Source organism: Cannabis sativa, chromosome 4, assembly GCF_029168945.1.
Source record: "Cannabis sativa cultivar Pink pepper isolate KNU-18-1 chromosome 4, ASM2916894v1, whole genome shotgun sequence".
Taxonomy (NCBI): Eukaryota; Viridiplantae; Streptophyta; class Magnoliopsida; order Rosales; family Cannabaceae; genus Cannabis; species Cannabis sativa.
The window spans coordinates 49916951-49989039 of record NC_083604.1 but is presented as its reverse complement, the minus strand read 5'-3'; the positions used below and the strand labels follow the sequence as shown (position 1 = coordinate 49989039).

General features: G+C 37.3%; 4 protein-coding genes across 4 annotated transcripts in view; 3 read left to right on the top strand and 1 right to left on the bottom strand.

The window, feature by feature from the left end:
* Positions 1–39766: 39766 nt before the first annotated feature.
* Positions 39767–40969, top strand: LOC133036971 (uncharacterized). The gene is made up of 2 exons (XM_061113761.1): positions 39767–40554; positions 40714–40969. Exons 1-2 carry the CDS (start codon positions 39767–39769, stop codon positions 40967–40969), a joined length of 1044 nt encoding a protein of 347 aa, XP_060969744.1.
* A 4250-nt stretch (positions 40970–45219) lies between these two features.
* On the top strand, positions 45220–46539 carry LOC115715148 (uncharacterized). Its single transcript, XM_030643968.2, has 2 exons — positions 45220–45446; positions 45699–46539. Exons 1-2 carry the CDS (start codon positions 45297–45299, stop codon positions 46332–46334), a joined length of 786 nt encoding a protein of 261 aa, XP_030499828.2. The 5' UTR covers positions 45220–45296; the 3' UTR covers positions 46335–46539.
* A 20335-nt stretch (positions 46540–66874) lies between these two features.
* LOC115712909 (uncharacterized) lies at positions 66875–71272 on the top strand. The gene is made up of 7 exons (XM_030641329.2): positions 66875–67507; positions 68162–68302; positions 68396–68761; positions 69043–69288; positions 69822–69914; positions 70267–70467; positions 70784–71272. The coding sequence occupies exons 1-7, from the start codon at positions 67073–67075 to the stop codon at positions 70997–70999; spliced, it is 1698 nt and encodes a 565-aa protein (XP_030497189.2). The 5' UTR covers positions 66875–67072; the 3' UTR covers positions 71000–71272.
* LOC115712911 (cytochrome P450 716B1) overlaps positions 71252–72089 on the bottom strand; it is a 2647-nt gene continuing 1809 nt past the window's right edge. Inside the window, exons 3-4 of the mRNA XM_030641330.2 lie at positions 71767–71954; positions 71252–71676 (exon numbers count right to left, since the gene is read on the bottom strand). Of these exons, the coding sequence (XP_030497190.2) occupies positions 71374–71676; positions 71767–71954 (491 nt within the window). The 3' untranslated portion in view covers positions 71252–71373. The remainder of the gene's footprint in view (positions 71677–71766; positions 71955–72089) is intronic.

Sequence of the window (72089 nt, the reverse complement as noted above, 5' to 3'; positions counted from 1 at the left end):
AGAAAATTAAATCACTTGACACAAGAGATTTGTACATGGTATCAATGTTTTTTTTTCGAACACTCTTAGTCCATAGGGCCATGCCCAGAGAATGAAATCAATTAATAAAGTATCAACAATTACAAAGACAATTGACTTAAACAAGTTTAGACTCCCTCTAAATTATTGCCGCAATTTTTTGTAATGCACTTTATGAATTTGACTTCTAAAACACCTCCAAATACCGAACTCTCTTCATCTTTAAAGTGTGCGTGCTTTACTTCTTCCCAAAGTAAGGCTTGAACAAGTCTTCTCCCGAAGACCACTCTCTTGTTCAGTCAATTCGTTCTAACAAACTCTAAGACAGAGTAAGAACAGATATGAAAATCACTAGAACCTAGATGAACAACTAGGTTCTCACAGAAAGAACTCTCTTCTCACAAATAAGAAAAATGCAAAAATTGAAACTAGAAGAGTTGATTCAAATGGCTGCTCTCTAGGTTCTATTTATAGAACATAGAAACCCTAGAGATAGCCACAAAGTCGAATCTACAGCTGTATAAAACTTTCCTAAGAAAAACTTGATTTGCAGCATCAAAAACGAATTTTGATGCAGCAAATCAGACCAGAAAAGGAAACTTGCCAAAAACGAGTTCGATCTTGTATTGGGTCTTGATACCTGCTATAAACAGTGTGTATGATCTGATATAATCAAGACATAATCGAACTTAATAAGGAAAATGATAATAGTCAAAGTTTCCTTTAAAAACCAACTTTCCATAAGAGAATTGCTTCTCTTACAAGAAGTTTCCATACAAGAAAAGTCCAGCTGAAAATCAATCTTTCCTAACATAGAAAAGAGCAATAAAAACTGAATAATAAAGGTGAGAAAATCGGTTATGAATGCAAATAAATCTCACCATAAAATAAAAAATATATTGGCATCTTTATTGCTAAAAAGGACTTTACAGAATCAAAGCGGCTTGTTATTAATAGAATTCATTGTCAACTCTCAGTAGAATACTCATTTGGATGGGACTTCTAAATACATCGTAAGCTAAACATGTGCTAACGAATAACCAACCCACAATAAATAGACAATTTATAATAGGCTTATTTGTCCTGCATGTCCTTAAACTAGGGTTGTACATCGGTTAGTTTGGGCGGTTTATCCTATATATTTTCTAACCCAATCTAAAGTTCGGGTTGCTAAAATTTAAGTGCAACCCGCCCAATTTTAAAAAAAATCTGTAAACCGACCAACGGTTTGGGTGGTTTGGTCGGGTTTGTTGGGTTTTATGCCCTAAATAAAACTCATTTCAATATAACCAGATTTACTCATTAATATAGATCAGAAATAACATTTAATGTTGCATGGTTCACATGATTCATTTCATGATTATATCTACATAATGTATAAATTCATCTGAAACCCTTTTAACATACTTGATCCTGTTTATTGTGACGTCAACACATTGGAAAGTAAACATGACTATGTGAATAAAGTTTCCTAGATTTATTAGACATATGGTTTTACTGATATGATAATCTACAACAGAGTTTACTTGCATTTGGAGAAGTGCTATGTTCTTTCCAGAGTATTGGTTAAAGTAAAGCTCAGGTTGGATGCATGGAGTATGCATCGGAAGGGACCGATATTGAACTTTGACTTAGATTTATTAAACTTACCGTAATATCTATTCAAGTCAATATCGCCTAGTTGATCCTAGATCAAATGATCTTAATCCTGATATGATTAGGCTCAATCTCGAGAGGCTATTCGTGTTCTTTGATTTGTTAGTTAAGCCTACTTTTAGGTCAGGGTGATACGTACATTTTGGGAACACGGTAGTGCAATTGAGTGGGAGCGCTATCATAAACATGGAATCTATAGCTTCTATCTGGCGAATAGTAAGCAAAGGATGATCTCCTTCGAGCTTGACCAAACGAACATAAATGGTGGAGTACTCATTTCACATAAGCTGAAATATCATTTATACGGGGTCAAGTGTTTTAAGGAATAAATACATTGTAGGGTGTAACGGTAATCTAATCCCTTTACAATGTAGATCATTCATATAGAGGATCATTGATCAAATTAGGATTATAACAATGGATAACTAATGATGTTTCTATATGGTGGAACATATAGAGCATTCTATATACTGAGAGTGCAATTCTAAGTTCTATGCGTGGATTCAACGAAGAATTAATAAGTTAGTGAATTTGAGTAATAAATTCTTGATCTACTTATTGGAAGCTCGATTATATAGACCCATGGTCCTCGCACTAGTTGAGATAATATTGCTTGTAAGACTCATATAATTGGTTTTGATTAATCAATTATAATTCTCAAATTAGACTATGTCTATTTGTGATTTTTTCACTAAGTAAGGGCGAAATTGTAAAGAAAGAGTTTTAGGGGCATATTTGTTAATTATGATACTTTGTATGGTGCAATTAATAAATATGATAAATGACAATATTATTTAATAATTATTTATAGTTATTAAATAGTTAGAATTGGCATTTAAATGGTTGAATTAGAAAATTGGCGTTTTTGAGAAAATTAGATGTAGAAAAGATAAAACTGCAAAATTGCAAAAAGTGAGGCCCAAATCCACTGTGTAGGGCCGGCCACTTTTGTAGGGTTTTTCCCTCTAATATTTTCATTATTTTAATACCAAATAATTCAAACCTAACCCTAGTGGAATGCTATAAATAGATAGTGAAGGCTTCAGGAAATTTACACTTTTCTCCTGACACTTCTGATTCAGAAAAAACTGAGCCTTCTCTCTCCCTATCTGGCTGACTACTCCCTCTCTTCTTTTCTTCTTCAATATTTCGAAATTCTTAGTGTATGAGTAGTGCCCACACACAGCAAGTGATACCTCAATCATAGGGAGGAAGATCGTGAAGAAAGACTTTCAGCAAGAAGGAGGTTTCAGAATCAAAGATTCAGAGAAAGAGATCCAGGTTTAGATATTGATAATGCTCTGCTACAGAAAGGAATCAAGGGCTAGATATCTGAACAGAAGGAGTCATTATATTCCGCTGCACCCAATGTAAGGTTTCTATAAATTTTATATGTGTTTATTTCATCGTTTTAGAAAGTTCATATTTAGGGTGTTAATAAACATACTTGTGAGTAGATCTAAGATCCTGGTAAAATAAATTCCAACAGGGTTAACCCGACCAAACCGGCCAAACTTTTTTTTTTGGTTTCAAAGTCAATGTCAATAAAATTAAAAGAGTAATTTGCGGCGTAAATACCTAAGTTTATCATTCGGTTGCAATTTAATACCTAAGTTAAAATTTTGGCGGCATAAATACCTTCCATTACACTTTCAGACATTCTGTAGGTACCTTGCTGTTATCTTGCACACTGGACAACAGGTGGCATGCCACATCATTTAAAATAATGCCACATCATATTATAAAATTGCCACTTAATATTAACTATTAAAATAAAAAATTTAATTTGATTTAAAACTAATGTGATTTATTACATTATTCACAAAAAAAAAAAAAAAACTAATTTATTACATTTATATAATATATAATCTGATTATTAAAAACCATTTTTAAAATAAAAAATATCAATTATACAAAAAACAAAGAAAAACCCTAAAAGTGAGGAAACACAGTCGGGGAATGCGGCTGCATTTCTTCTTCGACCACGACGGGACCACGGGAGGAGCAGACCATCTTCTCAGACCACGACGGGACCACGGGAGGAGAGACCATCTTCTCCGAGCACGGGAGGAGCCATTAGCGCCGGGGAGAGAGAAATCGTTGGGCGAGAGGACCACGGCAACCCGCCAGCAGCTACGGTACGTTGGATTTTCATCTTCTCCGACCACGGTGAACGATCGAGAGAGTAGGCTGAGAAAAATGGGGCGATGGGTATGTAATTGCGAACCACCACAAGAAGTTGCGGTTCATACCTCAAAGACGGTGAAGAACCCAGGTCGAATGTTCTAGTGTTGCCGTAAATTCAAGGTTTGAATTGCTGCCCCATTTTTTTCTTTTTTTTTTGTGGTCTAATTTTTTGGGTATGGATTTTCTTGATCTGATCTAGAACTTTTATATGAGGGAACCAAATTGTAAACTAATACAAAAAAAAAAAAAACAGAAAAAATAACCTTGTTAAAGCCGATGGAACAAAGAAGGCATATGTACAACTAAGGAGTTCTGTTTGATATTGTAGTGTCTTTTGTACAAGTACCAGCTTCTAAGTAAATTGTATCTGGGCCAATTTCCTATTACATCCTCAATTGCTCCATCTATAGATTCATAAAATCCTTCCGATTATTTGATTATGATCAATGTAATACATGCCTTTAATCACAGGTTAATGGGGATTCTTTCTCCTTATGATCAATGTAATACATGCCTTTGAGAAGGGAGAACCCAAAATAAATAAATAAATTAATGAATAAAACACTACTAATATAGAAAGTTGTGAACAAGGTTGTGATTAGTTTAGATTGTTATTAACATCTTGTAATTTTATGAACAGGGTTGTGATTTTTTTGAGTGGGTGGATACTGAGATATTTCACCCCAATTGTGGAGTTGGATGTTGTATTCATGGAGGTTTGAGTGGGCAAGCCTTGATGAGTGGGTGTTGTTCTTGGCAGCCACAAAGATCTCCATCTTGTAACTATGGTGATCGTCACGGTGGTTGTTATTCTACAATTTTTAGGAGCCCATGCAGCAGCCATGTAACACCCTAACTAGCATAGGCGTATTACGTGATTTTTAAACATACTGTGCAGCTTGTTGCTAATCAACGAGATTTATGGAAATCGTGATTAATTAAAATTTTTGCTTTTTAATTAAACTTATAAAATATTTCATACAAAATACTGTGGGATCCCATTTACAAAAAGCTTTACAAAAGTTTACTGTCTAATACAAAATACTTGACGCCTAGCGTCTAATTACAAAAAGCACTGCTGTCCCAAGGATCGTACGCTCCAGGCCTAACCGCCCCGACATGTACAATCTTCACCGGCTCGCTCTCACGGTTCCTCAGCCTTGGCCTTACCCTTACCTACACAGAAACATAGCACTGTGAGTCGACAGACTCAGTAAGAAAAGCATAAATTATAATCATACATAAATCCGGGTTATGATCAGACGCCCATACCCCTGACCATAACCCTAACTGCCGTGTCCCACACGATACTGAGTCCCGAACGTTCATAAGACGGTACTATTGACAAGTAACAGCCTATACTCGGTTCACTGGTCATACTCCAGCTACTTGTCATACTCTAGCCTAACCGATGTGTTACAGTATCAGCCTATACTCGGTTCACTGGTCATACTCCAGCTGCTAGTCATACTCTAGCCTAATCGATGTGATACTGTCAAATAGCACAGTACCACCAACCCTAGAATCAGCCTATACTCGGTATACTAGTCATACTCCAGCTGCTAGTCATACTCTAGCCTAACCGATGTGATATGGTCGGATGGTACGAAGCCAACATACATATCTAATGTAATCTAATAGGCTTCCTAACATGCACGCTAAACATGTAATACATATGCATACTGTTATACTAATCTTACCTCAATTTTGAATTCAGGTGTGCTAGTCAACCTGACTGGAACGAACTGCGCGGCGGTTTACAGGCTCCTGAACCATAACAATCACAACACTAATAAGTGATACGCTAAATCACTTCCCGGGGACTAAAACTAGAAACTAAAGTTTCCCTATCGATAAAAAGCATGGAAATACCCTAAATAACATAAAAACGAGAAAATCTAGGGTTCCTAAAAATTTCCCAACCGGAATTCCGGTTCTGAGAAATACCTGAACCCTCATCTGGAATTCCAGTTGCACAACCGGAATTCCGGTTCCTCGTAGGATACTTTCAAAAAATCATAACTTGCTCAAATCAAATCCAATTCAAACAAAACCTTCCAGACCTGTTCTAAATACCCCATAGAACAAAACCAAAGCATCAAAACAGCCCAGAACACACAGATACTAAAAATGCCATGTGAGCTCCAAGCTTTGAGTTTCAAACTCAAACTTGGCTAAAGCTCACCTACAAGCATCAAAACCTGAATAAAACTACATATTCATGCATATAAAAACTGCAGAAACTGAACTCAAGCACAACCAAACTTTACATCAACTATTTTCACATTCTCTCTTTGAAAACCATAGCTTTTGAATAGAAATTCCATAACTTTAAACAACACCACCAACATGCAACACAAGTAGCTCTAATCTACACAAATACTCATGAATAAACTTCAGAAATTAACAACAACAAACAGCAACAAGAACACTCTAAAATCAAGCATGCAATTCACTAACTTTTTCTTAAAACACAAGAAAACACCAAGAAAGGCTACAAGGAAATTACCTAAAGTTTAAGCACCTCAAAATCAAGATGATTCTTGCTGGAAATGCAGAAGAAAAACTCCAATTCCAAGTGCTCAAGAAGTGGCCGAAAGAGAGAGGAAGAGAGAAAAGCAATTTTCCAAATTTTCTAATTTTCTTACTTTGAACCAAATGAGAATAAATTCAAAATAAACTCTTTATTTCAGCCATCATAAATCAAATAACATTTAATTTCTCACTCAAAGTCCACTAAAGGACAAGAATACAAATGGGGCAAAATGACGATTTTGCCCCTCCACACTAACATCACATAAAGGGTACTAAAAGGGTATTTTGGGAAATTCTAAATTCCAGGCCAATCCCGACATTCCCAATGTCTAGTAAACTGTCCCACAATACTAACATACTAAGTTGTGATTTTACTGAGCCCAAACACCGAGTTCCATGTTACCGGGCACCGGAAATGCAAAATTATGAAATTCACTATATGACATAAAATGTATCTCAGAATTCAATAATAACAGCATAAATAATTATTAAAATATCTATAGATAATTTTCGTAATTAAACATAATTAACTGCTAATTTCCAAATTAAACTAAGCGGTCTTTACAAGTATCCCCCCCTTAAAAGGATTTCGTCCTCGAAATCTAACCTGAACAACTCTGGATATTGAGTTCTCATATCTGACTCTAGCTCCCAGGTGGCTTCCTCCACCTTGCTGTTTCTCCAGAGCACCTTGACCAAAGCTATGGTCTTATTCCGAAGGACTTTATCCTTTCTATCCAGGATCTGCACTGGTTGTTCTTCGTAAGTCATATCTGGCTGCAGTTCAAGGCTCTCATAACTGAGTATATGAGAAGGATCTGAAACGTATTTTCTCAACATAGAGACATGGAATACGTTGTGAACTGCTGATAAAGCTGGAGGCAACGCTAACCGGTATGCCACTTGACCTATCTTCTCGAGAATCTCGAAAGGTCCTGTAAATCTAGGGCATAACTTGCCTTTTTTCCCGAAACGTTTGATCCCCTTCATTGGAGACACCCGTAAAAACACATGGTCCCCTACCTGGAACTCAACATCCCTGCGTTTCGGATCTGCGTAACTTTTCTGTCTACTCTGTGAGGCAAGCATTCTAGCTTTTATTTTCTCAATTGCCTCATTGATCCGCTGCACTGACTCCGGACCTAGGTATTTTCTCTCCCCTGTCTCATCCCAGTGGATGGGAGATCTACACTTCCTACCGTATAACAGTTCATAGGGAGCCATCCTTATTGTACTCCGATAACTGTTGTTGTAAGAAAATTCTATCAACGGTAGATATTTATTTCAAGAGCCTTCAAAATCCATAACACAGGCTCGTAACATGTCCTCCAATATTTGAATTGTCCTTTCGGACTGCCCATCTGTCTGAGGATGGAATGCTATATTGAATTTCATTTTTGTACCCATTGCTCGTTGCAAACTCTGCCAAAGCTTGGAGGGGAACTTCGGATCTCTATCCGAAACTATAGACTTCGGTACCCCGTGAAGTCTTACAATCTCTCTAACATACAATTCTGCTAACTGATCCACCGTAAAGGTTGTTCTAACAGGCAGAAAATGAGAAGATTTCGTGAATCGATCCACCACTACCCAGATGGAATCGAACAAACCCGTGGTTCTAGGTAACCCAACCACGAAATCCATCGTGATATCCTCCCACTTCCATTCAGGTAGGGTTAAAGGCTGCAACAACCCTGCTGGTCTCTAATGTTCAGCCTTAATCTGCTGACAGGTGAGGCATCTCGATACGAATTCTACCAAATTCTTCTTCATACCGCTCCACTAGAAGTACGGTTTAAGGTTTCGGTACATCTTAGTGGTGTCAGGATGCAGAGAATAAGGGGTAGAATGAGCCTCTTCAAAGATCTCATTCCTGAGTTCCACACTACTCGGAACACAAATCCTAGCTTTATACAGAAGCATCCCGTTGTCTGACACTGAGAAATCCCTGGCTTGACCAGCCGAAACCTCATCTCTGATTTTCACTAACTCTGGATCAGTCATCTGAGGGGTTTTAATTCTTTCCAACAGATTAGATTGCAGCGTCAAGTTGTGAAGCTGACCTACCACAAACTCAATGCTGGATCTAACCATGTCCTCTGCTAACTGAGGTGAGATCTGAATCAAGCTAGCTACTTGCCCGGGACCCTTCCTGCTCAGGGCATCGGCCACTACATTGGCCTTCCCAGGGTGATAAAGAATCTCACAGTCATAATCTTTCACTAACTCCAACCAACGCCTCTGTCTCATATTTAAATCTTTCTGAGTAAAGAAATATTTGATACTCTTATGGTCGGTATAGATTTCACACCTTTCTCCGTAAAGGTAATGCTGCCAGATCTTCAATGCAAAAACCACTGCGGCCAATTCTAGATCATGAGTTGGGTATCGCTGTTCATAATCCTTTAACTGACGGGAGGCATAAGCGATAACCCGATCGGCTTGCATCAGCACACACCCCAGACCCTGTCTGGATGCATCACAATAAACTACGAACTTCTCTTTGTCTGAGGGCAAAGCTAGCACTGGAGCTGTAATCAACCTCTGTTTCAGCTCTTGAAAACTAGCTTCGCACTTATCTGACCAGACAAATCACTGATTCTTCTTTGTGAGTTCGGTTAAGGGTGTTGAAATCTTAGAAAACCCTTCCACGAACCGACGATAATACCCGGCTAAACCCAAGAAGCTTCTAATTTCTGTCACTGTCTTCGGTCTTGGCCAATCCCTGACGGATTCTATTTTCCCGGGATCCACCTTGATCCCATCTTTGCTAACAATGTGCCTTAAGAAAGACACCTGAGATAGCCAGAATTCACATTTCTTGAATTTGGCATAAAGCTTGTGTTCCCGAAGCCGTTGCAAAACCATCTGAAGATGTAACTCATGCTCCTCTTCTGATTGAGAGTACACAAGGATGTCGTCGATAAACACAATTACACAGATATCGAAGAAATCCTTGAATACTCTATTCATCAAATCCATAAATGCTGCAGGAGCATTGGTTAGTCCAAACGACATAACCAAGAATTCGTAATGTCCATACCTAGTACGGAAAGCCGTCTTTGGAATGTCCTCCTCTCGGATTTTCAACTGATGATAACCCGATCGGAGATCAATCTTGGAAAAGACCGTCTTCCCCTGAAGTTGATCAAAAAGATCATCGATCCTAGGTAATGGATATTTATTCTTCACCGTTAGCTTGTTTAACTCCCGATAATCGATACACATCCTCATAGTTCCATCTTTCTTCTTGACGAACAAAACCGGAGCTCCCCAGGGTGACACACTAGGCCGAATAAACCCTATGTCAAGTAACCCCTGAAGCTGAATCTTTAATTCTTTAAGCTTAGCTGGAGCCATTCTATACGGAGCCTTGGAAACCGGTTCCACTCCTGGTGCCAAATCGATAACGAAATCAATCTCCCGCTGAGGTGGTAAACCTGGAAGTTTTTCAGGAAAAACATCTAGAAATTCCCAAACCACCTTGATATCCTCTGGCCGAATGGTATCTGACCGAGTGGTGTCCATCACCACGGCTAGAAACCCTAAACACCCGCCATGCAGTAACTCCCTAGCTGACTTGGCCGAAATCACCGGAACCCGAGATCCCCGAACTGAACCAACAAACACAAATGGTTCTTCACTTTTCGGTTGGAAGATCACCATCTTCCTCTTACAATCAATACTGGCTGAATATTTAGATAGGAAATCCATTCCTAAAATAATATCGAAATCTACTAAGCTCATCTTTATCAAGTCAGCACTTAACTCTCTACCATCTATTCTGATCGGAATAGACCTAATCCACCTTTTGGAGATAACTAACTCTCCGCCAGGTAGTAGGGTTCCAAACCCTAATTCATAACTATCGCACAGTCTATCCAATTTACTAAAGATTCTGGCTGCCACATAAGAATGTGTGGCCCCAGAATCAAATAGCACTGAGTAAAATGAGTTATTAACTGAGAGCTGACCTGTTACAACTGAGGGGCTTGCTTCTGTTGGAATTTAGTTTACCAGGATCTTAGATCTACTCACAAGTATGTTGTTTAACACCCTAAATATGAACTTTCTAAAACGATAAATTAAACACATATAAAGTTAAGAAAACCTTACATTGATGCAGCGGAATTAATGTCTCCTTCCACTCAGATCTCTAATCCTTGTATCCTTTCTGTCGCAGAGTATAATCAAGATCTGAGCCCGAATATCCTTCTTCTTTGAGTTTGATCCTTCACAGTCTTCCAATCTATGATTGAGTTACTGCTTGCTGTGTGTGGGCACTCACTCTTTCACTAGGGTTCGAAATATATGAAGAGGAAAAGAGAAGAGGGTTTCGGCCAAGGTATAGAAAATAGGGAAGGCTCAGTTTTTCTGAAGAGAGAAATTTCTGTCAGAAGATGTTATGAAAACTTGTGATTTGACTGAGCCATCACTTTCTATTTATAGACAACTACTAGGTTTAGGTTAGGAATTATTTGGCATTAAAATAATGAAAATATCAATTTGAATTTCCACAATTAGTGGCCGACCATGGTGTGATAATGGGCTCCACTTGATTTTGCAGTTTTAACAAATTTTATTTCTATTTTCTCAAAAATGCCAATTTTCCAATTCTAACATTTTAAATGCCAAAACTAATTATTTAATAACTAAAATAGATTATTAAATAATATTTTAATTTAATTTAATTATTAGCTAGACATATAAAGTCCATTAATAAATAAATAAACCTAGAATCTCTTTTCTTTACAATTTCACCCCTGCTTAGTGAAAATTCATAAATTAGACATAGTCTAACTTTAGAATTATAATTGATCAGTCACGAATCAATTAATGAGTCTTACAAGCAGAATGTTCTCAACTAGAATGGGGACCATGGATCTATATGCTGAGCTTCCAATAAGTGAACCAAATTTACCAAGTAAATTCCTACTTATTAATTCTTCGTTGAATCCACTCTTAGAACTTAGAATTGCACTCTCAGACTTATATAGAGCATATTATATGTTCCACGATATCAATATGCTATCTCATTTAACCATTGTTATAATCTTATTGTGATTTAAAGATCCTCTATATAGATGATCTACATCGAGATGGGATAATTTTACCGTTCTCACCCCTCAATGTGTTTTGCCCCTTAAAACACTTAGCTACCTGTAAATGGTGTTTAGTGATCTAATAATTAGTCAGTTAAACAAGAGCTCATCCATTTACTTCTATTTGCTAAGCTCGAAGGGAATCATCACTTGACTTCTATACACCAGTAGAAGCTATATATTCCATATTTATGTTCAGCACTCCCACTCAATCATACTATCATGTTCCCAAAATATACGTATCACCCTGACCCAAAGGTAGGCTTAACTAATAAATCAAAGAACATGAATAGTACTCCTGAGTTGAGCCTAAGCATATCAGGATTTAGATTCTTTTAATCTTAAGATCAACTACTGATATTGACTTGGAAAGATATATATAACGGTAAGTTAGTAATATCTTAACTTAGTTGCAATATCGGTCCAGTCCAATGTATACTCCATAAATTCGAAACTAGTATACTTTACTAATGTCCTGGAACATAACACTTACTCCAAGTGTAAGTACACATCATCGCTGATTATCACATTAGTGTAAATCCAAAACACTGATGAAACAGGGACTTATTCTTTTGATTCATATAATCACAATCACTTTCCACTGTGTTGACGATACTGTAATTGTGAATAAACATATGATTTGGATTTAACTGATTTTTGTGTATAAAAGTAATAAACATATTAAACCATTAGCATGTAAAATTCATGCAAACATAAATCATTTCAAATTTCTTATATTGATAACTAATCAGATTGTAAAGAGTTTTATTTAGGGCATAAAATCCAAAAAACTCCCACTTGCACTAATATAAAACAAAGTATGCAAATAGGTCAATCTGATGTCTTGATCTTCAGATCAAGTGTAGTATATTTGAATCCACCCAAACTTCTGGAAACTAGTTCATAAATACACTTATGAATCATCCTTTACTATATGCTTTACTCATCAAGGGATACTGAAATCTTTACTGTTTAAAAAGTACATCTGAATAAACAGAAGACATATCTCTCATATTTTAAAATATGTAATTGAGATAATACAGTGTAGACTTTTCTTCAGTAATATAACTTTCTGGTATTTTCGAAATTTACAAAGTTATAATTCTTCTCTGGTAGACCTTGAATTATTATACAATAACTCCTCCACCCCCAAAGTAAGCACCATCTCAAGAATTTCGAAATGAGATGGTGAGATACAAGGACAACTGATACACAGTTGCCTAATATCTAACATATAGATCACTTTCATAAATCTTTCTTGAATATCTTCTAATGTTCCCTATTTGATTACATCTCAGATAGCTCCCACTCAATAGCAGATGTCTGGTTAAATAATACTTTTAACCTCTGATTGTTTAGAGAGTTACCTAGTTGTGACTTTTGTATTAGTCTGAAACTTTAAGTTAAGACTAAGTCATCAACATAGCAGACTAGTATTTGAAGTGAAAAATACATGCCAGAGATTAAGTAATCAAAATTAAGATACCATAAAATTTTATGAGGATTACGAATTCTTGGTTCAAGTCATTCGAATGGACTGAACTAGAGTTCTTTATCTTATTCTCATAATTCTGATAAGTTATACCTATCCATGTGTATGGTTAGATTTGCTTTTCAGTAGAGTTCTTAAGTACCTATCACAAGTATCAACCTGATGAAGATGGGTATAGAATTTTAAAATTCTCCCACTAAATTAAGGTAGTGTGAAACTTTATCAAAGAACTTTTATAGGTATCAAACTTTTACTTACAACAGTGAAACGAAATGGAACATACAATCAAGATCAAAGATTTATATTGATAATAGCTAACTCATTATATTACTTCCATGTTTAAAGAAAATATGTGTTATATAGGGAATTGTGGAATAGACTCCACCCCTAAGTATATACATATAGGGTATTGTGGATAAACTCCACCCTAAGTATATAGAGATTATGATCCACCCCTAAAAGATGTAAAGATCATGATTCTCTAAGTGTGATAGAGTTTATGTGGAATTGAATACTATCCAGAGTTCATTAGATATAAAAGATCGTTGAACTGCATAATTTTCTTAACTTTTCTCCACCCCTATCAGATCAAAAGATCCTTTTATTAAAAAAATTCTTAATAATTGTATTAGAATGAACAATTATTAATAAACATAGAAATAGTTTCTAGTGTTTATTTAATATAACTCTATGAAGAGTTATAAATATTATAGAATTTGTATCAATAATAAAAACACTTACACATACAAACATATAAATATAATGTGGTAATAATTGATGAAGATAAAGTAAATGAAGCTCAATCTCATAAATACCAATGGTTGAATCCGAAAATAAAAACTTTATGAATAATAATAAAAAAAATGTATTGCAATAATATGAGAAAAATAGGGATTAATATCCCTAACTAAAATTTGAAATCCAAATTGTCTTTAAACTAAAGCAATTAATTCAAAAATAAATTGAAGAGCTTCATCTTCATCTGGACGATTTCACCCTTTGTCTTGCTTTCCGATCCAACTCATCTGAGTTCAAGTAGCTTTGCCTATAAGAAGAAGAAAACAAATAAACAAAGTTAGTCCAGAATCATAAATCCAATTGGATAATAATTCACTAAAACTCTTAAAGTTTATAAATAGAAATACCTTGTTTCTTTGCAAGAAGTTTAGGACACTGGGGTTTCCAGTGACCTTTCTCATTGCAGTAGAAACACTTTCCTTTGAGTGTAGCATCAACAGAAGCAGCAGCCTTTTTGTGTTTCATGGCTTTTGCACGCTTCTTGGTGTTCTTCCACTTCTTCTTTGATTTGGGTTTTAAAGCAGAGGCAACATTTGCTTCAGGTTTCATCGTCCCATTACCATTCCCAGGATTGTGAGGTTTACTCCCTTTCTTCTTGGGTCCTCCAATCAAATTTTCATAAGTTTGAAGGTCATTGACTAACTCATGAAAGTCTATTTCCTTCTTATTCATGACATAATTTGATGGTTATGGTAGAAATGCTGGAGTCAGGCTATTCAAGATAAGGCTTACGTGAGTAGCGCTGTCCATTTCAGCACCATGATCCTGAGCTTCTTGGAAATAACTTGCCATGAGGAGAACATGGTCACGCACGTTTTGATGAGGTTCCATCCGTGCATTAATGTACTTCTTAGTCGCGTCAAAGCGTGACTGAAGTGATGCCTTACCGAATAGTTCATTTAACTTTGTCATAACTTCAACAGCCTTCTCGGTTTTAGAAAACCAAGTTTTGAGGGTGTCAACCATGCTGGAAAGCATAAAGTATAGAGCTTTGTCATTTGCTTTCTGCCAACGCTCATACTTTTCTTTCACAGCTTTGGATGCATTGTCCCCAGGCACTTCAGGTGACGGCTCAGTTAAAACAAACAAGGCACTTTCTCCTATGAGAGCAATATTAATGTTCTCATTCCATTTAGGAAAGTTAGATCCATTCAGCTTATTTTCAGTCAACAGTGATAACATGAGATTCATTATGATAATACAGGATACTACAAAATAATAGAAATCAACAAATAGAAATCAATAATGGTTTAACACAAAATCAATTCAGAAATTATAAGCACATAGCAAGTAGGAATGATATGAGAAAATACTTAAAAAATTCAATCCTAAATAATTTCCAAGGTTTTTCAACAAATTGATATCAGTGTCCCGTTTAGGCGAGAGTCAAAGGTACCATCTATTGAATAGAGTTGTCAACTCATCTAAAATGTTAAACATTCTAGCAACCTTTTATTCGATCAAGATTGGAATCCAGCGTTGTCCCGTTTAGGCGAGAGTCAAGGCTATTCTATCTTATGAGCTACTACCATTGTTTCGCAATTTCCAAGTCAAATATGGTCGCCACCATTAGGATGATCTATACCATATAAAACACTTACAAACAACTTATCTTTCGAGATTAAACGGTGCGAAATTGCTAATGAACGTTCCTCCGTTAGGGAGGATTACTCACTAAAACAAACGCGATGTAAAACCAACAATGGAGATCGAATATCTTAATAATAATAAAGCTCATTCTTTAAAATGTATTTTCTTTATTATTCTAATAAATATATTCATTAAATATCAAATTTAGAATTAAAAATTCAAAAATAAGAATTTAATATAATATTTATAAAATTATACTTAGATGGTGATTGAAATAAAATTAATTATTTCCATCTTTAGTAGTAATTTGAAATATAAATATTAAGGAAATTAATTTAAGTTGTATTAATTTAAATTAATTAGCAACTTAAAAATTTCCATAAGAATATATTTATTGTATTCGAAAAATAAAGTATAAAAACTATACAAATTTTGAAAATAATAAACTCTTAGAAAAATACTTCAAGCAAAAATATCACCTATCTAGACTTTCTTTTGACTAGATAATTCAATTTCTAATAATATATATATTCTAAATTTCATTTATTTTAAATTAATCAATTAAATGAAAAAATCATTGATTTAAGTTGGTCCAAGAATTAATTAAAATAAATAATTAATTTACAACTCAATCTATTTTTCAAGATAAATTCAAAAATATTGCATAATTAAAATGCAATTTTCGAAATTGATTAATAAAAATAAAGAAAATATATATTTTGAAAATTATTTAAATTTAAGTTGAAAAATTAAATTTCAACCTAAAAATAATTTTCTATTTAATTAAGTGTCATGAAAAATAAATATTTAAGTATCATGACAAAAATCAACTTAGATATTTAATTTTTCAATTTAATTAAATGTATTAAATTCAAGAAATAAATAATTAAGTGTAGAGAAGGCTTAATTATTAATTTCTAGTTTAATACTAGGAAAAATATACTTAAATATTTTCCTATTTAAATATTAGAAATAATAAGTAGTCTAGAAATAACTATCTAGAAAATATCTTATTTGACTAAGTATCTTTTCAACAAAAATTTGAAAAATATCTAATTTAAGTTGTTTAGAAAAAATCTAGAACTTAAATAATCTCAAATTTAGATTTAATTAAATATAAAAAATTAAGTTGTAACCACTTAATTTTGAAAAATATTCCATTTTAAGTTTAAAAAACTAACTTAAAAAATATCTTAAGAATCTTTAATAACTAATGCCTAGGATTCCTCAACTTAATTTAAAAATTTAAATAAAATATTCAAATTTAAGTTAGATATGAAAAATCAGTTAAAATAACTAATTTATAACTTAAATAGGAATATTTAATTAAATAAGCTCCAGAAAGAATCTAGTTAGTTAAAATTCTTTATTTAATTAAATACAAGAAAAATACAAATAGTTTGTCTAGAAATAATATCTAAAACTAAAAGTGTTTTTCTTAAAATTTACTTTAAAATATTAAAATGAAAATAAATTTTCATATATTTTAAAAGTTAATTATGTTGCTAATTCAATTTTATTAGGTCAAACTAATATAATTAACCTAGTACAGTTATTCAACTCAGGCAAATGGGCCTTCACAATTGGGGTAGTTCATGTGAGGGGGTGTTGGGTTCAGTATGTCGTACCCACTTCTATGGCTCCCAACTCTCACACAAGGCCCAAAAGAGAGGAATTTTTTTTTTTTGAAGAAAAGCGTACATGCATTAGATTGAAAAACACAGTCAGACCTCGCGGTCATTACAAAGTATAGTTTCGGGCATAGAGGATAGAGGCACAAAGCCGAACCTCTGATGAGAAAACGCCCACTTGGCCACATTATGGGCCATAAAATTACATCGTCTACTAACATATTCAAACATACAACCAATAAAGAAAGGGGAGGTGATTTTACAAAAGGAGACGAAGTTATCAAGCTCCCACCGGGACTCCTTCCCATTAAGAGCATTGATCACCACCCTCGAATCACTCTCCAGAATAAGAAACTTGACACCTCGAACTTTAGCTTCCTGAAGGGCCAGACAGCACGCCATTGCTTCCCCACAGAGAGCATTGGAAAAATCCATCTTAGAAGTAACCACCCAGATCACCTTGCCAACGTGATCCCTTGCAACCACAGCCACACACATGCTATCCAACCCCACTCTGATGTCGCAATTCAGCTTCAACCAATCCTGCCGGGGGGGGGGGGGGAGACGCCAAACCTCCGTCGGACACGGTATGGGGCAAGGGAGCAAGTGAGCATGATGATCTGCAAAAGAAAACTGAATAATGTCAATACATTTAACAATATCTGCAGGACAATTATTATGTACCTTGTCATTCCGAGTCCGCCACATTGTGTCAACTATCAGCGATGCATAGAGAAAAGCTTCCTGATCATTTATGCCTTTTTTGTTTAGGTGCCATAAGAACTTTACCCAATCCCACACACGTATACCAGTGTCACAAATAGGGTAAATACCCCAAGGAGAGGATCGCTAAAGGTGGAAAGTGAAATTACAAGATAGGAAAAGATGCTCCACAGTTTTTGCTTCCGTACCACACAGGGGGCAGCTCTCATCCTCAATAGGAAATCTCCTACCTAATACCGAGCGAATCGGAAGAGCTTTGGATAGAATACACCACCAAAGAACCTTGAGTTTCTCAGGGATTTTACTATTCCACAGCTTGTTCCACATGGAGGGGGCCACCTCACCTGGATTCACTCTATCCTCAGCCAGGGCTCGATAGGCTGATTTACAGGAGAAACGACCATTATTTTCCAAGGTCCAGAACCAGCTGTCTTTGCCAGTGCCGGTAGGATTACCTCCTTTGAGGATGGCAGAGACAGTATCACGATCAAAGTAACTATTAAGTTTTTGGATGCTCCATCCGCCATTAGTCTGAAATAACTCAGCAACCTTTGACTCCCTATTCAGAGCCCGCCCAAACGGCGTGGGAGTAAAACCTTTTAGGTGAGCAATCCAAGGGTCAGACCAGATGCTCGTCTCCTGACCATTAGCCACACGCTTACAAGCACCCTTTCGAATAATAGTTATGGACTTAGTCACGTTTTTCCAAAACCACGAGTCTGAAGTCTTCGGTTCACAATCTCAAAAGGACTTACCCTTCAGGTATTTGCCTTCGAGGATACGACAGCATAAAGATTGATTACCTGAAAGGAGGTTCCACCCCCATTTAGCAAGGAAAGCCTGATTCATTTCTTTAGATTTTCGGAATCCTAAGCCTCCTAACGACTTGGGAAGGCAAATTTTATCCCAGGCTTTTAGGTACAAACCATGGTTCCCCTTCTCCGAGCCCCACCAGAAATCTCGCACCAGTCCATCAATCTTAGACGCAAGGCGGTTGGATAACTTAGTAGTTTGCATAGCGTATAGAGGCAAAGATAAACCCACCGACTTTATAAGAGTAGCTCGCCCCGCTTTCGAGAGCGTCTTGGCCTTCCAACCATGTAATTTCTCAGTCAGGTTATCCAGAATAAAGTTAAAATCAACATCTTTTTGTCTTGATCTAAATAAGGGGAGCCCTAGATACTTAACGTTACCTTCTGGTGATCCGATTCCCAGCGTTTCCTTGATCCTCTGTTTCATAGCAATGGGGGTGTTCTTACTGAAGAAAATAGAGGTCTTCATTTTATTTACCTTTTGGCCTGACCAAGTGCAAAACTTTTCAAGGCAGTCCCAGTAGCCTTTGGCCTCCTCTAAATTGGCTTTACCCATGAGGATCAGGTCATCCGCGAAGAAGATATGAGATAGCGTCGGGCCTCCCCTACTCAACCTGATTCCACTAATGGTTCTCGAGTTCTGGGCATCCTCCAGAAGTCTAGATAGAATTTCCGCGCCCCAGATGAATAGGTAAGGGGACAAGGGGTCGCCTTGCCGGAGACCGCACGAGGGAATGATCTTGCCGATAGATCCTCCATTCAGGCAAACATTAAGGGAGGTGGTAGCAATGCACTGAGATACCCGTGTTCTGAACTCTTGGGGAACTGCGAAACATTCCATAACATGATCAATAAATCCCGAGCTCATTTTGTCATAAGCTTTCATTAGATCGATCTTGATTGCAAACAAACCTTCTTTCCTTTCTTTCTATTAAAGGAGTGGATTATTTCCTGGGCTATCACATTATTATCTTGTATAATCCTTCCCGGTACAAACGCAGCTTGGGTGGGGCAGATAAGCTGAGGTAGCAAAGGCTTGATCCTATTAGCAATAATCTTAGAGATTACCTTGTAGACCACATTGCAAAGAGAGATCGGACGGAAGTGATTAGGTCTTTTCGGGTTCTGCACCTTGGGGATCAGGACAATATTAGTGGCATTGATTCCTTTGTGCATTCGCCCAGTTATGAAGAAGTTGGAAATTGCATCACAGAAGTCAAACCCAACCGAGTCCCAATAGTGTTTAAAGAACAGAACCGACATACCATCAAGTCCTGGAGCTTTGCTACTGCTCATGGCAAACAGGGTTGTTCGTATTTCCTCGTGTGAAGGCTTTCTGATGAGGTCAGTCTGCTCAAAGGTAGAAGAAAAGCCATAGAGAGGAATTTAACCTTAAAATAAATAACTGTTATTAATTGAATAGGTCCAATAACTAAATGGACCTAAATAAAATCTATCATGGTGTGACATTTTATTTAGCAACAACCTATATGCATCTATATAATAAAATAAACATATAGGCTCACACAGGCACAAACTTGGATGGATCCTATCATGTTGCTAGGTCATACACAGATGAAAGAAGATTGTAAAATTTACCTGTTACAAATTATTAACTTGACCAAGGGAGCCATGAGTTAAAGTCAGATCATTGGATCTGTCAACAAGTTAACCATGGCTATTTGCAATCAAGTAATAATAGGTTTTGAAAACTTACACACATGCTAAAATCACATACTCCTGCAACAAGGTTAGCTGGATAGTTGGAAGTAGGATTTATTTAATTTTAAATAATTAAATTTCGAAAATAAAATAATTAAATAAATAAATAAAAAATAAAATTTAATTTTTCGGAAAAATAAAATAAATAAAAAAAATATTAATTTATTTTTCGAAAAATAAAAAAAATTAATTTAATTTCGAAATTATTAAAAAATAAATATTTAAAATTAAACCTACAATTTTGAAAAATTAGGTTTCAACTAACCTAAATATCATTTCAAAATTTGCCAACTACTTTTAAAAATTAAATGTTATTTTATAAATAAAAATTAAATAAAAAATTAAAAAAGATAAATGAATATCTTTTTCAGATTTTAAATGTAATTTAAATAAATAAAATAACAAAATTTAAAAGTTAGCAAAATATATTATATCTATTTAAAATTTCATGATTATAGTTATTTTATTTTAAATTTAAATAAGGTCAAATTATTTAAAAAAAAATTAATTTAAAAAATTTAATATCTGACCTTAAATTTAAAAATAAGATAAGATATAATCAAATTTAAAAATAAGATAGATAATTAAGCAAAAAAGATAGATACTGACTATTTCAAATTCAAATTACACTAATATCATGAATTAAATTTAAAAAATATTAAATAAATTAATTATGATAATTAGAATTGAATTAGGAATAGTAAATATATAAATACAAAACTACACAAAAAATCGGAACTTAAATCCATGAAAAAGCATGAAAAAACGAAGAAAAACGAAAAAATTGTGAGCTGTACGGACGGTATGCGTTGCATACCTGTCCGCGCGCGCTCGCTGAGTTGCTGGCCGAGAAACCTCGACGGGAGTGGGAATCTGCAGCATATCCATGCGCGAAATGGGGTGTCTTCAGACATCCGCGCGCGTTGCTCGGACAAAATCCTGTCCGAACACGCGTGTGACCGAGGTGCACTCGGTTCCGCGCGCGCGTGAGTGATGCACAGCAACCTTATCTTTTTTCGAATCTTCAAAAAATCATAACTAATTCAAATTAAATCGAAATTGAGTTCTGTAAAAAAGTAACTTGCTTAATTTTTTCCATACTATCCAATAAAAATAATTTCAGAAACAAAATTTCAATTATTTTTCACGAAAATTCACAAACATCAATCAATCATCATATAACACTCAATACAACATGAAACCATCCAAATAACAAATAATCGTTTTAAAGTCCAAATTTCTTGCAAGCAAATCAATTACCATGGCTCTGAGGCCAGTTGTTGGAATTTATTTTACCAGGATCTTAGATCTACTCACAAGTATGTTGTTTAACACCCTAAATATGAACTTTCTAAAACGACAAATTAAACACATATAAAGTTAAGAAAACCTTACATTGATGCAGCGAAATTAATGTCTCCTTCCACTCAGATCTCTAACCCTTGTATCCTTTCTGTCGCAGAGTATAATCAATATCTGAGCCCGAATGTCCTTCTTCTTTGAGTTTGATCCTTCACAGTCTTCCAATCTATGATTGAGTTACTGCTTGCTGTGTGTGGGCACCCACTCTTTTACTAGGGTTCGAAATATATGAAGAGGAAAAGAGAAGAGGGTTTCGGCCAAGGTATAGAAAATAGGGAAGACTCAGTTTTTCTGAAGAGAGAAATTTCTGTCAGAAGATGTTATGAAAACTTGTGATTTGACTGAGCCATCACTTTCTATTTATAGACAACTACTAGGTTTAGGTTAGGAATTATTTGGCATTAAAATAATGAAAATATCAATTTGAATTTCCACAATTAGTGGCCGACCATGGTGTGATAATGGGCCCCACTTGATTTTGCAGTTTTAACAAATTTTATTTCTATTTTCTCAAAAATGCCAATTTTCCAATTCTAACATTTTAAATGCCAAAACTAATTATTTAATAACTAAAATAGATTATTAAATAATATTTTAATTTAATTTAATTATTAGCTAGACATATAAAGTCCATTAATAAATAAATAAACCTAGAATCTCTTTTCTTTACAATTTCACCCCTGCTTAGTGAAAATTCATAAATTAGACATAGTCTAACTTTAGAATTATAATTGATCAATCACGAATCAATTAATGAGTCTTACAAGCAGAATGTTCTCAACTAGAATGGGGACCATGGATCTATATGCTGAGCTTCCAATAAGTGAACCAAATTTACCAAGTAAATTCCTACTTATTAATTCTTCGTTGAATCCACTCTTAGAACTTAGAATTGCACTCTCAGACTTATATAGAGCATATTATATGTTCCACGATATCAATATGCTATCTCATTTAACCATTGTTATAATCTTATTGTGATTTAAAGATCCTCTATATAGATGATCTACATCGAGATGAGATAATTTTACCGTTCTCACCCCTCAATGTATTTTGTCCCTTAAAACACTTAGCTACCTGTAAATGGTGTTTAGTGATCTAATAATTAGTCAGTTAAACGAGAGCTCATCCATTTACTTCTATTTTCTAAGCTCGAAGGGAATCATCACTTGACTTCTATACACCAGTAGAAGCTATAGATTCCATATTTATGTTCAGCACTCCCACTCAATCATACTATCATGTTCCCAAAATATACGTATCACCCTGACCCAAAAGTAGGCTTAAGTAATAAATCAAAGAACATGAATAGTACTCCTGAGTTGAGCCTAAGCATATCAGGATTTAGATTCTTTTAATCTTAAGATCAACTACTGATATTGACTTGGAAAGATATATATAACGGTATGTTTGTAATATCTTAACTTAGTTGCAATATCGGTTCAGTCCAATGTATACTCCATACATTTGAAACTAGTATACTTTGCTAATGTCTTGCAAAGAACATAACACATACTCCAAGTGTAAGTACACATCATCGCTGATTATCACATTAGTGTAAATCCAAAACACTGATGAAACAAGGACTTATTCTTTTGATTCATATGATCACAATCACATTCCACTGTGTTGACGATACTGTAATTGTGAATAAACATATGATCTGGATTTAATTGATTTTTGTGTATAAAAGTAATAAACATATTAAACCATTAGCATGTAAAATTCATGCAAACATAAATCACTTCAAATTTCTTATATTGATAACTAATCAGATTGTAAAGAGTTTTATTTAGGGCATAAAACCCAACAGCTTCTGCATCAGCCTGAGTAATGGCGAACACCCTAGCTGGAGTGGGTCTCGCCGGAGCCCTAGGTGCCTCTGATCTGAGCTGGGGACAATCCCTCTTGTAGTGTCCGGGCATGCCACACTGAAAGCATCCCTGGCCTCTGCACTCACCCAGATGGTGCCTTTTGCAACTGGGGCACTCTGGATAAAAAAATTGGGTCTCAGCACCACTACCTCTACTCTGGTTCCCTCGGAACCTCTTGTTCTGCCCCGAGCCACCAGATACAGTGGATGTTTTCCTCTTCTGGTCCATGGCCGAACCACTACCTCCCCTGCTAAAGCCTGATGCAGGAGGGGTAGGAGCCCCGCCACTCACTGGAGTCCTAACTGACCCCGACATACATCCAACTGCGCCCTCAGCTCGCAGTGCCTTCTCCACCATCTCCGCATAGGTGGTCTTGTCGTCCGTAGTGATCATAAGGTCATGCTTGATCTTCACATTTAATCCGTCCATATATTTTTCCTTCTTTCTGAAATCGGTTGGCATAATTCCCGAGGCCAACCTCGCCAACCGATCGAACTGGGTGGTATACTCAGTCACGCTCATGTTTTCCTGCTGGGTCAGGTGGGTGAACTCTTTCCTCTTGGCACTTCTAACGGCCTCATTATAGTATTTCGCGTTGAAGAGTTCCTAGAACCTTTCCCAGGTCATAGTGGTGACATCATGAATCTGAGACATCATGTCCCACTAGACTAGAGTGTCTTCTTGGAACTGGAAGGTGGCACACACCACCCTGTCATTCCCGGTGACACCCATAAAGTTCAGTATCCTTGTGATCACCGTTAGCCACTGCTCGGCTTTCATGACGTCCGGACCTCCCAAAAAAATCGGAGGTGCCTGCTTCTGGAACCTTTCATACAAGGGTTCCATTCTGTTTGCCGCTGCCACTATCTCGGCCTGAGCAATAGGGGCGGGTGCCACTGGAACTTCTGGCACAGGCACTGCAGGAGCCCCCTGCTGCCTCAATCTCTGAATCTCAAGATCTTGCTCCTCTATTCTGGCTTGCATTTCAGCAAACCTAGTTTCCCGATTCTGGGCTTCCTGATCGGCTTGGGCAGCCTGGGCAGCCTGTGGCGGGTTATCATCACCCCGACCACAAGCCCTGCCCCTGGGACTGTTGGGTTTTATGCCCTAAATAAAACTCATTTCAATATAATCAGATTTACTTATTAATATAGATCAGAAATAACATTTAATGTTGCATGGTTCACATGATTTATTTCATGATTATATGTATATAATGCATGAATTCATCTGAAACCCTTTTCACATACTTGATCATGTTTATTGTGTTGTCAACACTTTGGAAAGTAAACATGACTATGTGAATAAAGTTTCCTAGATTTATCAGACATAGGGTTTTACTGATATGATAATCTACAAAAGAGTTTACTTGCATTTGGAGAAATGCTATGTTCTTTCCAGAGCATTGGTTAAAGTAAAGCTCAGGTTGGATGCATGGAGTATGCATCGGAAGGGACCGATATTGAACTTTGACTTAGTTTTATTAAACTTACCTTAACATCTATTCAAGTCAATATCGCCTAGTTGATCCTAGATCAAATGATCTTAATCCTGTTATGATTAGGCTCAATCTCAAGAGGCTATTCGTGTTCTTTGATTTGTTAGTTAAGCCTACTTTTGGGTCAGGGTGATACGTACATTTTGGGAACACGGTAGTGCAATTGAGTGGGAGCACTAACATAAACATGGAATCTATAGCTTCTATGGCGAATAATAAGTAAAGGATGATCTCCTTCGAGCTTGACCAAACGAAAATAAATGGTGGAGTACTCATTTCACATAAGCTGAAATATCATTTATACGGGATTAGGTGTTTTAAGGATAAAATACATTGTAGGGTGTAACGGTAATCTAATCCCTTTACAGTGTAGATCATTCATATAGAGGAGCATTGATCAAATTAGGATTATAACAATGGATAACTAATGATGTGTCTATATGGTGGAACATATAGAGCATTCTATATATTGAGAGTGCAATTCTAAGTTCTATGCGTGGATTCAACGAAGAATTAATAAGTCAGTGAATTTAGGTTATAAATTCTTGATCTGCTTATTGGAAGCTCGGTTATATAGACCCATGGTCCCCCCACTAGTTGAGATAATATTGCTTGTAAGACTCATGTAATTGGTTTTGATTAATCAATTATAATTCTCAAATTAGACTATGTCTATTTGTGAATTTTTCACTAAGTAAGGGCGAAATTGTACAGAAAGAGTTTTAGGGGCATATTTGTTAATTATGATACTTTGTATGGTTCAATTAATAAATATGATAAATGACAATATTATTTAATAATTATTTATAGTTATTAAATAATTAGAATTGGCATTTAAATGGTTGAATTAGAAAGTTGGCGTTTTTGAGAAAATCAGATGCAAAAGTGATAAAACTACAAAGTCGCAAAAAGTCAGGCCCATATCCACATTGTATAGGGCCGGCCACTTTTGTAGGGTTTTACCTCTGATATTTTTATTATTTTAATGCCAAATAATTCAAACCTAACCTTAGTGGAATGCTATAAATAGATAGTGAAGGCTTGAGGAAAATTACACTTTTCATTCAGAAAAACCTAAGCCTCTCTCTCTCTACCTTGGCCGACCACTCTCTCTCTCTCTTCTTCCTTAAGATTTCAAAACACTTAGGTGGCGTTTGGTTGGGAGGAACGAAAATATCGGAATAGGAATGGGAATGAGAATTGGAATTGGAATTGGAATGGAATGGAATAAAATTTAAAATGCATAAAAAAATTTATAAAAAAATTATTAAATTTTTTCAAACCTTGCATTGGAATGGTCTTTTCTTCCATTTTAAAATGGAATAGTCATTCCACTAAAATGATGGAAAGGTCATTCCATTGGAATGGTATTCCAATGATTTTAAATACAACCAAACAAAGGAATGGAATGAAAATTATTTCCTTTCCATTCTATTCCATTTCATTACCTCCAACCAAACGCCACCTTAGTGATTAGAGTAGTGCCCACACACAGCAAGTGATACCTCAATCATAGTGAGGAAGATCGTGAAGAAAGACTTTCAGCAAGAAGGAGTTTCAACACTAAAGAAGGAGAGAAAGAGATCCAGGTTCAGATCTTGATAATACTCTGCGACAGAAAGGATACAAGGGTTAGAGACTGAACGGAAGGAGTCATATTATTCCGCTGCACCCAATGTAAGGTTTACTAAACTTTATATGTGTTTATTTTATCGTTTTAGAAAGTTCATATTTAGGGTGTTAATCAACATACTTGTGAGTAGATCTAAGATCCTGGTAAAATAATTTCCAACAGGGACCTCTACCACGGCCCCTAACTGTTGGAAATTATTTTACCAGGATCTTACATCTACTCACAAGTATGTTGATTAACACCCTAAATATGAACTTTCTAAAACGATGAAATAAACACATATAAAGTTTAGCAAACCTTACATTGGGTGCAGCAGAATAATATGACTCCTTCCGTTCAGATATCTAGCCCTTGATTCCTTTCTGTAGCAGAGCATTATCAATATCTGAACCTTGATCTCTTTCTCTGATTCTTTAGTGCTGAAACTCCTTCTTGCTGAAAGTCTTTCTTCACGATCTTCCTCACTATGATTGAGGTATCACTTGCTGTGTGTGGGCACTACTCTAACACTAAGAATTTCGAAATTGAAGAGAGAAGGAAGAGAGCAAGGTGGCGGCTAAAGATAGGGAGAGAGAGAGGCTCAGTTTTTCTGAATGAAAAGTCAGAAGAAAAGTGTGTTATTTTCCTGAAGCCTTCACTACCTATTTATAGCATTCCACTAGGGTTAGGTTTGAATTATTTGGCATTTAAAATAATGAAAATATCAGAGGGAAAACCCTACGATAGTGGCCGGCCCTATACATGTGGATTTGGGCCTCACTTTTTGCAATTTTACAGTTTTATCGTTTCTGCATCTGATTTTCTCAAAAATGCAAATTTTCTAATTCAACCATTTAAATGCCAATTCTAATTATTTAATAACTATAAATAATTATTAAATAATATTGTCATTTATCATATTTATTAATTGAACCATACAAAGTATCATAATTAACAAATATGCCCCTAAAACTCTTTCTTTACAATTTCGCCCTTACTTAGTGAAAAATTCACAAATAGACATAGTCTAATTTGAGAATTATAATTGATTAATCAAAACCAATTACATGAGTCTTACAAGCAATATTATCTCAACTAGGGGGGGGACCATGGGTCTATATAACCGAGCTTCCAATAAGCAGATCAAGAATTTATAACCTAAATTCACTGACTTATTAATTCTTCGTTGAATCCACGCATAGAACTTAGAATTGCACTCTCAGTATATAGAATGCTCTATATGTTCCACCATATAGACACATCATTAGTTATCCATTGTTATAATCCTATTTTGATCAATGATCCTTTGTATGAATGATCTAAATTGTAAAGGGATTAGATTACCGTTACACCCTACAATGTATTTAATCCTTAAAACACTTAACCCCATATAAATGATATTTCAGCTTATGTGAAATGAGATCTCCACCATTTATTTTCGTTTGGTCAAGCTCGGAGGAGATCATTCTTTACTTACTATTCGCCAGATAGAAGCTATAGATTCCATGTTTATGTTAGCGCTCCCACTTAATTGCACTACCGTGTTCCCAAAATGTACATATCACCCTCACCTAAAAGTAGGCTTAACTAACAAATCAAAGAACACGAATAGCCTCTTGAGATCGAGCCTGATCATAACAGGATTAAGATCATTTGATATAGGATCAACTAGGCGATATTGACTTGAATAGATATTACGGTAAGTTTAATAAATCTAAGTCAAAGTACAATATCGGTCCCTTCCGATGCATACTCCATGCATCCAACCTGAGCTTTACTTTAACCAATGCTCTGGAAAGAACATAGCACTTCTCCAAATGCAAGTAAACTCTGTTGTAGATTATCATATCAGTAAAACGCTATGTCTGATAAATCTAGGAAACTTTATTCACATAGTCATGTTTACTTTCCAATGTGTTGACAGCACAATAAACATGATCAGGTATGTGAAAAGGGTTTCAGATGAATTCATACATTATATACATATAATCATGAAATAAATCATGTGAACCATGCAAAATTAAATGTTATTTCTGATCTATATTAAAAAGTAAATCTGATTATATTGAAATAAGTTTTATTTAGGGCATAAAACCCAACACTAACATGCGGGGGAAACTGAGCTCCTTGACCTTGATTTGACCCTACTGATTTGCCCTGACGCCTGGTGTTTCGCCTGGCGTCCATCTAGTCTGAACAGCCTGCGAAACCAAGAGTTGGCACATCAGGTCATGATCAAAGAGAGCTTACTAATGCCGCTTAATTTGGAAATTAAAACAAAACATGCGCCTATTCTACTATCAGGCTACTAACATGCTTCCTATCAGGCTTTTCTTATTTCATAATAATTAAATAAGCTACTAAAGCAATAAAAGCTTACTGAACTGTAGAACGAGCTAATTGCTGATGATGATTGTACATGTCGTGACGATCTTTGGAAGACAACCTGGCTCTGATACCAAATTGTAACACCCTAACTAGCATAGGCGTATTACGTGATATTTAAACATACTGTGCAGCTCGTTGCTAATCAACGAGGTTTATGGAAATCAGGATTAATTAAAAAATTTTCTTTTTATTTAAACTTATAAAATATTTCATACAAAATACTGTGGGATCCCATTTACAAAAAGCTTTACAAAAGTTTACTGTCTAATACAAAATACTTGATGCCTAGCGTCTAATTACAAAAAGCACTGCTGTCCCGAGGATCGTACGCTCCAGGCCTAACCGCCCCGACATGTACAATGTTCACCGGCTCGCTCTCACGGTTCCTCAGCCTTGGCCTTGCCCTGACCTACACATAAACATAGCACTGTGAGTCGACAGACTCAGTAAGAAAAGCATAAATCATAATCATACATAAATCCGGGTTATGATCAGACGCCCATACCCCTGACCATAACCCTAACCGTCGTGTCCCACACGATACTGAGTCCCAAACGTTCATAAGACGGTACTATTGACAAGTAACAGCCTATACTCGGTTCACTGGTCATACTCCAGCTGCTAGTCATACTCTTGCCTAACCGATGTGTTACAGTATTAGCCTATACTCGGTTCACTGGTCATACTCCAGCTGCTAGTCATACTCTAGCCTAACCGATGTGATACGGTTAAATAGCACAGTACCACCAACCCTAGAATCAGCCTATACTCGGTATACTGGTCATACTTCAGCTGCTAGTCATACTCTAGCCTAACCGATGTGATATGGTCGGATGGTACGAAGCCAACATACATATCTAATGTAATCTAACAGGCTTCCTAACATGCACGCTAAACATGTAATACATATGCATACTGTTATACTAATCTTACCTCAATTCCGAATTCAGATGTGCCGGTCAACCTGACTAGAACGAACTACGCGGCGGTTTACAGGCTCCTAAACCATAACAATCACAACACTAATAAGTGATACGCTAAATCACTTCCTGGGGACTAAAACTAGAAACTAAAAGTTTCCCTATCGATAAAAAGCATGGCAATACCCCAAATAACATAAAAACGAGAAAATCTAGGGTTCCTAAAAATTTCCCAACCGGCAGACCGGTTGCACAACCGAAATTCCGGTTTTGGGAATTCCAGAACCCTCATCCGGAATTCCGGTTTCCGGTTCCTCGCAGGATACTTTCAAAAAATCATAACTTGCTCAAATCAAATCCAATTCAAACAAAACCTTCCAGACCTGTTCTAAATACCCCATAGAACAAAACCAAAGCATCAAAACAGCCCAGAACACACAGATACTAAAAATGCCATGTGAGCTCCAAGCTTTGAGTTTCAAATTCAAACTTGGCTAAAGCTCACCTACAAGCATCAAAACCTGAATAAAACTACATATTCATGCATATAAAAACTGCAGAAACTGAACTCAAGCACAACCAAACTTTACAGCAACTATTTTCACATTTTCTCTTTGAAAACCATAGCTTTTGAATAGAAATTCCATAACTTTAAACAACACCACCAACGTGCAACACAAGTTTCTCTAATCTACACAAATACTCATGAATAAACTTCATAAATCAACAACAACATACAGCAGCAAGAACACTCTAAAATCAAGCATGTAATTCACTAACTTTTTCTTAAAACACAAGAAAACACCAAGAAAGGCTACAAGGAAATTACCTAAAGTTTAAGCACCTCAAAATCAAGATGATTCTTCCTGGAAATGCAGAAGAAAAACTCCAATTCCAGCTGCTCAAGAAGTGGCCGAAAGAGAGAGGAAGAGAGAAAAGCAATTTTCCAAATTTTCTAATTTTCTTACTTTGAACCAAATGAGAATAAATTCAAAATAAACTCTTTATTTCAGCCATCATAAATCAAATAACATTTAATTTCTCACTCAAAGTCCACTAAGGGACAAGAATACAAATGGGGCAAAATGACCATTTTGCCCCTCCACACTAACATCACATAAAGGGCACTAAAGGGGTATTTTGGGAAATTCTAAATTCCAGGCCAATCCCGACATTCCCAATGTCTAATAGACCGTCCCACAATACTAACATACTAAGTTGTGATTTTACTGAGCCCAAACACCGAGTTCCATGTTACCGGGCACCGAAAATGCAAAATTATGAAATTCACTATATGACATAAAATGCATCTCAGAATTCAATAACAAGAGCATAAATAATTATTTAAATATCTATAAATAATTTTCATAATTAAACATAATTAACTGCTAATTTCCAAATTAAACTAAGCGGTCTTTACAAGCCATCACAAAGATGACAGTTTTGGAGATGAAAATGAAACCACCTCAGTGATTAAGGAAAAAAAGCAATTGTGTGCTTTGGTTTTTTGGTGTTTTAATAGTAATTTTTGTTTTTAAAATGTTGTTTTAATGATGTATATGCCTTTGTTTAAAAGATTGAAAGAGAAGCTTGGATTGAATAGTATATATCATCTAATTTGAGGGGAGTTTTGAATTATTCAAATGAATAAATTAGTCAAGTTTAGTTAGAAAATAGGAGAGGCTCTAAGCACTTAAACACAATATGGATTATTATCAATTACCATGATACACCGTTCTCTCAAGAAAAAAAAGGAATGGAATACACACTACCTAAATCTCATAATCGGAAATTTAAAAATGTAAACAAGTTAATAACTGAACTGAAAATATCTGTGTGAAATATCTACTCTACAATTTGTATATGACCAAAATATTTTAGGTACAAGACTTTGGAAAATGAAGAAATGAAAAAACCCATTTTTAGTAACCAACAAAATTGGTGTAAACATAAATTATAGTTTTTATTTGGAAAAAAAACAGCAAGACTAAATGGCAAAAAGAAAATTTAAAGTATTAACCAAAAGGAAAAAGGCCATTCTGTGAAAGGAAAGTTGGAATACTTAACAAGTCTTGTTCCTTACAGTAGGATAGTAGGACTCCCCATTCCCTATTTTCTATGTTTCTTATTGCTAATACCATTTTGTTGCTTAGTAAGAAAAAGAGCATGTAACATTTAATTATAAATAAATGCACATATCACACTGATAACATTAGCTTACATTCATGAGCATTTGACCATGTACTATAAGAAAATCAAAGAGTGTAAATACCAGATCGTCAAACCTTCTTGATCATGTAAAAAAACCTATAATTCAGAATATACAATATAATATATGTGTGTGTGTATACACACATAAATGACAAACCTTATTTGGGATTTTCTGCAAGGATCAGACACTAGAGAATAGAGTCTAGACTATAATACCTGAAGAAGTCAATGACTAAGGTAGTCCCTCCAAAGACTTGACAGAAAAAGTAAATGCAAGGCAATGAATATCAGAGAAAAGTTAATCCTGGCTTATCATGAACTTAAACCTCTCTGTTGGATTTATCTTGGCAAAGTTTTTCTTTGTTCATTTAAATAAAGATATAATTGTATTAATTAACAACAAATCAGAGAACAAAAGAATTTACAAGCTAAAAAATATATTAGAATAGTATATATATCATCCAACTTAAGATTGTATCAAACTTACAAATCTATATGTAGGTACTAGTAAAGAGTATGCTATCAAATTTCACAAGACAAGCTTCCATGATATGAATCAAAGACAACTACAAAATACAACAATGTTGCCTATTGATATGGAAATTAACCAAGTGAGAACCATTAGAAAATTAAACCATAGAAGCTCAAAATGATGACATCTCCAACTTAATTGCTAGTTAGAAAAGTTAAGTTAATCTAAAAGTTGAGTTAATCAAAAGGTTGTCATCTCCATTAAATTGTTATATATTAGCATCAGCCATTCCCCCAGCAGTATTCTCCCTCGGCCTTTGTTTCCTCAATCTCTCTTTCCTCTTCTTGGTTTCTTCAGTTGGGTTAATGGATGGTGGCCTTCCCCTTTTCTTTGGCTGAACGGTCACCTAAAAATCACCAAGTTTGATCTTATTAGTTACTAACCAATAGCATAAACAAAACATAGATGCAACTAATCAAAATTTCAGAAAAAACAAACCTGAGTAACTGTTGTTGGACATTTTCTTGCAATATGGCCTGCTACACCACAATTGCCACATTTATGCACTTGTCCATATCTTCTTGTCTTGGTTGTATTTGCAGGTGGTGGTTCATCAACATCCCTTCTTCTCTTCTTTTTTGGTCTCCCTGGCATATTTGTTTCCTCTGGCGGTTCAATTGGGTTAAGACCAGATCTTGGCCAAAGTTGTGGACCTAGCATAGGGTGTATCACACCCGCATAACCCTTCAACATCATATCTTTCTTGTACCAGTCATGAATGTAATTCCAAACTTCATGACCTACGTCACATATGCATGATAATGCATGACCACAAGGGATTTCACTTAGTTGGTACCTTCTGCAGCAACAAGTCTTCTCAGCTAGGTTGACTGCATAGCTAATAGTGCCTGGGCAGTCGACTTCAAAAATCACTTCTGTTGCCCTTGTCACCAAACAATTTCTAGCAGACTTCTTGTTCTGCTCTATGATCTTCCTGATGTTTTTTCCTACTGGTTCATTCCACCTGGTGACACTCTCCCTTTTCTTTTGAAACCTACACTTGAGCCAATACCTTAACTTTTCCAACAAAGTTATGATTGACTTGTCCCTGGCATCAGTAATGGCATTATTGAAAGACTCACACAGGTTGTTCAAAAGAACATCACACTTCACACCTTTAGAAAAGTAAGCCTTTGTCCATACTGTACGTGGCTTTGCAACCAACCAATTATATGCAGCGACATTGACTTCCTTGATTTCTACCGTTCTTCTATCAAATTCAGCAATAGTCGTTGCTCTTGCAGCAACCCGCAACATTTGTTTCATCAACAAACCAGGAAAATCCTTCTTGAAATTAGAGTAAAGATGCCTAACACAATGTTTAACATCTGAACCTGTGAAAACTCTTCCAACTGCATTGTCCAAGCCTTTTTGCTTGTCACTCATGAATGTGTATATATTTGGCCTTTCACATACGAGATCTGTCTTCAAAAGATCACAAAACCATGACCAAGAATCTGTTGTCTCCTTCTCACAAACAGCATAAGCAATAGGGAAAATGACATTCTCAGCATCTATACCAACAACCACCAATAATATCCCCTTACAGTAACCCTTTAAGAAAGTACCATCCAAACAAATTAGCGGTCTACAACCATTTCTGAATCCATCTTTGTAGGCTTTCAAAAAAATATATACTCTCTCAAACACTCTTTTTTCACCAACCATTTTAGTCTTGATCTTAGCAGTACTACCTACATTATTAAACAACAACATAAGCAGTTTAACGTAACAAACACACAAAAAAAAAACATAGTATCTTGAGCAATTTAAAAAATTAGTACATAAATATATAACATAAATTGAATCATAGTAAAGGTAAATTATCATTGTTTCTTTTATGTATTTACACATACACATATGGGTATGGAGCCTCCCGGTTTTTTCCATTTATTGTTCTAGTATAGAATATTGTTTGTTAACCTATATATCTCTCTTGAATCTCAGGTATTGCTAAAGATGTTGTTCTGTCAAGGTGTAAAATTATTGCAGAACCTTGGGATTACTTTATCTTGTTGGAAGTTTCGCAAATTGGGACAGGTAACAATATTCAAGTTGCCCTTATTAATTAAATGATAAGAAATTACACAATCTACATCATTATGTTTTATGTTTGGGAAAAGTTATTAGTTGCTGAAAATGGAGATGAAGCATTTTATAGTGTCAATAAATATTATAAAATTATACTTCCTATTTATATTTTCTTCACGATTATACTTCCTATTAAAAAAATTATACTTCCTATTTATATTTTCTTTACAATTATACTTCCTATTAAAAAATTATACTTCCTATTTATATTTTCTTCACAATTATACAGTAATCCCAAATGATTCTTCGCAATTATACTTCCTAAAAAATTAATAATTGCGGTAAAAACAATTATACTTTTAAAAATTTATCATTGCAGTAAAAACAATTATACTTCATCAACTAAAAACACAAAACATAATAGGGAAGCAATACCTGGATTAGTAGCCAATAATTGATTGCAGTAATCATCAAGAATAGCATACTGCTCAGCAACACTTCCTTCCAACATAGCCAACGCCATGTCCTTTGCTCTATAAAAGGACCACTTACTCACTTTAGAGTACTTTGTGTTGGAAACCATCTCCTTGAACCCGGTATAATGTAAGTTGGGGTTCAGCCTAAAGGTTTCGAGGAGGTGTGTGGACAAAAAAGCTGAATTTGCTAGTCTACTATCCACCACTAGTCCACAATCGTGTATATTCTTTAGTTTGTTGACCCTAAAAGTTGTCCCATCTGTACTAACCCTAGATGCATATATTAACCACTTACATGATGTTCCTTTACAAATAGCTCTCATCCTCCTTTGGTCATTGCTGATGTATTTGAAATCCTTGTTTTGTGCAAGAAAGTAATCCTTAAGGGCTTTTCTAAAAAACAACCACATTAGCAAATAACATGCCCTTGTCAAAGTTAAAAGTCTCCTTATCACACAATGGATTATACTCTTTGGTTGAATTTTTCTTAACACCCCCTTGTTCATCATCACTTGCTAAACTCGCCAAATCATCCTCTGACTCAATACAACCATCATCACGTTCATTTGTCTCACCACCTTGGCTGCAAAAATTGGTCACACTAGCCCACCATCTACTTGGGTCACTAGGTTTGGCAACATTTCTCTCAGTTTCCAAATCTTGTTCATACTCTTCCTCATTAAATTCAAATTCCCCTTCATTTGTAGTGGGCTGGTCAGTAGTGGATTGGTCTACAGTGGGCAGGTTTGTAGTGGATCGGTCTGTAGTGGGCTGGTTTGTAGTGGATTGGTCTGTAGTGGCCTAGTCTATGGGTGTTGTGACTTGTGTTTGACTTTGTATTTCATTTGGGTGATTTGGTTGACTTTGTATTTCAATTGAGGGTGCATCATCCCCTGCATCTTGAACCTCTGGATCATCCCACCCTTCATTCTCCCAAAAAGTAATATAGCCATCGGTGCAATACCCATCTTCATGTTCATACCCTTCGCCCTCCTCTATAGAACCACCATGATGATCTTCAAAATCATCCTCATCATCTTTAAAATCATTCTCAGATGAATCATCATCACTGAGAATAACAACATTATGTTCCTTACATGTTTTATTAACATGTTTTCCCTTGTTCATGTCTACCGGGATCCCTACCACATCAGGCACAGCATCACAATTTGGTGGGAGTTCCTCAATCACACAGTGCTTGAGCTTTGGGGCGGTTGGTACATGAGGAACAGCAGTTGGATCAACTTTCCATTCTAGCTCATGTGTCATTTCTGGCATCACAAGATACATAGACATGACTGTCCACTTCCTCATCTCCATTTGTTCCAAAATTTCATTAACTTCTTTGTCATTTCGAATCATCCTTCCATGCTTCAAAGCTTTATCTTTTGGCTTATATAACATGCCAAAAGGAAGCTTGTATCCCAAACCAATTGCAAATCCTTCTATCAATATTCTGCTCATCTCACTCTTATCAACCCAGTCAAAGAAACTAACCTTCCCACCCTCATACTTTCGGTTACCAAAAGGTGTGAAGAACATTTCACCATGATGTATTGCAAGTGTCAAATACTTTAGAGTATCACCTGTTTAATTATGAATCAAAGATAAAAGATCAAACATATTAGTACCTCTTAAAAATTTCACCCAGAATATTTTTTTTCAACTAATTTAGTCAACAATGGACCCTACTATTTTGAGGCATGAACCTCTCAATTTACACAAATACTAATACTTCACTTAAGGGCTTCTTTGAGAATTTTTTTGTTTTAAATGGATACTTTTTGAATTACTTTAGTTGGAGTCTTGACGAAAAAAAATAAGGTGGAGCCTAAGAGGGATATACATAACAAGAGACAGAGAGAGAGGGCATGAATATACATAAGAAAATTTATATTGATTATGCTCTTTTATTATTATTATTGGCTCAAATTTTATGTTGATTATTGGTTGGTGGTGGTTGACAGTGCCTGTTTTTATCAACCATGGGTTTGAACATAAATTAAAAAACATAAAAATGAGAGTAGTACTGGAGTAAAAATTAATAAGAGTAGTAGGGGTCTTTCTCATTACCATCCTACTGCCACAAACCTAAAAGCTAAGGTAAAAAATCCATCTTGAATTATATCCTTCTAAGAAGTTGAAGTCAATAATATAATTACATGTAGAAGCATGGATTTGCTCCTCAAATTCAACAATTTTTTTTTCTCCTTGCAAACTAGTTTTAAGTTAGATCGACATGAATATTGGCTTGAATGGAATGGATCACAAAATCAAACAAAGCTTCATTAAAAAATCTGTCATTCTTCTTATCAAGCATGGAAATCAATGGACCCCACTATTTGTATGTGCACATGCCTAAAGTCATTACAACAATAACACAACAACACCCAACCATAAGTTTTAAACCTTTTGACTCTTTCTCACCAACAGTGTTATATAAAATCCCAAAACATATAACTTTTTTATGTGTAAAACCCTTAATTTTTTAATTGCAAACTCATCCACTCACAATAGATTAATAATATTCACACTCAATACTGCCAAAAGAAAAAGAATATTTTTTAAAAAACACAAATTCCTAACTGGAACCCACCCATGAATACATCATTATCACACAATACTTCCAAAAAAAAGACTACTATATAACAGCCACTATTCTAAACTCCATTCTAGCCTCAATTGAACCCAGCAAAATAAATATCACAAAAAATCCACACATTTTAGAAGCAACGCATAATGTTTTGGCCAAAAATCTTACCATAATTAGGGGGATCACCACCAGCCCTAAAAAGCGCCATTATCTACTGCTCCCGTCGATGGTTGCTTCCCGTGGTCGAAGAAGAAGGTCTCACCACTTTCTCTTTCACCGACGTTAGTGGTTGCCACGGTCGGAGTAGAAGCTATCGCCCAACTATTTCTCTCTCCCCGACGTTGATGGCTCCTCCCATGGTCGGAGAAGAAACTATCGCCCAGAAACTTTGGTGGTCGTCGGAGTTTATCGTCCAGTCCCCACCATTTTCTCTCTCCCCGATTATGCTTCCACATTTTTAGGGTTTAGTTTTGATTTTTTTTCAACAGTTCAATCGTTTTGTGTACATTGTTTGTTTTTAAGGTAATATTAGTTAATGTTTATTATTATTATTAGGTATCAGATTATTATTTAATGTTTATTATATTATATAAATTTATTCAATTAATTTTATGTAACTATATTAGTTTTAAATCAAATTAAATTTTTTATTTTAATAGTTAATATTATGTGGCAATTTTATAATATGATGTGGTATTATTTTAAATGATGTGGCATGCCACCTGTTGTCCAGTGTGCAAGATAACAGCAAGGTATCTACAGAATGTCTGAAAGTGTAACGGAATGTATTTATGCCGCCAAAATTTTAACTTAGGTATTAAATTGCAACTGAATGATAAACTTAGGTATTTATGCCGCAAATTACTCAAATTAAAAAGATAAATTAAAAATATATATGACTTTGAAACTAACAATTAAGTATATAACTTTATATTATTATATATTGAATCATTTATGTTATATATAATACAAACTAAAAATTAAAAAAAAACCTAAAGTTAGGTTGGTCGGGTCATTCAGTTCAATTGGGCGGGTTGGACCTATTTTCAACCCACCTAATTAATAGATTGGGCGGTTTGTAATTTTTTCGGATTATTTCAGTTTGTAATTTTTATCGATTTTTTCGGTTTGGTTTGGGCGGGTTATTCGGTTTGGACAGTTTACAAATTTTTTTGTACAACCCTACCTTAAATTATTTTGGCAAGTTGGTCCTTAAACTTTATTTTTTGGAAAATTGGTCCACAAACTTTTATTTTCTTAAAAACATAAAGTCCTCACTCTTAAATGATGGTATTTTATTTATTTTTGTATTAATTTTAAATAATTTTATATTAATATATTATCAAATTAAATAAATATATTTTTTTATTTATATGTATTGTTTTTCAAATATGTCAAAATAAGAATAAGAAAAGAATATTTGAAAAAGACTAAATAATAATAATAATAATATATTTTTTATAAACTTCCAAAGTAAATTATATTTTAAAATTTATTTTTAACGTATGCTCCGCAGCGAACTCATGAAATTTCACCACCGCTAATGCAAAATTTTAAAAATTAGTAAATATATATACAATTAAAAAACTATTAAAATTATAATACCACATATTCATAAATTAACAATAAAATATACTATAAATACTAAAACATAAAAATGTGAGGGGGCTAAAATTCTCTCTAGCTATTATATGTGTCCGCTAGTGTTTATAATTTTTTTTTTCTTTTTATTAATATATATAAATATAATAAATTAAAGTATTAAAATATTAATATTGATATAATAAATAAAAAATATTAATATAATTATTTTTATCAAAATATTAAAATTAAAAAAAATGAAATTATTTGAATTTAATAAAAAAAAAAATTAAAGTATGTAAAATAAATAATAAAAATGTATAATTTTTTTAGTGTATTTCAGTGTTAGTCGTATCCCCTGATACATTTTTTTGTCTCTTTGTTTTTGAGAGTTTGCTGTATTCTCTTTCGTGTGTGTTTCAATGGCATCAAGCAGTATCACTGGAAAGGAAGTGGAGAACAGAGATGAACTCATTAGCCTAGATGAAGAAGAGGTAGAAGTTTTGCGGATTCCGACAGGCAGGGCTGAAGAAGTGGCGATAGATACTCGATGGTGCTTAGTGGGCAAACTCCTAACAGGGCGTGTATCAGACTTTAACGTTTTCCAGAATATGATGGCTTTTCTCTGGAAGCCGGGGATGGGTATGTACGTGAAAGAACTCAATCCGAATTTATTCCTATTTCAATTCTATCACGAGATCGATATACAACTTGTCATTGACGGGAGCCCTTGGACTTATGATTGGAAGCCTTTTATCTTTACTCGTCTCAAGGAAGGTGATAACCCACGGCTTGTTGAGATCAATCATCTAGATATGTGGGTTCAACTACATAATCTACAACCGGGTAACATGACCCTGAGTGTAGTGACAACGCTCGGGAATTTCATTGGTACGTTTATTGAATCGGATCCTAATAACTTTGTGGGTGTTTGGAGGGATTTTCTTCGAGTCCGAGTTCGAATCAATGTGATTAAACCAATAAAGCGAAGGATGAAAGTCAGTACGGATAACGCCTCTTGGTATTGGGCGAATTTCAAATACGAAAAACTCCCTACCTTCTGCTTCATTTGCGGTATAATCGGGCATTCGGAGAGATTTTGTCCAAGGCTTTTCCTAAAGCCGTTACATCTCCAGGAGAAACCTTACACTCTAGAACTGAGGGCTTCTCTACAGAGGCGACACTCGACATTTGGGGCGCAGTGGCTCCGGTCAGGAGCGGTGGTTCGGGATGATACAAGGCAGGGATCCATCGTGAACAACTCTGAATAGGGAGTTAATTTGATCCCTGTGAACCCGGAGCAATTGGGGGGATCGGCTAGCCAGAATCATGGATATGATACAAATCCTATTGATTTGCTAAATGATAGGCGTCCATACAAGGAGGATATTAGGGGAGTCAATGAAGAGGATATGACTTTGCATGTGAATAATAATGGGATTTTTTTTTATTCCACAATTACTACAATTATTGACTCAAAAAGGAGAAGGCCAGACTCTAGTGAGGAGGGTAACGTGGGACCACAAGGAAAGGCTTATTCTGGTAACACTGATGACATGGAGCAAGATATGGTGGGTCTTCCAAAAAAGGGCTTTTGGCGGGTTCTGGTTTCTAGGCCCGCCTAGAGGTATGAGTTGTTTAAGTTGGAATTGCCGTGGGCTTGGGAACCCGCGGGCCAACCAATTCTTATCGGATCTTGTTTTCCAAAAGAAGCCGAATTTGTTATCTTTATGTGAAACTTTATGCAATAAAACTAGTATGGAATGTATTAGAGTCCATTTGGGATTTGAAGGTTGTTTTGTTGTTGATGCTCGTGGCCACAGTGGGGGTTTGGCTTTATTATGGAAAGATGTTAAGGAGGTGGTAATACAAGGCTTCTCTTTCAACCATGTTGATGCTACAGTCGAGTTACAGGGGTCTCTTCCTTGGCGGTTTACAGGCATCTATGGTGAGCCGAAACGTGAGTTGAGGTACTTGACTTGGAACCTCTTTCGTTCTCTTAAAAATGATAGTAATCTCCCTTGGTGCCTTATGGGAGACACGAACAACTTGGGCTCTCAATCGGAGATGAGAGGGGGCAAGAAGTATCCTGACCGTTTAATGTAGGGGTTTAATATAGCTTTGGGGGATTGTAATTTGATAGACTTGCCTCTTGTTGGTTATCCATTCACTTGGGAAAAAGGGAGAAATAGCAACGATTGGATCGAAGAAAGATTGGACAAAGCTCTGGTTACTAGTGACTGGTTGTCTATTTTCCCACTGCCGATCCTATACAACTTGGAGATCACTAATTCAGACCACTGCCCTATCTTTCTATTGCTTAAAGGTACTTTTCCAACTACTACTTATCACTCTTTTTGCTTTGAGAATGCTTGGATTCGTGAACCATTATGTAAGCAGTTAGTTGAGGGGTGCTGGTTGGGTTCGGGCCTCATGGAAATTCAAGATAAAATAGCTAAGTGTGGGGAGGTGCTTGGGAAGTGGGGTCGAGATATAACTGGGAACTTTCGCCAACGGATCAATCTTTGTAAAAAGCAAATCCGTGACTCTAAATGGGGCCGTGATCCTATCTCAATTCAACTCCACAAGGAAGGAAAGGACAAGTTATCTGAGATTTTGGCTCAACGGGAAACTTTTTGGAAGCAAAGGTCGAAACAATATTGGCTTAACTTGGGTGATTAAAATAGTAAATATTTTTTCATTCCGTTGCAAGTTCTAGGAAGCGCAACAATAGCATCAGTCAGCTCCAGAATAACAATGGTGTTTGGGTCAATTGCGAATCGGGGCTTCAAGGTGTTATCACGGGCTACTTCCGTGACTTGTTTCAAGCTTCTGGAACTAATTTGGGATCGGTCTTGGATAGAATTTGGCCTTCCATCTCTTGTGAGCAAAATGATGAATTACTAATCCCTGTTTCCAAGGATGAAGTTAGAAGTGCACTTTTCCAAATGCATCTGGATAAGTCTCCCGGTCCGGATGGCATGACTCCGGCGTTTTACCAAAAACATTGGACCATTGTTGGGACTGATGTCGTTCAATTTGTTCAGGATTTTTTTGATTCAGGCAAGTTTTCGGATTCCATTAATGATACTCATATTGTCTTAATTCCAAAAAAGAAATACCCCACACAAATGAGTGATATGAGACCAATATCTCTTTGTAATGTGCTCTACAAAATTGCCTCAAAGGTGGTGGCGAACAGAATGAAGGGTGTCTTGAGCGAAGCTATTTCTAAAACTCAGAGTGCGTTTGTTTCTGGTAGACTAATATCAGACAATGTCATGGTGGCTTTTGAAGCAATGCATTATCTGAAAAGGAAGACCAATGGAAGGAAGGGCTATATGGCGATTAAACTTGATATGAGCAAGGCATATGACCGTGTCGAGTGGGGATTTCTAGAGTCTATTCTTCGGGTGATGGGATTCAATGTTCGGTGGATTGGGTTAGTTCTGAGCTGTGTTAACTCAATTCGATACCATGTTATCAATAGTAGTCAGAGAATGGGGACGATTACTCCTACTAGGGGCATTCGTCAAGGCTGCCTGCTATCTCCTTATTTGTTCATTGTTTGTGCGGAAGGCTTTTCTTCTTTGATTCGTCACTATGAGGCCACTAGACTTATCACCGGTTGCAAAGTTGCTAAGGGCGCACCTACTATTTCTCATCTATTATTCGCAGACGACAGCTATGTTTATTGCCAAGCTTCAAAAGAAGAAGCAAGCCATGTTCTTTCACTTCTCCAGACCTTTGAACACGCCTCTGGCCAAAAAGTTAATCTTCATAAATCATCTGCCTTCTTTAGCTCGAACACAAGAGCTGCTACAAGGACCCGAATCTGTAACTTGATGCAAATTCAAGAAGCGGGCAGTGATAGCATGTACTTGGGACTTCCAAGTATAGTTGGTCGAAATAAGACGCTATGTTGGGATTCCTTAAAGAGAGAATGAGGAAGAGGATCAATGGTTGGGAGGGTAGATTTTTATCTCGAGCTGGGAAAGAGATTCTTATCAAAACCGTGGTTCAAGCCCTTCCTTCGTACACTATGAACGTCTTCCTCTTCCCAATCAGTACTTGTAAAGAATTAGAGAGGATGATGGCAAGTTTTTGGTGGAAATCGAACAACTTTAATAGCAATGGCAGCGGTATCACATGGATGAGTTGGGATAGAATGACCAAGCATAAGTTTGATGGTGGTATGGGCTTCCGTAGTTTGAGAGACTTTAATTTGGCTATGCTTGGTAAACAAGGCTGGAGGCTCCTATTTAATACAGATTCTTTGGCCAGCAAAGTTATAAAGCTAGATATTACCCACATGGTGACTACCTAACTGCGGAGCTTGGGTCAAACCCGAGTTTTATATGGAGTAGCATTTATGTTGCTAGAGATACTGTCAAAGATGGGTTAAGGAAAAGAATCGACTCTGGTGCAACTGTGAATATAACTTCTGATCCTTGGCTCCCTGTTTTTGATCATCCTACACCAGTCCCAATTGTTGATGGCCTTGACAACTTCAATGTTAATAGCCTCTTTGAAGCTAATACCCGAAAATGGGATGAAGACATTGTGAAGGATCTATTTTCCCCTGAGGATGCGGCTATCATCCTAGGCATCTCCTTAAACCAGAACATTGTAAATGACTCCTGGTATTGGATTGCAGAAAAGAATGGTTTTTATTCAGTCTGAAGTGCGTACAATTCGCTCCAACAACTTAAACACCATTCGGATATTTCAGAGGTAAATGAGTTTTGGAAGAAATTATGGTCTCTCAAAGTGCCTCCTAAGGCCAAGGATCTTGTGTGGAGGGCGGCATCAAATTGTCTTGCTTCCAAAAGGAACTTATGCATCAAAAAGGTTTTGGTTGATAGCTCATGTCCTTTTTGTGGTGTTTTTGCTGAAACGGAATGGCATGTATTGGTATCTTGTCATTTTGCTTGGTCTTGCTTCGGGTATGCTGGTTTGGCTGTTGTTGGAAGAGACTCATTTTCTTCTCTGTTGGTGTGGTTGGAAGCTACTGCTAACAGGGTCGGCAATGAGGATTTGGGCAGAGTAGTGATGCCCTGTTGGGCCATTTGGGCAGTCAGAAATGACCTTGTTTGGAAGTACCGTGCGAGAAGTGTGAAAGATGTGGTGACGTTTGCTAAATCGAGTCTTGATCAATGGTTGAATGCTCAAGGAAAGGGTAATATTCCCTCGATGTCTCCTCTCAAAGCTGGAGACGGTTTAGAGCAGTGGGTTAAACCGATTTCAGGAATCAAACTCAATGTAGACGCTGCCATCTTCGATTCATTTCACAAGTACGGGTACGGGTGTGTGGTCAGGGACCCTGCTGGTGGTTTGGTTTCTGTTTTCGCAGGGGTTTTTTTCTGGTTTTGTGGCCCCTGAATTGGCCGAAATAATGGGCATTCGGGAAGCTTTGAGCTGGCTAAAGGATTACTCATTCTCTCAGGCCATCATCGAGACCAATAGCCTTGTTTGTGCTGAAGCCATTAGGAGTGCAGAAGCTTTTATTTCTGCGTTCGGGCTGCTGGTAGATGAATGCAAAAATAGTCTTAATTGTTTGTCCAATGTTTCAATTGTATTTGTTAAACGTTCTGCGAATTGTGCTACGCACTTTGTTGCCCGACACTCTGTTTCTCTAGCTGAACGTATGTTCCCTATCAACAGTGTTCCCTCAGACTTATTGTCTATTCTTGCGAGCGATTGCTCGGTTTAATAAAGAACACTTATTCAAAAAAAAATGTTAATATTTAATATTGGGGACTTAATGTTATTAAAGAAATAAAAATTTGAGGATCATTTACTAAAATATAAAGTTTGGGGGAAAAATTTGGGCCTAACTATAATTTAAAGACCTTAGGTACAAAGCCTTTATAATATTGTGGAAAGAAAAGGTTTTATTAATATATATAGAATCAGTTGTTGGATTTAGAAGAACTCTAAAGTCAACTATCCATGGCGGGTTTGTTTGATAAGCAAGCAGATGTATATGCGGATGCTCGGCCTACTTACCCAATTGAATGGTATTCAAAGTTGGCTGCTCTTACTTCTCACCACACCTTGGCCTGGGACGTTGCCACTGGAAGTGGCCAAGCTGCTATCGATGTACTTTTCTCCACTCCATCTCTCACTTCATTTTCTTTTTAATTAATACAATCATTCTTGAAATTATTTTTGGATTTTTTAGTTTTTAATTCCCATGATCTCGTTCTTGAATCCTTGATCACATGACTCCTCTTGGTCTATATATATCTTTTATACAAAATCTGGATTTTTTTTTTGATGAAATAAAAAATCTGGAATTAATTGAAAGGAAAACCTCAGATATATACAAATGCAATTTTTATGATGAATTAGGTAGCAAAGCACTACGAACAAGTAATAGCAACAGATGTGAGCGAGTCTCAGCTAGAGCGAGCAAAGCCCCACAGTCGAGTCCGATACATTCACACTCCACTGACCACAAACGACAACGAAATAGTGTCGTTAATTGGAGGCGGTTGTGAAAACTCAGTGGACTTGATAACAGTGGCTCAGGCCATCCACTGGTTCGATCTACCGAGCTTCTACTCTCTGGTCAGTCGCCTTCTGCGCAAGCCAGGTGGAGTTATTGCCGTATGGGGCTACAACGACATAGTTGTGAGCTCCTCATTTGACGCTGTATTGAAGAAATTCCACGACACGACGCTGCCATATTGGGACAGTAACATTAAGCACATCTTCGATGGGTACAAAACGATGCCGTTTCCATTTGAAGAGGTTGGGTTGGGACGTGAGGGTAATCCATTGGATCTGGATATTCCTAAGGAGCTTTCGTTTGATGGAGTTTTGAAGATGTTGAAGTCTTGGTCTGCTGTGATTACTGCTAAGAGTCTAGGCGTGGATCTGCTATGTGAAGAGGTTGTTGAGGAGCTTAAGAGTGCTTGGGGTGGCCCTAATTTGGTCAGGTCTGTTTGTTACAAGGCTTTTATGATTGCTGGAAAGTTACCTTAAGTTATAAGTAGTTACAAAGGAAATTAAACTCCTTTCACTACCCAATGTTCCACTGCTCAAAGGACTCTAAACTCAGATGCCCACAATCTTGCCAACTGCCAAGTCTTATTTCTGCTTTGTTTTCTTTTTTCTGGTTTTAGCCTTTCATCATTGGACTTTGTTATTACCGAAAAAGAAAAAAGAAATAAAACAAATTATTACGGAATGAAGTTTCTAGCTCTGAGTGGCATAATTTATTTTATAATTAAATGATTTTTTCAGTTAAAAATAAAGTAACACTAGTGCGTAAATCTTCATCTGTGTGTTAAATAGTAGCTGTCACACCTGGAAAATGGCTATTTTTTTAAAACCACTCACAATTTAATTTCACACTCACTCTCTTGAAAAATAGCTGCCATAGCTGAAAGATAGGTCGAGCCAAATAGAAGAATTATTAACCAGATAGAATTGTGAAATTTATGTTTTATTTACACAATATTTTTGTTAAAAATAAAAATTCAAAATTTATTCGTTAGAGATATATAAAAATAGAAAATTATAGTAAATGACCTCAAATCATAGGAGTATGTTAGTTTATGTCCTCTTTTCAAAAAAATATAGCAAATAGCCCTAAATCATAAGACTATGTAGTAAATGTCCTTATTTCAATTTTTTTTTTTAATTTTTTTAGAATTAGAAGCAAATTATTTAGACATTATGGTATATCTATATTAGTTTTGTTAAAATCTTTTTTATTTTAAAGTTATGTCAATTTTTTTAATTTTTGATGAGTTGTTTTGGGTTGTTGGTATATAGATTTTGTTGTACGGTATATTTCTATTTTGTTGTATGGTATATTATTATTCTTAGATGATATTTATTTTTTATTATGATATGTATAATAGTGGTATATAATTTTATTAGCATAATAAAAATATTTGTATGTATATAATTTTATTGCCATGCTACATATATTTAATTATTATTTTTATATTTTTTGATTGTATGATTATTTATTTTAAATAATATTTAATTAGTTTTTATTTTATTATATACAATGGTCATGGTATATAATTTGGTTAGTATAGTATACATACATATATATATACTAGCAAAAATTACGTGCGAGGCACGTATACTAAATTTTATGCTAGTTTTTTTCTATGTTATTTGAAAATGATACAATTAAAAATTAAAGAAAAAATATTATTAGTTATTAGGTGAGATTATTATTATGTGTATTTAAATATTATAGTTTATAATGCTGTCAATTAAAAGTGAATATAGGAATGAAAATGGGAATAGGAATAGGAATGGAATAAAATTTAAAATACATAAAAAAAATTATAAAAAAATCATTAATTTTTTTTTTCTTGTTACATTGGAATGATCATTCCTTTCTTTTTAAAATGGAATAACCATTCCACCAATACTTTAAAATGCAACCAAACAAAGGAATAGAATGAAAATTATTTCCTTCCCATTCCATTCCATTTCATTACCTCCAACCAAATGCCACCTTAGTGTTTAAGAAAGCTTGATGATTTAAATATGTTCTTAAGTTAATCCAAAAATAAATTAAAAGGTGATGTTCCAATACTTAAAGAAACATTACTTAAATGGGTGTAAGATAGAAAGAAAATTAAAAATCAATCTCTAAATTGTTGATAATTGAAGATAGCATTTGTCTAAAGATTGTAGATAAGAAAACTAATGATAGTTGGTGGATTTCAATCATCATTTGCTTCGATAGAGACAATAGTGTAATTTTTGTATTTTGCACTTTTCATTCTAGCTGGGTCCGCATATATCTGGATTGTCCATTTTTTCATTGATAAATTAAATATGGTAGTGTCGACAAAGCGGCGGTGTTCCTACAAATCGTGATGTATTTTCATTTAAAATGATTAGACATGGTGTGCATAGCTTATTTAATTAAAAAAATCAACTTATGAAAGGCATGTAAAACTATTTTATTTTTTTAAAATTACACCTTTGCGGTATATTTCATTAGTTGGGCAGCAGTACACGAAAATATTTTTTCCACAATATCTGCGAACATGACAGCAGATAGGCTCTTTGTATTGTCATCAAGTTCAACATATGCTATAGCACTGTAAAATGCATAATAAGATTGTTAGTATCTTTTTTTTTATTATTATTTTAACTTAATTTCAATAACATCATATGTTTTTTGTAATATACCGTGGTGTAAGAAATCCTTCCTGGCTGCATGATGGCTTGTCACATATAATTTTTTCATTGCGATTGTATAAATCTATTATTTTATGACGTGCGTCACATAACATGTAATAAAAACTCTGGACAGTATCAATTATTTTTATTGCCGCCTCAATCCAAAAATATTTTTTCTACATCCAAATTAAATGGTGTTAATAATAGTAAGATATTGAAACAAAAGTTTTATAAAGTAAATATTGTAGTAGTCTTTACCTCATTTAGTTGCAGATTTTTCATCAACTCTGAAATTTGGATGTTAGTTACTATTTCGCTAATTTATTTAATTGTGCTTCTAATTTATGAGCACGTGATCAAAAAAAATGTAGTAATGTACTCTCTGATTTGTTTTTTTTTTTTTTTTTTGCATCTAATGCCTCAAGTTTAATTATGATAAGTTTTGGTGGGTTTTAGTAAATGTTTTTCTTTTTCTGGTTTGCATTAATAGCTAGAATAAGATTGACATTCCTTTTTGTCGCAGCATGTACAAAGCAGCATAATTATAATAATGCTTCAAGTTGCTATTATTTTTATTTAACAGAAGACGAAATTATAAATTTTATGACTTCTTAGTTATACTGCATGTGCTAAAATATAACTTTTTCTTTTAATGAGTGTTTTTATAAGAAAATGGTAATTCTAGAAGAGAAAAAGAGAAGAAGAAGAGAAAAATCATAAATTTTCATAAATGTAAATTTTTTTTTTAGATTTAATGGGATTTATTTTATTATATATAAATAAAAAGTGACCCATGAATTTCTCATAAACTATTTTATTTTTAATAATAAATTATTTTAGTTTTAATATAAATAAAAAGTGACCCAGAATTTCTCATAAACTATTTTATTTTTAATAATAAATCATTTTATTTTTAATATAAATAAAAAGTCTCCCACGAATTTCTCATAAACCAAGAATTCGGTTATATAGGCACACTTTATATAGAATAGATATATATATATTAGTAATCTATATTTTTATTATTATTATTTTTTGTATATATGTTTTGGAGTATGGTATATGTATTTTTTGTTATGCGGTATATAATTTTTTTAAATAATATTTAAGTTTTATTTTCTATTGTACTTTTGTTGACATGATATATAATTTTATTAGCATCCTATATATTTTTATTTTTATTTGTTGTTATTATTATATATATTTTTATTGTAAGGTATAAATTTTATGTTATATGGTATAAAGTTTATTGTATAGTATATCATTTTATTTTAGATAATGCATGTTTAGTTTTTATTTTAGTATACATAAATGTGATATATAATTTTGTTAATATGATATATATAATTTTTTTTAATAATATTATATTATTTTGTTTTATTTTTTATTGTAGGTGTTGACCGAGGTTTTCGGCAACCAATAAAATATTATAAGATTATAGAGTTGTAAGAAAATTAGAGAAGGATTTTTACGTGGTTGGGGCGTTAATGAGCCTTAGTCCACGAGTCTATCTTATTTATGGATGTATTTAATACAGAGAATGTATTAAGTGAGTGTTTCACTCTTATAAATACAGAGAATGTTCTTGGTGAGTATTTACTCTTCTTGCTCTTATGCAGCCCAAGATTCTCGACCCCATTTAATGAGCTTTGAGGGGGTATTTATAGTGTTTTTGGTGGGGTGATTCCCAGAACTATTGTACAAGTGTATCTGTAAGTATCCATAAAGTTGGGCATTCCCAATGAATATACCATGGGCAATGCATGGTCAAATCCCTAGGTGCTGTAGGGCTTTTATGTGGAATGTCCTTATTGTCTTTTGACTGATGTGACTCTTCACAGTGTAGCCGTCGATAGACTTAAATGATCATTACTTTGTAGCTGCAGATTGGGGGTTGTGCCGTCAGACTTTATTGCGTGTAGCAGTCCCAACACACTTCCTCCCATGCGGCATTAAATGCGACTTGATTGCTCAGGGGAAGCCTGACACCTCGCGGAGATGCCTTAGCATTACTTGGGCTTCCGGGAGCGCATGGGGCTCCTTATGTCTTCTCCGGGAGGTATGTCCCGGATGCTGCCTTATTACATAAAGACTTAGCAAATAGTTTAAATGATAAGTTGTTTGATCCACGTGTCCTTGTCTAGTTGGTCCACGTATATTAGGAAAAATCAGGGGCAACATTTACCCCCCAAGCCTTGTTTATTAAAAAATAAAGCAATGCTTGCTTAAGTGCCTCCGGTCGACTCCTCGGTTTCCTGGCACGAGCTCTGAGCGCGTGAGGGTGCATTTAATGATGGCTTTTAATGCAGCGATTCACTTTTGGCAGAGGTCGATTCGTTTCACGCCCATTGATTGATACGGCGCATTAATGGTGTCAGACGGATACTCAAACGTTTCCACCGCCTTAATTACAAGTCAATCCGATCCGTTGATCCTTGGGAATTCGAATCGTGCGTTTCCCCAACCGTTCGATTGGTAGGTGATAGTGCATGTTTCTTATGCATTTTTGCCTATAAAAGCCACCACCTTTCTTTCATTTCGGTTACTTCCCATTTCTTGCCAACTTTGCTCAAGTTTCCCAGAGAGAAAAAATTCTCAAACCAAGACACACTTTCGAACACTCTGCGAATTTCCCAGTCTACCTTTGTTCATTACTGTCAATCCCTCTTATCTTTGTTTGATCTACAGCAGAGCCCCCAGTCTCAACACTTCACTGTAAGTTCCTTGCACCCCTTGCTTTACTGTTAATGTACATGGCATGCTTTACTTATCTGTTCGTTTTTTCTGGGTTTGGTATTTGAAGTTTCTGGGAATGCACTCTTTTAGATTTTTCACGTAACAGGTCTAGATTCACCATTTCTGGTGTTAGGACTACTCTTGTCACGTATTTGTTACTATTTTTTGCAAAAGACCATACGTTCTTCGTATACTGGTCGTTTAGGGCATAGAAGAGACTGCTCTTTTTCGATTTTCTGCCCTTTCTTTTTCTTTAATGCGCAATGTCGTCTTCTGTGAATTTATTGCACCCGACTCTTGTCCAGGAAATCCTTCTAGGGTTTCCTGTTTGACAGATGTCCGGAGGGGGCCTCTTTCCAGCGGTTAGGGGACCCCCATTCCCTTTTTCTTGGTTTAGGGTTTGGTATGGGGCCTAACTACTGGGATCTTAACTCTTCTTACAGAATCAAAACATGTCTGCATCTGGTTCAAAGTCATCCAAGAAGAGTGGTAAGCGTCTGGCTACCCTCGAAGATGTCTCACTGGGTCCCGTTGCCCAGGAGGGGTATAAGTCTCGGGCCACCGGATGGGAGGCGGCAGAGCTTCACTCTACTCTAACTTGCCCCCATCAACTGGAGAACATCGTGGAGGTAGCTGGAATCAAGCCTTCCACATCTGGGACGTACCACCGGCCGCCTCGTGATGCGGAGACGCCCAACCATAACTACGGCGGCTTCGGGGCTTCGAGCCAGACGCACTTGATGGCCGGGGCCAGGCTTCCTCTCCAGGATTACTTTGTTAATTTTTTAGTTTTTGTCGGCCTTGCGCCATACCAACTGATTCCTCAAGCATACCGCCTGCTCTCAGGCTTATTTATTTTTTACTCCGCCCGGGGATGGGGCTCTCCCAGTCCGGCGGAGATATTGTATTTTTATGAACTTGTTTCTGTCCCCAAGAAGGGGGACAAACTTAAAGACGGTTTTTATGGATTCCGGGCACACCCTGCCAATGATGGGGTGGTCCCTTATAATAGGCAAACTCATGTTAAGGAGTATCGCCATCGTTTTTTCTTCTCCTCCGGGTTCCGAGCAGTGGAGCATCCGGAGCTCCTCACGGAGTGGGTTAGGATTCCACCTAATGAGCGGACCGCGCCTACTCAGCTCTTTCTTTGGAGAGCCCAGGCCTTTGCAACTTATGACCTGGCGGACCTCGACGTCGGGGGCCTGGTCACGACGGAGAATTACCGTAAGGCCAAGCTCATCCTGCCGCACCAATCAGTGGAGGACTCTAATCTCTCCAGGGTTATCTGTCCCAATGTGAGGGTGCCGGCCGCGGAGAAGACCTTTCGGGATGAAATCATCGCCACTGCCGAGAAGAAGTATTAGGAGTATCTCTACCGGAAGGCTCAGGAGAAAGCTTACTCCAAGGCTCAATCAGCTTTCGGGAGGCCACTTCGCGTGGGGAGCCCAGTCGAGAGGAGAAGCCAGGCGATCGCTGGGAAGCCCCTTCGCATAGGGGACTCGGCTGAGAGAAGGGCTTCCAGGCCAAAGCCTTCTGCTCAGGAGCCGAACATTGGGGCTCCTGGCGCCAGCACTTCCGGCTCCGGTAAGTCTCCTTTAGCAGTACATTACGTCCCTTCTGTTGGCGAATATGCCAGTCTTAGGCCTGTAGGGTTCGATGAATGTCTTCATTGGTTTAGGATGCCCTCAACCCGGCGGGGAGATCATATGAAGGAATTTTATTTTTCCAACTTAGGAGATTTCCTAGGTCGGTCCCGGATTGGTTCTGGTCCTCCGGAGCCCGTTCCCTTAGACCCTTCGGCTTATATTTCATCCAGCTGGTTCCGGCCTTCGGACAGCTATCTCAGAGACGATGCTGCCAGCGTTAAGATTCGGAATTTCGCTAGGGCCGAATTAGAGAGTCAGGGTAGGACTAGCTTGATTGCTATATCTGAGTGTTTGTTGTTTTCCATGGATGTTTTAACACTTGCCTTTTTTCTTTTGTTGTAGCAGGTACTTCCATGGATGCCATTCTTGCCGAACTTGCTAGGGCTCACACTCCTAATGCTCCTCCTCCTTTAACTTCCTCCCAGATGGCCGCCCCTTTGAAAGCTTCTTCCAGTGCCCCTCCAGACACTATTGACTTAGTGGATGAGGAGGAGGTGCTTCCGGGAGAAGGTCAAGAAAAGCAATGGGGCTTTTCTGAGGAAGTTGAAGAAGGTGAAGAAGAGCGCCGGGCTCTTCCTGAGGAAGTTGAAGAAAGTGAAGAAGAGCCATAAGTTGCTCTGATTCGCAAGCATAAGGGCAAGATGGTTGCCCAGGAAGAGCCCAAACGGCAACGGAGAGCTGATACTCCGGCCCATGGTCTTGATGGCGGGATCTCTCCCGAGATGGAAGAACACACGGCCCCTCCCAATATTGTGCTGACTCCGGGTCCTGGAGACGAGGCGAGGCAGGAGCTCCGGATAGCTAAACACAACTACGCCATGGACGAATACTCCCTGGGGTATGCTGACGTGGAGGCTCTGAAGAGAGTTTTGCGAGTTGAGATGCAAAACACTCTTAACGACCCGAACTACCAGAATCCGTGGGATCTAAATTTGGATCCCTTGTCGGATTGGTGCAGTCGTTTCCTCGGGCCCACACTAGCTCCCTTCGCCGCGGAGATGACCGGCGAGTTTGCGTCTCAGCTTACTCGGTGTGCACCTAGGCGGTTCGCTGCTTGTGCATCCTTGAACTCCATCTTCCAGGTCCAAGATCTCAGCCACTCCCTCACCGTGGTAAGTATTTTGTAGTTTACTTTTCTCTTTATTTTTTCCCTTAGAGATTCTTACTCATACTTGTATCCTTTCCCAGCTTGCTGCTGAGGCCGGCCGCCTTTCCAAGAACATAATTAATCATGGCTTCGTCCTGTCCGACTTTGGGGGCATGGACGAAGTCAAGAAGATCCTTCAGGACCTAACTGCTGAAAGGCGGCTTTATCAGGAGGATGCCGAGCACCGGGAGGCCCTCGCCAAGGCCAGTGAGGAAGAGGCCAAGCGGAGGGAGGCACAAGCGGAGGCGATGATCCGGGAGGAGGCCCTTCGGAGAGATAGGCTGGAGGCCAGGCATCAAGAGGAGCTGAGGGCGGAGGTCGAAGCTACTGCTAAGGCCATGCGTGAGCTTCGGGAGGCTAGGGAAGCCTTGGATGAAATGGTTGCCAAGGTGAAGTCCTTAGAGGAAGCTCACCAGGCAAACCTGGAGTCCAGGGCCAGCCTGGCCGTGGAGCTGAAGGAGCTCAAGGACTTCAAAGACCAAGCCTTGAAGAAGGCCAAGAAAGATGAGCTCCTTTCTCCTACTTCCTGCAGCCGGTGCATCAAGCGTTTCGATGATGGCGTCTACATGGCCTGGTCTACAAATGACCAGAATATCAAGCTTACCTTCTACCTCAAACCCGAGGAGATGATTGCGAAATTTAGGGAAAAGAAGAAGAAGCTTAATGCCATGCTGGAGGCGCGCATCGGTCCTCGCCTTCCTCCTCGCATTGATTAGGCCGCTTTGAGTTCAACCCATTACAACCAGGATTTCACTCTTTTTTTTATTTACTGCTAATTATCTTGTACTTAAGACAATTTTTATTTACATAGCTGTTTCTTTTTTATTTAAAGGGCAGACAATATTTAAGGCCTGTCCCCGGGCCATCTGTATATATTTTGACCTGCCCTTAGGGCTAGAATTTTTATATATTTATATATGATCTTTTTCGATGCACATATCTTTCTTTTGGACCTGCCCTTTGGGTCAGAATGTTTATACATATGCTTTTCATTTTTCTTTTTTGTGCATACTCTTTTTTGACCTGCCCTTTGGGTCAGGATATTTTACTTGGTTTGTTTTTTGTCTGTCCGTGTGGTATACCTTAGTACCCCCTTGAGTGGCATAGAAACTTTGTTTTTAAGGCACTCAGTTTTATTTATCATGCGGAGGCTGTATACATTTAGATGGTACAAACACTTTACACAAAATCTAAGTTACAGTTTTAGCTATTGGTAATATTTTCTGAGGTGATCGGCGTTCCAGGCCCTTGGCACAATGGTTCTGTCCATCCTTTTTAGCTTGTAAGTGCCTGAATCGATTTCGTCCTCGATATCATATGGTCCTTCCCAATTTGGCCCAAGTACCCCCACTCCGGGTTCTTGGGTAGCTGGGAAGACTCTTCTTAAGACCATATCCCCAATAGCAAACTTTCTATTTTTAACTTTGGAGTTAAAATATTTGGTCACATTCTTTTGATAAGCTGCCATCCGTATTTGAGACTCGTCCCGGAGTTCTTCAACTTGATCCAGAGCTTCTTGAAGTAAAGCCCGATTCGTGGCTGGATCGTAAGTCGTTCTCTTGTGGGACGGGAATAACGTTTCTACCGGGACCATCGCTTCGCAACCGTACACCATTGAAAAAGGCGAGTGGCCGGTCGTGGTTCTAGGGGTCGTCCGGTAGGCCCATAACACTCTTGGCAACTCTTCGGGCCAGTTGTTTTTGCAGGTCAGCAGCTTTTTCTTCAGGGTGACCTTTAGGATTTTATTGACTGCTTCTGCTTGACCGTTTGTTTGCGGTCTTGCCACCGCGGAGAAGCTCTTCACTACTCCGTGTTGGTTGTAGAAGTCAGTAAATTCTTCGCAATCAAATTGCTTTCCATTGTCAGAGACTATTTTGTGAGGCAGGCCATATCGACATACTATGTTTTTGATAACAAAGTCTAGTGCTTTTTTAGCAGTTATAGTCTTCATGGGCTCAGCCTCCGTCCATTTGGTGAAGTAGTCTACTGCTACTATTGCATACTTTACTCCCCCTTTTCCTGTTGGCAGGGACCCAATAAGATCTATTCCCCAGACCGCGAAGGGCCAGGGACTAGTCATCAGGGTAATTTCATTGGGAGGAGCTCTCGGTATGTTCGCGAACCTTTGGCACGAATCACACTTTTGGACGTAGTCTATGCAATATTTTTTCATTGTTGGCCAGAAGTATCCCTGTCTCAATATTTTCTTTGAGAGACTGGGTCCTCCCGTATGATCTCCACAGAACCCTTCGTGGACCTCTAGCATAATTTGTCTGGCTTCAGGGTCCGATACACACCTTAAATAAGGCATGGTGAGTCCTCTTCGGTAGAGAATTTGATCCATCATTACATAACGATGAGCCTGATACTGAATCTTTCGAGACAGTGCCCTTTCTTGGGGCAACTCACCTTTTGTTATGTATTCTATGATGGGGACCATCCAGCTGGGTTCTTGCCCAACCGTTATCGTGGCCTCTTTTACTTTGATGCTTGGCTCTGCCAAGCGTTCCACTGGTACTACCCCCAGCCCTTCGATTTCGCTATCTGAAGCTAACTTAGCCAGACAGTCCGCGTGAGCGTTCTTTTCCCGGGGGATTCTTTCTACTTTGTAGTCCGTGAACTCGTGGAGCAGCTCCCGGACTATTGTTACATATGCGGCCATCCGCTCGTCGCGTGTTTGGTACTCTCCTGATATCTGATTTACGACCAACTGAGAATCACTATAGACTTCCACTCTTTTGGCCCCTACAGCTTTTGCTAATCTCAGCCCTGCTATCAAGGCTTCGTATTCTTCCTCATTGTTCGAAGCTGGGAAGTCGAACCGTAGGGCTGCCTGGAGTCGTAGTCCGGTCGGGGATATCATTGCCACTCCTGCTCCGGATCCGTTTTCATTGGAGGCTCCGTCCACAAACACTCTCCATGTGGGGATCGACGGTGTCGGCGCATTTGCGGTTGCCTCGGCTTCATTGCATTCGGTAATGAAGTCTGCCAAGGCTTGGCCTTTTATGGAGATTCGGGGAATGTAGTGTAATTCGAACTGACTTAACTCCATTGCCCACTTGAGGAGCCTTCTGGATGCTTCAGGTTTTTGTAGGACTTGCCGGAGCGGGTGGTTGGTTAGTACCTTGATCGGATGTGCTTGGAAGTATGGCCTTAATTTTCTTGAGGCCATCAGGAGGCAGAAGACCAGCTTCTCGATGATGGGGTACCTTGTTTCTGCTCCTATCATGTGCTTGCTAACATAGTACACGGGATGTTGAGTTTTCTCTTCTTCCCGGACTAGGGCAGCGCTGACCGCGTGCTCGGAGACAGCCAAATTTAGAAATAGGTCCTCTCCGAGAACGGATTTTGACAGGATAGGAGGCTTGGCCATATGTTCTTTCAGCTTCTTGAATGCCTCCTCGCACTTGTCCGACCACTCAAACTTTTGACACTTCTTCAGTATGTTGAAGAAGGGGATGCACTTGTCCGTAGACCGTGAGATGAAACGGCTCAAGGCAGCAACCTTTCCGGTTAGGCTCTGCACATCTTTGTGCTTTCTGGGGGATGACATGCTCAGGAGGGCTTGGATTTTCTCTGGGTTTGCCTCAATCCCCCTCTGGCTGACGATGAAGCCCAGGAACTTCCCTGACTTGACCCCAAAGGTGCATTTCTTAGGGTTGAGCTTCATGCCGTATCTCCGGACTACCTCAAAACACTCCTCTAAGTCGTTCGCATGGCTATTGCATGCTCTGGACTTGACGAGCATATCATCTACATATACCTCCATGTTTCGTTCCAAGAGGCCTTTGAACATCCGGTTGACCATTCTTTGGTAGGTCGCCCCAGCGTTCTTCAGTCTGAAAGGCATGACTAGGTAGCAGTATACCCCCTTATCGGTCCTGAAGCTAGTGCATTTTTGGTCTGCCGTGTGCATCTTTATTTAGTTATACCCGGCATAGGCGTCCATGAAGGATAGTAATTTGAATCCAGAAGTGGCGTCTACTATCTGGTCGATCCTGGGTAGCGGGAAGCAGTCCTTCAGACAAGCTTTGTTTAGATCAGTGAAATCTATACAAACTCGCCAAGTTCCGTTCGGCTTGGGCACCAGGACCGGGTTGGCTAGCCATTCTGGATAGTATACGTCGCGGATCATGTCGTTGGTCAGAAGCTTATCCACCTCTTTCTCTAGAGCCTCGACTTTCACCGAGTCGAGAGGGCGTCGCTTTTGTTGGACTGGTGGCATGTCCGGATTGATGTTGAGGACATGAGTGATGACGTGGGGACTTATGCCAGTCATGTCCTCTTGGCGCCATGCAAAAATGTCGATGGCGCCCTTTAGTGTCTTTATTATTTTTTCTTTTTCTTCCGGATCTAGGCTCTTTCTCAGCCGGAGTACTTTGGTGAAGTCGAGGTCGCACACTGATATTTCCTCGACATCATCCATTGGTTCCACAATTTTTTCGGACCCCACCCTGGGGTCCAACTCATCTTCTTCAGTCATTTCTGGCTCAATGGTTTCCCGGACCATTAGCGCGGGCAGGTGGGTTGCAACATTGTAACATTGCCTTGCTTCCCCCTGGTTTCCTCTCACCGTCCCGATTCCAGCTTCCTGGGTAGGGAACTTTAGGCACAGGCGCGGGATGGACGTGACCGCGCCAAAATCTACCAAGGCCGGTCGGCCGAGGATCGCGTTGTAAGCGGTCAGGCAGTCCACCACCACAAAAGTGCAGTACTTGAATGTGCTCTAGGGGGTGTCCGGACACAAGGTGATTGGAAGTCTCATTTTTCCCATCGGGATAAGCGTCGTTCCATTAAACCCTATGAGTTGGAAGCCACTAGGTGAGAGGTCTCGGTCCGTCAGGCCTATTACAGTGAAGGCCTCCTTGAAGAGTAAATTCACGGAGCTTCCGTTGTCAATCAAGACTCTGGCCACCACCTTGTTAGCGATGGGGGTCTCGATAACCAGCGGATCATGGTGAGGGAAGCGCACCATTTTGGCATCTTCTTCCGTGAACGTGATGGGTTGGTCCATCAGCCGAGGCCTCTGAGCTGGGAGTTGAGTAACCTCCCAAACCTCATTGTGCTTCACGGCCCCCGCGTACCGCTTTAGCTTTTTGCGGGTAGTTCCTCCAATATGGGGACCTCCGGAGATCATGGCTACCCTCCCGTTGGGTCTGGGCGGCAAACCGGGGATGTGCTGGGCATCGCCCGCGGGAGCAACTGGAGCCAATACTCCTGCTGCACCCCTCGATGTTCCCTGAGGCACAACCCCTGTCGCCTGGCCCAGATTGAGGTGAGGCAGCCTATTCTTGATCCACTCATAGAGGTGGCCCAATCAGATCAGGTTTTCAATCTCGTCTTTGAGATTCTTGCATTCATTGGTGCTATGACCAATGTCGTTGTGGTACTCGCATCTTTTGCTTGGATCCCTCCGGGAGCTATCTTTGTACAAAGGATGCGGTCTCCGGTAGTGCGTATTTTGCCTAGTAGCAAAGTACACACGCTCTTGGGAGTCTGTCAGCTCCGTGTACTGGGTGTACTGGGGAGTGTACCCCCTTTTTTGGCCTTTCTCCCCCGTCCGGGTGCTGCCTTTGGAGGATCTCTTACTCCTCGAGCCCTGGGAAGGGCCTGCTAGGCTAGCAGTCGGAGCGGAGTGCGAGGGAGCTTGTCCATTTATCCCCGAGGGATTTCCAAAATGAGATGATGCGGGCGCCAAGGCTTGGCCCTGACTATACCCGGGGGTGGCAGAGAACTGTATGCCGCTTATTGGTGGAGCCGCGGTCGGGACAGTACCCGAGGGCGGTGCTCCGGGCATGTACCCTGCTATCCCGGTGGGATAGTATCCTCCATAGGCCACTATCTGGGCCTCTTCAAGGTTGATATATTTTTGGACTCTCTTCTGGAAGTCCTGAAGGCTAGCAGCCCCCTCTTGTTGTAATTCGTTCCAGAAGGGAGTCCCTGTACGGATGCCTGCCTGGAGAAGCGCAAGCTGTTGTCCGTCATCAACTTTCTTGGTCTTTGAGGCCTCCTCTCGGAACCTTTTTATATAATTCTTCAAGGTCTCTGTGGGCAGTTGCTTGATGTTAGTCAAGGCACTGACCTCCAGGTTGACCTTTCTAGCAGCGACAAACTGTCTCCGGAAGTTGGTCTGTAATTTGTTCCAACAACCCACGGATCCTGGTTCCAGTTTCTTGAACCATTCCTCCGTGGATCCACTTAAAGTAAGCGGGAAGCACAGACATTTTGTGTCATTGCTGACTCTCATGACCGTTATGACACGGTTAAACCGCGACAAGTGGTCACTTGGATCGGAGTTCCCGGTATAAGCTGCCATTTCGGGCATCTTAAAGTTCTTGGGGAGCTCGGCCTCTAGGATGTGCTTTGCACATGGCTCCCGGTCCTTGCACTCTGAGTCGGAGTCATCCCCTTTTTGTCTTCGGGAGACTCGGGCAATGGCTTTTCGAAGTATGGCGAGTTCCGCCATAATTCCTTCATTCAACGTACCCGTGGAGACCGCAGGGCCGTATCTTTTTTGGTCAAGGTGATCCCGGAGGTCACCTTGATTCCCATTGATATGATTTCTCAAATCAACGGGAGGACACCTCTGTCCTCTTCTTCCTCTACCTCCGGGCTCTTGGTGCACGGAAACGCTTTTTCGGTCCTCTCGATCCTGAGGGCCAAGACTCCCTTTTTGGAACTTGCCCCTCTGCGGACCTTTCCCTTTAGGGAAATCTGAGCGGACCTTTCGCGGATCCTGCGCCTTTTTCTTTTGCCCAGGAGTAGAGGTAGGGTTTTTCTTTTGGTTCCCTTCAGCGAGATACCTTATGGGGCTAGGCTCCCTAGACCTCTGCTGTTGGGTACTAGGCGAGGATTCCTCTGGTTCCTTGCCGAGTCCAGCAGTCATTGCCTTGGGATGCACATGAATGCCAGCCGCCTCCATGGCCTTTTGCATGGCCAACATTACTTCTTGCATTTTTCGGTTTTGTGCTTTTTGGGCTTCGATCTCAGCTTCGTGATCGATAGCTTTTTGCCTGAGAAGCACCAACTATGAGTAGCTGCCTTCATCGTAGGCATACTCATCGAGGTTTCCCTCGTAGTCATCATCAGGAATTCCTTCTTCTTCCTCAGAACCCTCAGTTGCTCTTGAGGCTACATCTTCCTCATTTGGATCTTGAGCATCTTCTAGTGGGCGATGTTGACGAGTACTTCTAGTCTCTACCATTCTTGTGAAGTGAAGTGTATGTTTTTAATAGCTTTCTTCAGCTCTCAATGAAAGCACCAAAATATTGACCGAGATTTTTGACAACCAATAAAATATTATAAGATTATAGAGCTGTAAGAAAATTAGAGAAGGATTTTTACGTGGTTGGGGCGTTAATGAGCCTTAGTCCACGAGTCTATCTTATTTATGGATGTATTTAATACAGAGAATGTATTAAGTGAGTGTTTCACTCTTATAAATACAGAGAATGTTCTTGGTGAGTATTTACTCTTCTTGCTCTTATGCAGCCCAAGATTCTCGACCCCATTTAATGAGCTTTGAGGGGGTATTTATAGTGTTTTTGGTGGGGTGATTCCCAGAACTATTGTACAAGTGTATCTGTAAGTATCCATAAAGTTGGGCATTCCCAATGAATATACCATGGGCAATGCATGGTCAAATCCCTAGGTGCTGTATGGCTTTTATGTGGAATGTCCTTATTGTCTTTTGACTGATGTGACTCTTCACAGTGTAGTCGTCGATAGACTTAAATGATCATTACTTTGTAGCTGCAGATTGGGGGTTGTGCCGTCAGACTTTATTGCGTGTAGCAGTCCCAACACGCTTCCTCCCATGCGGCATTAAATGCGACTTGATTGCTCAAGGGAAGCCTGACACCTCGCGGAGATGCCTTAGCATTACTTGGGCTTTTGGGAGCCCATGGGGCTCCTTATGTCCTTAGTTAAAAGGAAGACATGTCCTTAGTTAAAGACACAATGTCACAATGTGCTTTTTGAAATTGAGACTCTATTTCGATCTCTTCGTGTTAGACCATCTTTTCAATGATATTTTTAAGGGCACGACATTTTGTTGTTGAATGAGTATCACTTCGATGGCACTGACAATAATTAGTTTTGTCAATATTAGTGCCTTCTTTTGTTTTTTTAGGCTTTGGGAGATTTATAGCTTTTGCAGCCAATAATCCATCTAATATTTGTTCGACATCATCTTCATCAATGAACGAATACCCCATAGTCTCTTTTATAATGGACTCTTTCAGTAGTGTTTTAGCTTTTTCTTTGCCTTTGTCATATTTTACAAAGGTAGCCATTGATTCATATGACATGTCGTTTTGACGAGCTATTTGCACCTCAACATTACTTGCTTTGGAAACGAGCTCATTGAAAGTTTCAGGTTCTGTGGAGCATAAGTAAACTGCTATCTCAGGAATGAGATTTTGCCTACACAATTGAACTGCAGATAGCTCAGATAATTTTTCTGGACATTGAAGTCGAACACTTCTCCATCTAGCAATAAATTCATTGACAGATTCATCTGTTCTTCGCTTAGTTTCAGCTAAGTCACTAAGAGTGACTTCCCTTATTGAGCTTACAAACTGAGCAATGAAGGCTCTTTGCATGTCATCCCATGTGATTATCAATCCTGGTGGTAATTGCGTATACCAAGTGAATGCCACCCCTTTAAGCGATTGTACGAATTGTCTTATGAGTAATGGATCAGACTGAGCAGATTCACCACATGCCGAGACAAAGTACGCCAGATGTTCTTTGGGGGACCCATTTATCCCATCAAACTTTTCAAATTGTAAGTTTATGTAATTTGGGGGATATGGAACATAATCATAATGGGACGGGTATGATTTATGGTATCCAAGAATGGGAATATTTGTTGTTTCATAACACTCTCGGATGCTTTCCATGATTAGTGCTTTCAATTCCTGATGAGGTATTGAAGTTGATGGTGTAGGCTCTTTTGAACAAGGTTGCATTGGCAAAGTTATTGACACTTGCTTGTTTTTGCTTACTTAAACTAGCTTGTTTAGCTAATTGTGTTGTAAGATATTCAACTTCAGCGTCTTTCTCCGCCAACTTTCTTTGCAACTCTTCAATTTGTTCTTCCAAACTCATCGTTCCAATAACAAACACTGACATACTGTTAGATTCAATGTTGTTACATCTCACTGACTTCCTTGGGAAAGTCTTCTCATGATTTGTAGATGGAACATTACGATATGAGTCACTGGAACATTTAATGAAGCTTTTGGATTGAACTGCTAAGAAACTGGGGCACTTATAAGCTAAACATTTTCGTATAGGATGTAGTTTTGAGCATCCTACTTGTCTCATGTACTGTTTTGGCTTATTCCTTAATGCCCCAGTTATAGCAGTGGTGGTTCTTATGGTATTTAGACTATGAAGACATTCCCACCTTCCTTCTTCTTTTTCTTTTGAAGTCCATTCATTTATGCCATTAGAAAATGTGTACGAGTTCAACTGTGAAAAGTTAAACCCAGTACTTGCATCATTTCTTGTGGACTTTGGCTTTGATGTAAATCCCTTAGTAGGATTACCTTGAAACAATGAGATGTTTCTCACAAGGTTTGACTCAATTCCTTCTATATTTACCTTAAAAGGTTTTCTAGAAATAAGCAGGTTCGCCTTGACATATTTGGTGTATGACCCAGTCGTACTACTACTTAGTAGCTTTGTGCAAAGTGATGAGGTAGGATCTTTAGTAGTCTTTTGTACTGAGAAATCTAGACCATTAGCTTTCTCCTCCGTTGAGTTTACCATGCAAAAACTGACATCAACCAGGTGGATTGGAACAGAACCGATCATTATTTGAGTTAGGCCTTGTTGCTTAACCTTTGTGGTTCCAATATGAATGCAACTAGATTTTGTTGACTTTTTTTGGATGGACTCTAAAGACTTGGGTATTGCAATGGCCTTCGATACTTGAGCAACTCCTCTCTTAATGGATTTGTCATTGCTCTTTTTTCGGCCATTGGCGGCTTTCTTTTTAAAGCCTTCGTGGTTTGATGAGCTTTCATGACCTTCATTGCTCTAGGAACATCAATTTGAGTATAGGTTCCAATAGAAAATGTCATGAGAAAACCATCTTTCTTCTTTTGCCCCAAGTTGGTGTGCGCATGTGCAAGCTTGTGGAAAAATACTGTTACTTTCGGTGCCATTATTTTTCTCTGTAAAATAGCACACCTAATTACAAAAGTGTCATTTTTTAATTCTCAACGTAATTAGAGATGAAAAGGAGAATGGGTCCCACCGGGCGTGCCAAAAATTATGTTAAGCAAAAAATTTCACATTTAGAATATTAAAAATAAATGCAAAACACAATTTCACTTATGCCAAAATTATAGCATAAGAGTTTATTAATTTAAGTTCGACCCATCCAAGATTATAAAAATAATCTCTTAATTACAATCCTTTTATTTAAAGGAAATACCCTTTGATTCCAATTACAATGACATTAAATAATTAAGATAAATTTGGGAAATTTGGGGTAAATTTGGAATTGCAGCTGAACTCAGTCCATTTAATGCACCGAGCTGCCTACATACCTTCTTTGTGAAGGATCAAGCCACTTGTAGTTCAGAATGCGGTATTTTAGAATTTGGATATAAGGATTCCGGTAGATGACCACTTTCAGGAATTCTTTGCTATTTTGAAAATTTGGAAAAATTCCTAGGTGTATGACCTTTTATGGAATTTTGAGAGTTGTGTTTTATACCATTTTTGCGGTATCGGTGACTGCACTTAGTCTTAGCAACTAAGTTGCCTACGTATCCTTTTATAGGAATCAAGTCAAACGTAGTTCCAACAATCTTTGTGAAAGTTAATTCACTTTGCCATTTTGAGGTGAATGACCTCATTTAGCATTTTGAGATAAGAGAACCTCACTTGAGATTTTTTGAGGTAAAAGACCTCATTTGAGAATTTTGAGGTGAATGACCTCATTTAGAATTTTATAGAGGTGAATGACCTCATTTGGGATTTGATGAGGATTTGTGATTGTACCTAATCTTAGCAATTAGGTTGCCTACGTACCCAAAATGGGATCAAATCGAACGTAGTTCATAATGTTAGAAGATTTTTGATCTTGTATTCTTTAGAGACATTGAGTTTATTTTAGATTGAAACTCATTTTTAGCCTCACATGAATAAATTTAGTGATCACTTGAATGACAATTCTATTTTAGTGAGAATAAATTGTGAAATAATTCAAACTTACTTGACTTGGTGTCTTTACTTAAGTAATTTGAATAAGTAGGAGTTGAGAGAAATTTGTTTTGACAAAAATATGTATTATTTTGTTATATCTTGTCACATGTTTGACACTAGAATTTTTGTTTCTATTTTTCTCCTCCCATTAAATTGATTGCACATTTTTTATTTGCTTTCAGTACGTATCAATGTTTCTCTTAAACTTTTGATAAGTAGTACAACATTGATATATGTTATGTGTACTGATTTGTTTAGTAACGTAATATATGTATATTCGTGAATAGTTAGACTCAAACACAATATCATCCTTTTTCACAAACATGAACATATATATATAAATGACCTTATGTAATATCTCTCATGCATATATATATATATGAATATATATTAATACATACATAAAACTGAGATTATTTTTTATGCAATTGATTCATAAGCCCAAGTAATTTTTTTATTTGAGATATTGCTTTATATCGATTGAATATATATACACATATATTCATTTTAGATTTTCAAATTGATTATATCTCTCCTCAAGTTCAATTAAAGTCTTTTACGATAAAAAAAGACTTTTCAACTACAAAAATAATTTGGTCAAAATCAATCAATCTCATTTTTGTTAAATTGATTCTTAATGACAAATTTGACAGCATAACCTTTTTCTTTACTTAAGATTTTTATCTTCTTCTTTGATTATACACCCCATATTGACTTATTTTCTGAAGTCTAAGGAATCAAAGAGAAATATAAAAATCATATATGAGAAATTTGGCAGAATAACAACAAAGATATTTGTATTTTTCCTTTTGATTATATACCACATATTGACTTATTTTCTGAAGTCTTGTGAATCAAAAGAAATCATAAAAATATCTATGAGAAATTCATTTCAGGAGAAAAGAAATTTAGTGTGAAAGAAAATAAGGGCAACCCCTTAATTTACCTTGTAGAAATCTTTTGAAGATGAGAATATCAATACTCTAAAATTCAAAGTAATATTTCTTTGAAAAATTTTGACAGAGTTTTCTTTTCTTTCTCTCCTTTTCCTTGTCTGATTTTTTTATCCCTCTTTATAAGCTATTTTTTTTTACGATATATTGATATGAGAGTGGAGAGGTGAGTGGTGGATAGTTATGAGTTAGTGGAGAGAAAAATGAGGATATATTATTAATTAATAATATATATTTTTTTTTTCTGACAGATTCTTTTTTTTTCTTATTATTATATATTTTTTATATAATAAAATTTTAAAAAAACCGATTCAACAAATATTATTATAATATGTATACATCTTAATAACTACATAATCTAAAATTAATGGTAAAAAAAACTTCCCTACCAGTAAGTAATTTATGCTAAATTCTACCATAATTTTGTCATATATATTATAAGAATATATATATTATAAGAATATATGTTTTGTGCAAGTGTGCACGTGTTAGACAAAATGAAAGGAAAAAAAGTATATTCTTACATTATACTAAAAGCAATGCCAATGCCAGTGCCAATGCAAATGATATTCTTAGGCAAATGGAGACAAAATTTAAAAGGAAAAATTTGCTTGCACCCAACAATACAAATAAAACATTAAACTAAAACTTTGAGTGTTAAACTAAAATATTAAACAATACAAATATGAAACTAAAACTTTTGTCAAAAACTAAATAAAATAAAATATTATACTAAATCTGGATGAACAATTAAATAATAAAACTTTTAGGGCAAAAAATAAAAATAAAAATTAAGTAATAAAACTAAAAAATTTGAGGAAAAAATAAAAAATAAATTAAGTATATTCGCATAAGTAGATGAAATTGGAAATGGGGATTTGGATTTTGGAGAGACAAAGAAGTCCTATCCATTTGGTTTGGTGTACGAACAAACCAACAAAACCTATAATGGCCTCATCTTCCTCTTTACTCTTCGAATCCATTCTCATCCCCCTCCTCCTCCTCACCACTTTCTTCCCATCCTCCTCCTCGCTCGCCGGCGCTGTCAATCCTCCGTTTCATCCCAGAGATGTGCTTCCTCTCTTGCCCAGACAGCTCTCATGGCCTATTCTCAACTCTCTCCACAGCGCCGTCGACCTTTTGCCCACTTTCGTTGGCGCAGCCTCAGTCTCCGCCTTATCCTCCAACCACACCCTCAACTGGAAAGGAGCCTGCTTTTACGAGAATAGCGCTTGGGTAGAGTTTCATAACAAGAGTGGCTCTGAGTTTGGGGGCGGAACGCTTCATATCAAGGTTTGAATGTCAATTTCAGATTTGGGCTGCTCTTGAACTTTTTATTCAAGTATGGAGTAGTGATCATTTATTATTTGCTTTTAATTGAAGAACTTTATTGCTCAATCAATTTTTTATTGGTGGGATTGATATTTGGTTGTGCGAGAAAAAATAGCTACTTTTATTTGAATTTGTTAGTTATAACTATTCCAGTCCTTTATATTTTATTTTCCCCTTTCTAACATGGAGTATTTTTGGAACTTTCTTTTTCCCTGAACTCAATATTTTTTGGTCGTTTTTGTTATTTGTATTGATGGGGTCTTTCAAGGTTTGTCATATTTGAATACACACCAGTTTTTAGTGTTTTGTCTTCTTTTCAGTTTAATTCTGTTGTGAATTTTGTTAAAGCAGTTTTATTGTACGACGTCTATGGTCGTGACTTTTTCCCTAGTCTGATTCAAAGAAGTCATTAATTGGGAATACTTAACAAGTTATCCAACTAATTGTAATACTTAAAATCTTAACTCATTAGCATAATCCACTGTATTTATTTATTGAATAAAGAATGAACATTCTGTATCATTTTCAAGCTTTTGATTTCCATAACTTCAATATGTACTTTGTTATATTTTATCAAAGGGAGTAGTCTTTCATTTAACCATTTTTCTTGTGCAGATGAGCAAAGCTCATAGTTGGACATGCATGGATATATATGTCTTTGCAACTCCATATCGTGTAACTTGGGATTACTACTTCCTAGCTCGAGAACATACACTTGAGTTTGAAGCATGGGGAGGGAAAGCTGAGTTTGAATATGTAAGTTTCTAGTATTGCTAATTCTGAACTTACTAAATGTTCATGTTTCTAGAAGTATATTGGTTGCATTATGACCCTTGCCCTGTACATCAGGTTAAACGAAAGGGAGTTTCAATTTTTCTCATGCAAGCAGGGATGCTTGGAACCCTCCAAGCGCTTTGGGAAGTATTTCCTCTATTTACAAATACTGGATGGGGTGAGAACTCCAATCTTGCATTTCTGAAGAAGCACATGGGGGCTACTTTCGAACAACGTCCTCAGCCATGGGTGACAAACATCACTGTTGATGATATTCACTCGGGAGATTTCCTCGCAATATCAAAGATCCGTGGACGATGGGGTGGTTTTGAGTCTTTAGAGAAGTGGGTTACGGGATCTTATGCTGGTCATACAGCTGTTTGCTTGAGAGATTCTGAAGGGAAGCTCTGGGTTGGTGAATCGGGACATGAAAACGAAGAGGTAGACCGTAGACATATAATAGTAGCTAAAATAGATGAAGTACACAAGAACTTAGTATTTTATGGATTTCCAATAATCTCTTATTAATATAACTTTTGTCTAATATATAAACATAAAAAGTTTCACATTTATGTTTTTTTTTTTGGAACAAACAAAAAGGCGTTCAATAATTAATTTGAGGAGTGGAGGGAAGGAGTGTGGGGGGTTGGGGATAAACTTTATGTTAATTGAAGATTGGTTTGTGCTTACTGCAAATATGACTTTTGGAATTCCTTTTGTAGGGAGAAGATATAATTGCTGTGTTACCATGGGATGAGTGGTGGGATTTTGAGCTGAACAAGGATGACTCCAATCCTCAGATTGCACTGCTTCCCTTGCATCCTGATATTCGTGCAAAGTTTAACGAGACAGCTGCTTGGGAGTATGCAAGGAGCATGGATGGAAAACCATATGGATATCATAATATGATATTTAGCTGGATAGATACTATAGAGGGAAATTATCCACCTCCCTTGGATGCCCATTTGGTAAATCATCTACCCTTTAAGAGTTAATACTGGATTTTGAATTTAACATGATTCCAAATGTGTTGTGTTTTAGCCTTATCAATTCATTTCTACCTTAATATTGGTTTAATATTGCTATGGTCCCAGCTCAACACCACATGATGTGTGTATGGTGATTGGTGCAATTTAATAAAAACTTCACATATTTTATTTTGAATTCGAACATTTTGTACCAATCATCATATGTTGCAATATCCAAATTGGTTTTCTTACACTGAAACATTTCAAATTTGCGTTTAATTTTTGCATGGTTCTTTTCTATCTACATTGTAATTTACATAATGATTCAAAGTATCATGCTTAGAAAGGGTATTGACTTAATTTTTTTACTTTGTTACCGTCTCGCCCAAACATATAAACACCAACGTCGTTCCAGCAATCATTAAATTGTTCTTCACTCGTTCTCTCGTGTTTGTTTCAACTTCAAGTTCGTGATTCAATGTTATAGAATTCTTGATTAGTAAGTTTTAATTGTCGAATCTGTTGTTCTGTAGGTTGCATCTGTTATGACAGTTTGGAACCAAATGCAGCCTGCATATGCTGCTAACTTGTGGAATGAAGCCTTGAACAAGCGCCTTGGAACTCAGGTCCTGTAACAGTCTCCATTCCCTTTACTCTTATGAGTTTTAATTTGTAGAAGAACCAATTGTGGATTCCTAGGCTAACCATTTCATTGTTTTTCTGTACGACATATTTATTATGCTCAAATATTATAAATGAAAATAATAAATTATTTTTGGGATTCCTGGGTACCAGGAAACATAAGCGCATTATGAACATTATGTTTGTTTGAAGATTTCACATTTCCTGCTCAAGTTGAGAGACAAAACTAGATAAATATGAATGATAATATTCTATTATTTCCCCATATCGTTGGTGGAATTTGTAATTTGTTTGTATTGGAGTGGAGACATGATATCAAATTTCTATTGCGTGCAGGGCCTTGATCTTCCTAACATTCTTGTAGAAACTGAAAAGCGTGGATCCTCTTTTGATGAGTTGTTGACAATTCCAGAGCAAGATGATTGGTTGTATAGTGATGGGAAGTCAACATCTTGTGTTGCTTTCATTCTTGAAATGTATAAGGAGGCTGGGCTTTTTGATCCAATTTCTAGCTCTATAGAAGTCACTGAGTTTACAGTAAGTCCATCCTGGATAGTTTAATGTAAACGTACTATTCATCACCATAACTTAGCAGAACGTAAAAGGAGAAATTTCTTTAAAATCTGCTGTATATAAATATTTTAGTTTTCTCAAATATGATAGATGATAAGCAGAACTCATGAACAGTCTTCTATAGTAAATAATTAACCTTTTAGGAGAGAACAAAATTACAGAGAAATAAAGAATTTATGGATGTGCATTGTAGATGTGATATTTTGGGTTATGTAGAACTTTCTTTCTTGAAGGGTTTTTCAGAGTTTCTGTTTTTAGTAATGTATTGCTGATTGTGCAGATAAAAGATGCTTACATTCTTAAGTTCTTTGAGGATGATCCTAACCGCTTGCCAAAGTGGTGCAACGATGCGGACACGGTAAAACTTCCATTTTGTCAGATTCGGGGAAAGTATCGGATGGAATTACCTGGCTATAATACACTGGAACCATACCCACACATGAATGAAAGGTGCCCTTCCCTTCCCCCCAAATACTCTAGATCCCAGAACTGCTAGAAGAAGTTTTACGGCTTCACATTGTTACACCCTTAAGATGTTATACCGATATCTTACTAGTTATGTTATGTAAATTCTCCATGGATTCTGTGCCACGCAAGTTAGAAGATGCAAGTGCAAGCTTTTACTTATCTCCCTTGTAAATATAACTTAAGATAGTACAAACATTAGAATTGTAATTCTTGTACAAGTTATGGTAGACAGCTTTAAAAATATTGTACAGACATGAATAGTTAATGAATTAAAATGTTCTTTTGGAATTTGGAACTGAAATGTCCTTGTTTTTGGTCATTATGAAATTGAGCTCTTTTGATTCTTGAAAACAAAGTATATATACCATGCTAGTAGCAAAAGATCAACTAGAATGATACATGTTACAGTGGGTTCTTTTGATTGATTTGAAGTGGTAACCCTTGAGCTGGTACTGGCATGGGATCTCTGCTGAAAGTGCTGTCTGCACATAGCTTCCAAGTGAACCTTGTGACCAGATAATGGATTGTGATAAGCGTTTCTATCCTTGCAAATTCAATTCCTGGACACATTCGAGGTCCTCCTCCGAAACCCACAAATGAGCAAGGTGGAACTGAAGCTTGATTTTCAAATCTGTTGGGATCAAACTTTGTTGGCTCTGGGTATATGTTATTGTCCATATGAGTCATTGGTGAAGCCCAGAATATCTGAAGAGTTTAAGTCAGCTTTTGGTGTTAGTACTAATACGAAAGAGAGGTTAAGAGAGTTGAGAAGAAAAGACTGAGATTTTGACTTACTTGCCACCCTTTAGGAATGAGGTATCCACCATACTCTATATCCTTTAGCGCTTTTCTGAAACTACCAAAGATAGGAGGAATCATCCTCAGAGTTTCCATTGCAACTCTCCATGTGTACTTCATCTTGGAAAGGTCTTCCCATGTGAGAAACATCCCTGCTTCCTTGGTTCTTGCTATATTTTCTTGTTCTGAAACCATAAACTAACAACCATCAGCCAGAACTTAATATGATGAAAAAGTTTAAAAAACAACCTTTCTGACTCAAGCTGCTACAGTAGATGGGGGCTGTTTGGGCATGGCATGGCCTGGCCTGGCATTCTGTA

Excerpts from the sequence above, each read along its gene's own strand:
- LOC133036971 (XM_061113761.1), top strand. The coding sequence starts at position 39,767 with ATGGCATCAAGCAGTATCACTGGAAAGGAAGTGGAGAACAGAGATGAA. Across the intron at positions 40,555-40,713 it reads TTTGGGGCGCAGTGGCTCCG|GCGTCCATACAAGGAGGATA; the intron begins GTCAGGAGCGGT and ends GCTAAATGATAG.
- LOC115715148 (XM_030643968.2), top strand. The coding sequence starts at position 45,297 with ATGGCGGGTTTGTTTGATAAGCAAGCAGATGTATATGCGGATGCTCGG. Across the intron at positions 45,447-45,698 it reads GTGGCCAAGCTGCTATCGAT|GTAGCAAAGCACTACGAACA; the intron begins GTACTTTTCTCC and ends ATGATGAATTAG.
- LOC115712909 (XM_030641329.2), top strand. The coding sequence starts at position 67,073 with ATGAAATTGGAAATGGGGATTTGGATTTTGGAGAGACAAAGAAGTCCT. Across the intron at positions 68,303-68,395 it reads GGAAAGCTGAGTTTGAATAT|GTTAAACGAAAGGGAGTTTC; the intron begins GTAAGTTTCTAG and ends CCTGTACATCAG. Across the intron at positions 70,468-70,783 it reads TAGAAGTCACTGAGTTTACA|ATAAAAGATGCTTACATTCT; the intron begins GTAAGTCCATCC and ends CTGATTGTGCAG.